At 38.7% G+C, this 60,948-nt stretch overlaps 3 protein-coding genes across 4 annotated transcripts; all 3 read right to left on the minus strand.

The window, feature by feature from the left end:
• Positions 1–11,675: 11,675 nt before the first annotated feature.
• On the minus strand, positions 11,676–12,763 carry LOC104089038 (auxin-responsive protein SAUR78). The gene has a single exon (XM_033654228.2). It carries the CDS (start codon positions 12,399–12,401, stop codon positions 11,844–11,846), a length of 558 nt encoding a protein of 185 aa, XP_033510119.1. The 5' UTR covers positions 12,402–12,763; the 3' UTR covers positions 11,676–11,843.
• Positions 12,764–21,215: 8,452 nt separating this feature from the next.
• LOC138901615 (uncharacterized) lies at positions 21,216–29,983 on the minus strand. Its single transcript, XM_070189393.1, has 6 exons — positions 29,939–29,983; positions 29,774–29,856; positions 28,435–28,763; positions 23,228–23,562; positions 21,972–22,466; positions 21,216–21,608 (listed from the first exon to the last, which is right to left on the minus strand). The coding sequence occupies exons 1-6, from the start codon at positions 29,981–29,983 to the stop codon at positions 21,216–21,218; spliced, it is 1,680 nt and encodes a 559-aa protein (XP_070045494.1).
• A 4,925-nt stretch (positions 29,984–34,908) lies between these two features.
• Positions 34,909–54,373, minus strand: LOC104089039 (uncharacterized). Of its 2 annotated transcripts, XM_009593852.4 has the most exons (11): positions 54,029–54,371; positions 52,662–52,850; positions 52,478–52,531; positions 49,531–49,641; positions 47,719–47,781; positions 47,321–47,575; positions 46,703–46,849; positions 46,577–46,604; positions 45,352–45,422; positions 43,599–43,658; positions 34,909–35,359 (listed from the first exon to the last, which is right to left on the minus strand). In XM_009593852.4, exons 1-11 carry the CDS (start codon positions 54,236–54,238, stop codon positions 35,291–35,293), a joined length of 1,257 nt encoding a protein of 418 aa, XP_009592147.1. In that variant the 5' UTR covers positions 54,239–54,371; the 3' UTR covers positions 34,909–35,290. The 2 variants fall into 2 exon arrangements, with proteins under 2 accessions (XP_009592147.1, XP_009592148.1); XM_009593853.4 differs by lacking the exons at positions 34,909–35,359; positions 43,599–43,658; positions 45,352–45,422 and adding an exon at positions 45,696–45,927 and having other exon boundaries at positions 54,029–54,373.
• Between the last annotated feature and the right edge of the window lie 6,575 nt (positions 54,374–60,948).

Consider the following 60,948-nt stretch of genomic DNA (forward strand, 5'->3'; position numbering starts at 1 on the left):
GGCAAATGATCATCCCAGCTACCTTTGAAGTCAAGAACACAAGCGCGCAACATATCCCCAAGCGTCTGAATAGTCTACTCTGCCTGCCCGTCAGTCTGCGGGTGAATGGTTGTACTAAGATTCACTTGAGTACCCAAATATTGCTTAAATTTCTTCCAAAAATTAGCCGTGAACTGTGCCCCCCGATCTGAGATAATAGAAACTAGAGTGCCATGTAACCTGATGATTTCCTTGATATACAATTGAGCATATTGTTCTGTTGTGTCGGTAGCCTTAATAAGTAAGAAGTGTGCTGATTCCGTGAGTCGGTCCACAATTACCAAAATCGAGTCAAACTTGTGAGGCGTGCGAGGTAGTCCCACTACAAAGTCCATATTGATTATCTCCCACTTCCACATTAAAATTTCTATGTTCTGTGCCAACCCACTGGGCTTTTGGTGCTCGGCCTTCACTTGCTGACAATTTGGACATCTTGCCACAAAGTCTTCTACATTCCTCTTCATACCATTCTACCAGTAGACCTCCCTAAGATCATGATACATCTTTGTAGAGCCCGGGTGCACGAAATATCTAGACGTGTGAGCCTCGGTCATGATTCTTTTTCGGAGACCATCCACATTTGGAACACATAATCACCCTTGGTACCTTAGTGTACCATCATCCATGCCAAGAGAAAAGGCCATGGTTTTATGTTTATGAATCCCCTCCTTCAATTGTACCAACAATAGATCGTTGTATTGTTTTTCCTTGACTTCCACCACAAGCGATGATTCAGCCTTATCTTGTACAATCACCCCTCCTTCACTAGAGTCCGCAAGACGAACTCCCAAACTATCCAACTGATGAATCTCCTTGGCCAACGGCCTTTGATATACCTCCAAGTGAGACAAACTACCCATAGATTTTCAACTAAGAGCATCCGCCACAACATTAGCCTTCCCGGGATGATATAGGATATCGATGCCGTAATCCTTGAGTAACTCATGCCATCTTCTATGCCTCAGATTCAATTCCTTCTGTTTGAAAATATATTGAAGGCTTTTATGGTCCGTGAATATGTACACATGGACCCCATACAAATAATGACGCCAAATCTTCAACGCAAAGACCACCGCTGCAAGCTCTAAGTCATGTGGTGGATAGTTCTTTTCATGATTCTTAAGTTTCCTAGAGGTATAAGCCATATGTAAGGCCCCATAGAATTTCGTAAAGAAATTTAAGGTTTCGTGGTGCCGAAGTAGGCTTACGTGTTTGGGGATTGTAGAAACTCGGACCTTTTGGGTTGAACAATGTACTGGGGAGTAAAGAAAAATTTTCGGCAAAAGAGGGCATTTCTGTGGCCCACTATGCGGTCACAGAATCACTCTACGGACTGCATAATGGCCGCAGAGCGAAGCAGATGCGGGGCAGCTTGGAGAAAGATCTGCGGTGCATTATGCGACCGCAGAACAGGTCTGCGGGCTGCCTAACCACCGCAGACCCAAGCAGGCGACCCCCAATTTTGGGCACCAATTGTGCGGACGATATGCGGACCGCATATCAATTCTGTGATCGCATATGCGATCGCAAATCCTGTTCCGGAGCTTCATTTTTGAATTTTTATAACCCGACCCTACTTCGATTAAATAGATGCAATGGACCATTTTTGAGCTAAAACTTGATATTTTGAGAGTGGGAGAGTGCCCTAGAGTGGGAGAGTGATCTTCAACAAATTGTCCTTTAATTCTTTCTCAAATCTTTGAAGATTAACAAGAAAAACTCACGAGGTCTTCATCCTAAAGGTAAGATTCTACACCTTAACCCCTAATTTCGAAATTTACTGATAATGGATAATTTACAAGATAATTTTTAGGTATGAGAGTTGTTTATTTTACATGCATGTGTTATCAAAAGGGTGTAGGAAGATTGTGAGCTAAAAATGGTAAAGAATGGGTTGTGGGATGATGGAATCCTCCATAAAAGGACCTTGAAACCTTAATGCACACCTAGTGTTTGATAAAATGCTCAAATGAGCTAGAACCATGATCATCTTCCTAATTTTGTTTCAACTTATTAGATTTCTAAAATAGATTGAAGTTGCTAAGAATTCCGGAATATTTTAGAGTTTAAGGAAGCCCAATTGAGGTATGTTAGCTAAACTTTCTCTCTTAGAATGAATTCCATAATGCTCTCGTGAGTTCAAAGTATGGGTTGCGTATTAAAATGGTATGGCTTTGAATCGTATTTCAAATAAAAACTAGTATACCAAATTGTGTAGGGAAAACTCGATATGTTTAAGGCTCTAAATTGCTTATATGTGTACCTAAAGTCTTGATTGAAAATGTCTTATTGTTGATAATCTATAAAGATGCTTGAAAATGAAATAAGTGAATTGGGGGATATAGAGTGTGGCCAACGTGCCAAGAATTTAAGTTATGATTATGGATAGTAGTGCAAATGAAATGAAAGGATGCGATAAAGAATATGAAATGAGACTCGACTTAATTGTTCAAAAATAATTTTGAAAATAGAATTGCCTAAAAGTTTTTGTACTCAATTCATGCCCATAAGTGACTGCTTTAACAAATGCTTTGCTTTATAAATATATCCAGTGTGATTCGAGTTCTTACATACTCAGGTGTTGAAATTGTACATTGTCATTTCTAGGGAAGAGTATTACAAGAATAAATGGTGTATTGATTGTTTATGATTTTGATGTGTGTTTCTATTGCTGGTTGGTATGCCCCATTCTTTGGGAAGAAACCTTTGTGTTTAGAGTTTCCATTACAAATGGATTTGAAGTATATGATTTCTGAAATATTCTGTATGTTGATATTTGATGGTGGTCCTTGAAAATAAAAGAGGTGAAAGTGTGGAACATGAAATACGTCCACCGTGCCAGGAATAAAGAATCTTGTGAGTGGCCAAATGAGCCAAGAAAATATTATTATTATGAGTGACTGGAAATATTAATGAGAATTTATACAACGCGAAAGAGGTTGAGGTGAGTACAATTATATTTATCTTACCTTTGTGTGCAAATCAAATAATAAAAATATTTTTGGGAGTATCATTAGCAAAACCAAGGAAGGGTGGGTCATAAAGCCCACACCTGAAACTACACGTGCCGGTGTAGGGGTGAATTATGATTATTCCCCTTATTTGGGATAAAATTGAAATATTGGTAAAATTGTAATTATTCCCCTTAATTGGGATAAAACTGGTAATAACTGTGAATTAGAAAAGTCAACCCACACAGCATATGTGGGAAGGTGGCTTAGCTGATCGGGTGGAGATCGGACACCATGTTATGCACATGGTGGTACTACTATTGGTAACAACTTTCTTTCGCATCACATGTCAAACCACATTGTTCGTGGGGAGATGGCCTAGCCGATCGGGTGTGATCAGACTCCGTGCTAACAAAGACGGTGGTATATCGGTGCTAATGATCTCCCAACCAAAAATATATTTTTTTTTCATATTTTGAAAATTGTTATATTTCAATTGGGCATTTGGATATAGTTGATTGTGACTTGTTGTTTCTATGGTCTTCCTTTTCTTATATGGCCATTCTATTTTGAAAGAGGACTTTTAGCTTTACATAATAGTATTATCGAGAGTACTAACATCCTTTTTACCGGGGCGTTACATCTTTAATGGATGCAGGTGGTTCCACAGTAGGCGGCAATGATCTGTGATAGCGGTGCACTCTATTCAGCTGACTTGGTGAGCCCCATTCATTTCGGGGTCATGTATCTTTTGTTTCTCATGTACTATATTTTGAGGTATAGCCGGGGCCTTGTTGCCGGTATTTTCATATATTACTCTTCATTTGTACTTAGAGGCTCCGTAGAAAGGTTGTGGGTGGTGTTTGATGTTGGGAATCGAATTAGAACAGTTGGTACTTGGCAACATGTTTTTTATTAAATCTATAAACTCGTACTATTTTGGAAATATTGAATGATGTTGTTAATGGGAATGAAATTGAAGTGGTTAATGAAATCTTTTCAGTATTTGATTAACGGAGTACATCTTCTCTTTATTCAGGTATGAATTTTGGTAGAATAAAATCAAACAGGCTTGCTCAGCCGGGTTTACTCGGTTGAGCGCCGGTCGTGCTCCCCGAGTTTGGGGCGTGACACTATCACCTTGCCATGTTGCATTAATACACACCAAAGTCTGATACTTGAAGCATCACAATATACCACAAACCTATATGTACCCTCTGGTAGGGTCAACACCGGTGTCGTAGTTAATCTTGATTTCAATTCTTCGAAGCTTCTTTCATAACCATCTAACCATTGGAACTTAACCGCCTTATGCGTCAATTTAGTCAACGGAGAGGAAAGAGTATAGAACCCCTCCATAAACTTCCTGTAATATCCAGCTAAGCCCAAGAAACTGCGAATCTCTGTCGGGGTAGTAGGTCTAGACCAATTCTTCATAGCTGCAATCTTCTGAGGATCAACCTCAATTCCTTCTCTGGAGACGACATGACCCAAGAACGTCACAAATTCAAGCCAAAATTCACATTTTGAAAACTTCGCATACAACTTGTGTTGATCTAGGGTCTTTAGAACTGCCCTGAGATGACCGACATGGTCCTCTCGACTTCGTGAATATACAAGGATATCGTCAATAAACACTATCACGAATGAGTCAAGAAAAGGCTTGAAGCCTCAATTCATAAGATCCATGAAAGCTGCTGGGGCATTTGTTAGCCCAAAAGACATTACCAGAAATTCAAAGTGCCCATACCGGGTCCTGAAAGTTGTTTTCGGAATATCCCGCTCCGTGATCTACAATTGGTAATACCCGGATCATAAATCGATCTTAGAGAAGTACTTAGCACCCTGCAATGGATCAAACAAGTCATCTATCTTTGGGAGTAGGTACTTATTTTTGATTGTAACCTTGTTGAGCTGCCGGTAGTCAATACACATTCTTAGCGACACATCCTTATTTCTTACAAATAGAACTGGTGCGCCCCAAGACGACACACCCAGCCGGATGAAACCCTTCTCTAACAAATCTTTCAATTATTCCTTTAGCTCTTTCAATTATGTCGGTGCCATTCTGCAGGGCGGAATAGATATAGGTTGCGTGTCTGGCATCACATCAATCCCAAAATTAATCTCCATATCTGGTGGGATCCTAGGGAGCTCATCCGGAAAAACCTCCAGAAATTTATTCACAACCGGCACAGACTTAAGTGTAGGTGCCTCAATATCAGTATCCGTAACCCGGACCAAATGGTAAATACACCCCTTGTTAATCATCTTTGTGGCCTTATGGTAAGAAATAAACCTACCCTTCGGTACCACATCATCCCCCTTCCATTCAATCACTGATTCATTTGGAAATTCAAACCTAACGGTTCTGGTTCGACAATCAAGCTTATCGAAACATGAATAAAGCCAATACATCCCCATTATTGTATCAAAATCAACCATCCCCAGTTCAATGATATCGGCCATGGTGTTCCGACTACGCACCATGACAATATAATCCCTATCAACTCGCGTGGCCACAATAGGCTCACCAACCGGAGTAGATACAGAGAATGACTCATGGAGTTGTTCCGGTTCTATCCCAAATCCCATAGCAACATAGGGAGTGACACAGGACAAAGTGGAACCGGGATCAATAAAGGGCATACACATCATAAGATTGGACAGTCAATATACCTGTGACAATATCTGGAGAAGCCTCTAAACTCTGGCGACCCCTCATAGCATAGAAATGGCTAGGTCCTCCCGATCTTTATGTACCACTCCTAGCTGCACCACGCACTGCGGGTGCTGGGGTGCCTCGATTTGGAGGAGGTGTTGCGGATGTAGTAGCTGCAGAACTAATTGGATGTGTTGTACCCCTGCCCATGCTTTGGTGAGACGAACGACAATCCCTCTGAATGTGACCCCTCATACCACACCCGTAACATATAGGCTGGTCTATGAAGCAGGCCCCAAAGTGAATCTTCCTTCACCTAGGGCATGGGGGCATTCGATGTTGCTGAAATCTCCCACCAGACCAACCCTACTGGTAGGATCCCCTGTTGCCCTGGCTGGGCCTAAAATGGCTCCCCTGCTGTTGACTGGGCTCCGATGGCGGTGCACTGACTGAAGACTGAGCAAAAGACTGGGATAGCCCTGATGACCCTCCCATGAATGTTGACCTACCACCACCACCACCACCACCAGAAGAACCACCAAAGTTGCCCGCAGACCGGGCCTTGCTGTTGCTCTCACGGTCCATTCTATTCTTTAGTTTGCGGGTCTCTGTGGCTTGAGCAAATGCCACCATCTTACCATAGTTAATGTCAGAATTCAAGGCGGCTGTAGCGGCCTCATTAATAACCATGGGGCTAAGGCCCTGCACAAACCGGCGCACTCTAGCCTCCATAGTGGGCAACATGTAAATGGCATATTTGGACAGGCGCGCGACTCTCATATGATACTCCCACACACTCATGCTACCTTTTTTTAGGCTCTAAAACTCGGCGGCACGGGCTGACTTAGTCTCGGCAGGCAAGAAATGATCAACGAAAGCATCGGCAAACTCACTCCACCTCGCCGGAGGGCTTCCCTCCTCACGGGAGTCCTCCCACATTTAAAACCAAGAATAGGCCACCCTTTTCATGCGGTAAGAGGCTAACTCTGCTCCCTTCGTCTCAGTAGCACGCATAACTCGGAGAGTCTTGTGCATCTCATCAATGAAGTCCTGGGGATCCTCCTCAGGATCAGTACCTGTGAACACTAGAGGATCCAACTGGAGAAACATGTTCACACTGGAACTAGCGAAATCCCCTGGCTGACTAGAAGAACTGGGTGCAACATTTGATCTCTGGGCCTGGGAAGCCACTATCTGAGCCAACATCTGTATGGCTCCCCTAAGATCCCCATCAGATACACCAGGACCGGAAGCTGGGACTGGACCTGGAATATTAGTTGAAGGGATCGTTGCACCCTCAATAGGTGCAAAAACTGGTGTGGTCTGATCAGGTATAGTGGAATCAGGCAGTGTAGTAGTCGGGGGAATATTCTCACCTCTCGGGTGCTCACCCGCATCATCAAGTATCGAATCAACTACCACTCCTGGGGTGACATTGGCTCCTTGGCCAGTTCTTGCCTTCTTCTTAGGCGCCATGTACTGAAAGTTAGAGCAAAGCACGAGTTAAAGGAGGAACAATCGTACAATCAGCTTTATCGCATGATCTAGAACATCAAAGAAGGGTATTATTGCTAAATGCCCAGGTAGACTCCTAATTATAGATGTGGTCGACAACACACCGATAAGAAGGACTCTACTAGACACGGCTCCGAGACATCCTAGGACACTTTAAAACCTTAGGCTCTGATACCAAGTTTGCCATGCTCCGACCTCAGGGAGCGCGACCGGTGCTCAACCGAGATATCTCGGTCAAGCAAGCCTTTACAATACCTTCTACTTAACTCACCCATGAATAAAGATAAGAATACATTTCATTAATTAGACAGTAAGAGGTCATGTGAATAACACAAGTTCATTCCCATTAGTTACGTCGTTAACAAGTCTCTATAACAGTACATTGTACAATCATAGTTAGAGTGGAACAGATGATACGATTACAATATTTTTAGTTTAACCTTCCCAAAAACATATACAACCCACACTATGTCTACGGAGCCTCTAACAGGAACAAAAAAGTACTATGATAGTGTCGGCAATAAGGTCCCGGCTATACCTCAAAACGCTATGTACAAAGGATAAGAGATACAGGACCCCGAAATAAAATGGGGCTCACCAAGTCAGCTGAGGAGAGGGTGTGCTGCTATCACTGATCAATACCACCTGCTATGGAATCACCTGCATCCATTCAAGATGCAGTGCCCCCGGAAAAAGGGACGTTAGTACATATGAAATATTACTAGTATGTAAAACTAAACACCCTCTTAATAGAATGAGCAACAGTAAACGGAGAATAAAATATGGAATCAATAAGAGACTCAGACAATAACAAGGTGTCAAGTTAGGGGAAAGGTAAATTTCAAGTAAGTTTCAGTAATTTAAGTTGGGACACAAAATGATAAGTTTCAGTAACAAGGTGTCAAACACGCTCCGAAAGAATAACACAAAATGATAAGAATATTCCAGAACACATTTTGAACATATTCATATATATATATATATATATATATATATATATATATATATATATATATATATATATATATATATCACACACACACACACACACATCCTCCGACACCAAACGTATTTAGAAAAGTCAATTTATAATGGACAACTCGGGACTTACAAGAACATCATGGTAATTCAATTCTAAGAGAGAAGTTTAGCCAACATACCTTGCCTCGAGCATTTTAAATTACTACTATATTTCAAAAATCTTAGCAACTTCGATTTATTTAGAGATAAAGCAAAATTGAATACAAATTAGGAAGGAGTTCATAGTTCCAGCTCACTTGAGCATTTTATCAAATACTAGGTGAGCATTAAGGTTTCAAGATCCTCCTATGGTGGATTCTTTCACCCCTGCTACCCAAAGTTACCCAAAAGAGCTCAACAATCTTTCCACTACCCTTGATGGTACATGCATGTAAAATGAACAACTCCCACACCCAAGAATTGCTTGGCTTATTACCCATTTCAATTAAAATTACGAAATTGAGGGCTATGGAGTAGAACCTTACCTCTAGGATGAAGACCTAGTGAATTCTTCTTATAAATTCTTCAACTTTGGGCAAGAACTGATGAGTGATGAGTTTAGGAACTTCCCTTCTCACTTTATGGCACTCCCTCTCTCTAGAAGTATATGTTTTAACCTTCTAAAATGATCCCCAAGGTTGTTTTATAAGAATGGGGTCGGGTTCAAAAATTATAAAAATGAAGCCCCAATGCAGATCTGCGGTCGCATATGTAACCGCATAACGCTTCTGCGGTCCGCAAAATGGGCCGCATAATGGCCCTCAGGAACTGGGCACCCCTGCCTCACTCTGCGATCGGTCTGTGATCCACAGACCTATTCTGCTGTCGCATAATGCGCCGCAGAACTGCCTTCCGAAATATTTTTGTGTGTTGGGTCTGCGATGGGTTCTGCGGCCAGCAAAATAATTATGCGGCAGCATAATGGACTGCATAATGGCCCAAATATTTTTCCAAATTTCTACCTTGTTTTGCGGCAGATCTGCGGTCCGCAAACTAATTTTGCGATCGCATAATGGGTCGCAGAAACGCCCTGCACTTCCAAAATAATTCTTCAACTCCCCAAAGTACTGTTCAACCCAAAAAGTCTGAACCGCGGCTCGCAAACTCACCGTGAAGAATCTCTACAATCATCAACGCATAAGTCTACTTCGGCACCACGAAATCTCGGATTTTAGGTAAACTTTTACGGGACCTTATATCATCTTATCCTTAATGATATTTTTTTATATAAGGAATGACATGTATGTTTAAGACCACAAGATTCAAATGATATTTTTTGGTATTGTATACGGATAAAACCGAGCTCATGGTACACCTCCGCTTCCGATATGCTAAACTGAGCTAGAGACATGATGACAAGGGACAGAAATCGAAGCAAGGGTCTCATCGAGTCAGAGTCCGGGGCCTGACGCACACCCTCAAGAATATAGGGGCCATGATCCGAGATCGGTCCAAATCCCAAAGGATTTCGGAGAACGTTGTCAGACAACCAAGCACGACCAACAGAAAGCCGTAATATCCGCAACCGGCCGGATATCATGGCGTGGATCTCGACACGTATCGATGGAGAACCTGTGATCAGTTAAACATAAATTTCTTTACCTTTTATAAAATTATACTTAGGGTAAAAATCCCCTACTATATAAAAGGGGAGTCTGATTATTCATTGAACATATTGTAACACGCGTCACAAAGCAATATACTATTATTTTCACTATTATTGAAAGCTCTTATTCTTGTTCATCAGTGCTGGTCATTGTGAGTCCGGATCGAGGGTGGATATTTCATCAAGGCTGGAATTATCCTCCTCACGTGGTTTGAATTTACTATATCTTTATTTGTTTAATCTAACGCAATTTATCGTTTGTATCGAATTAATCTGTGTATCCTTAAATCCACTGACAAATTTAATTGTTATTCATTTTTTAGGGTAAACAAGTATGTCATATATATTTTTAGTTTAATACCTCAAAATTTAAAAGTTTCTTTGTATTGTTAAACTTATGTCTAGTCAAATTAAGACATAAAATAAAACGGAATAAAGTAAGTTTTATGACATTAGAACATTACACATAAGTAGTGTATTATGAAAATATAATTACGAGGTTACTGTTTCAGCCTGACTATGACCATTTGTCCCATATCAAGATCCATTTCTCCTCGAGTGTAAACATCGACCTTTTCAACTAGAGTTTCTTCAAAGATTATCGGCCTCTTTCTTTTCGTTTTGCTTGTCAAATACATAATAAGGCTATTTTCACTTAACATGTCTAAAAAGAAACCAAAACATCGACTGTAACATATTAAAATGATTTGGATGTGGGTTGGATGGGAAGAAAATGAAAGAAGTGGCACGAAACCACATTTCTATCATTTAACTCCCATGGAATTGAATTAGAATTTACAATTTTATGATTGTATTCATAATCAAATGGCGAATTTAGTAAAGAAAATAAAACAATGGGTTGTTTCTTGTTTCCCTAATTTCACTGTGCGATTAAAACATATTAATATGTTTTAGCATTAACACTATAGCAATAGTAAGTAGTTTCATATTTTAGGAGAAATATGGGACCTGTTGCCAGCTTAATTGGAAATTTTCAATTTCTGCACCTCAGCCAAACCAAACTAATAGCGTTTGCAAGTAGATTTGATTGAAATTTTTTTTAAAAAAAAGAGTTGTTGAAGTTGTGTTGAAAAATAATTTTTGAAAGTTGAAATTGTATTTGGACATGCATATTATTCGAAGAAAAGTTGAAGTTTTGTGAGCGGAGGAAAAATTTTCACCCAAAAACTGTCCTAAACCAGTTTTTGGGAACTTGAAAATTTTTATTTTTTTCTCCCAAAACATGATCATATTTCACAAATAATGTTTTCAATTTCTTTTTGAAAAAATGTAACTAAAATTTATGACCAAATGGGAGCTTAAAGTAATAAAAAGAAGATACATCACCGTTTAGATATTTCATGCAACCAATTCTATAAAAAGAAAGAACACCTATACAAAAATATGATATATTGAATAGTAGAGTTTATATTTGAAGTTTTGTATCTGTTGAAAAAATCACTAAAAGTAGAGGAGATAAATAGTGTTCGATTTCAACAACAAAAACGCAAAATTAAGAGAAAAAATATCTAAAAAGATTCCAGAAACAATTTTGTTTTAATAAGGGAATAATTGCTGCTTTCTTGTTCAATTTTTTCTTAATAATTTCCTTCCATTGTCTGTCTCTTGATTAGTGCGTTTTTTTTTCTCTTTCTTTCGGTCTTTCTTTCTTTTTCCTCTTGCATTTGGTTATTGATTAAGTAAATTACTCCTGTGTTGTGAGTTTGTTTATTGATGACAAACTTCCCCATTAAGAAATCTTTCAAACAATTATTGCTTAGGATGCATCAAAATTTGCTTTTGGTGTCCTTTCCTTAAATCAACATCACATGTACCTACCATTCCAACAACGACAAGCTTTATCTCTTACATACATTGGATATGAACAATTTGAATAAAGAATGATATAAGCTATAACCAAGAACGTACACATAATAGGACTGAGATTCTTGTCATTCTTTTGGAGAGACATGAGTCACTCCTTAACATTTATTACTACTACGTACTAGTTTGACTAGGGGGGGAAATCAGATACCAGGATTGGAAAAATTCAAACTACATATAGATCAGCCAGTTCCTCCAAAGAATCAGAAGTAAGGTTTCTGGGATCAGCATTTTCGAGCAACCAGAGAAGATGGTCAAAGAGCACAACCTCACACTTAACTGAAAGATGGCCTTCCCATGCATGCTTCTGCTTTGATTTCTCTATTAGAGCATTCAACAGTGGATGGCTCAAGTACTTGGATTTTATCACATATCTCCTTCTTGAGCTCCCAACTAGAATTGTCTCAAAATCTTCTTTATTATCCTGAGATTCCACATTCCAGATCAAATCTTCTCTTGTGGACTTGGACCTTAAACTACTATAAGATGAGCTTCTTCCAAGCTGCCTTGACAAGGTCTTACACTTCCTCAGTAACACACTCATCTTCTTCATCTTCTCTAATTGCTCCTTCTTGAGGAAATTAAAGAGAATGACATTAATTGAAGACTTAAATATAATACCGAGAACACGAATATTGCTAGATGGATAGGTGAATATGGTTGAAAGGTCACTGTTTTCTGGTTCTTCGGGACCTAAATTTATCAAATGACAAAGACAAGCCATCTTTGGTTCAGATGGGGTCTTCGCTGTTTGCGTATGTGTTATTCATGATCAAGATTTGATTCATTGTGTCTTGGGAGGACAGTTAAGTATGCCCTACTATAATTAAGGTGATGTTAGTTGAGAAGCAACCAGCTAGATCTTTAACAAACTTGATATGTCAAGAAGACTACAACCATAGTGATCACTTGTTGCTTAAAAGGTTGGCCCATCTCATATATATGGTTGTATACGGTCAAAACCGAGTTTGCCCTTCGTGTGATTAATCAAGATTGGAGCATGATGGACCGAGGTTCGTCATCATAATATCGAGCTCGAAACCCAAAGACCGATCAATATCGAACTCGAGACCCAGAGACCGATCAATATCGAGCTCGAGACCCAGAGGCCGATCAATATCGAGCTCGAGACCCAGAGACCGACCCATACCGAGACCGGCCAAGATCGAGATCGAGCCAAGGGACAAAAGAGCCGTTATGGCCGCATTTGGGGAGAAAATCTCAGCGAAAATCAAAGAAAAGTTAATTAATTAGTCTATCATTGGATTCTCACTATGTATTTTTAATTATACCCAAAATGAGATTCCCCCACTATATTAAGAGTGGTTATCATTTGTAAGGACACATTCATTCAGACACACATTCTAATATATACAAAAAACAGAGCCAATAGTATTTTTGAGTGGCTTTTGGTATTTTAGTCAAATTGTTTCTTCTATCAATCGTTCTTCACCCGATTTGGAGGTGATTAAACTTGAAGGCTTAGGCTAATTAGTTCATCTGGTTTGCATTCATTTCTTGTATAACTAATTTCAATACACATTTATGTATCTTTCCCGATTTGTACCAATTTATACCACATATCCTTAGAACTACGAATAAATTTAACTCTATCCGTTTTTCGGGCAAACAGTTTGGCGCCCACCGTGGGGCTAAGGATAATAGTGGTTATTTGGTACAAATTTCTATGAAATACACAATTTTACACTTGCTCTCAGAAGTATCTTTGATTTAAGGTTAAAAACGACGAACTCTCAATTAATGGCCCTACCTATCGATAACGAAACTGGTCTTCAAGATGAGAACAACAACTTGACACCCCGGGATGAAAGGCCACTCGTCGACCCAGTTGGAACTCGAGCCACAGATCCAATTGACGTTAATTCACATGTGGCCATTGAGGCGAACCAACATTCCGACCCCGAAAAACAGCATTCATGGTGGAGCTCCATCTGCAGTTCGAAATTCCCAAAATGCTGGAGAAGACGGGATCAGCCTGCGTATGATTTTAGAAATGTTGCAAGCTCAACAGGTAGTGATAGCTCAGTTGCAGAGCCAAACCCAGACACCGAGCAGGCTCGAGCCCGGTCCACCCCAAGAAGTCACCCACAAAACGGGGCCAGCAGTAGTAAGGTCAAATGAACAAGAATCGGGGACTAATCCCGAAATTATTAAAATGATCGAGGAACTGATAAAACAAATAGAGTCAGGAGAAAGGAGGATTGAAGCAAACGACAAAAAGTGAAAACTTATAACTCCAGGGTTGATCAGATCCCGGGGGCACCACCAATATTGAAGGGCTTGGATTCCAAAAAATTTGTGCAAAAGCCTTTCCCCCCCGAGCGTGGTTCCAAAACCGATCCCAAAGAAGTTCCGCATGCCCGAAATTCCTAAATATAATGGAACGACCGACCCCAACGAACATGTCACCTCTTACACATGTGCCATCAAAGGGAACAATCTAGAAGATGACGAGATCGAATCCGCATTATTAAAGAAGTTCGGTGAAACCCTGTCAAAGGGAGCAATGATATGGTATCATAATTTACCGCCCAACTTTATCGATTCTTTTGCTATGCTTGCATATTATTTCGTAAAAGAACAAGTTTTTAGGCAACTTGTCCTACTTTCTCTATAAAGATTGAAACCAGGAAGTCAAACCTTTTCAAGGTAAGGCAAAAAGATAACAAGATGCTAAGAGAGTTTGTATCTCGTTTTCAAATGGAACGATTAGATCTACCACCGGTCACAGACAATTGGGCCGTTCAAGCTTTCACCCAAGGACTGAACGAACGAAGCTCGATGGCTTCACGACGGTTGAAGCAGAACTTGATCGAGTACCCGGTTGTTACCTGGGCCGACGTACACAATCGATATCAATCGAATATTAGAGTCGAAGATGACCAATTGGGTTCTGGATCTTTTATTAAAAGGGACACCGACCGAGGAACAAGGTCGAACATGGACCGATACCGGCCGTATAATGAAAATCGTAGGGGTAGCGAACTGGGACGTAACCTCGTACAAGGCGAAAGGAGAAGTTATCGAGGCCAAGGGTCTCGAGGACTAATGAACAAGAGTAGGTTAGATAGGCATATCGGACCTAAGGAAGCACCACGGTTATCAGAATATAACTTCAACATTGATGCATCCTCCATCGTATCGGCTATCGGTCGCATCAAAGATACTAAATGGCATCGACCTCTGCAGTTCGATCCAACCTAGAGAAATCCCAATCAAATGTGCAAGTATCGTGGCACCCATGGCCACAGAACGAAAGATTGCAGGCAGTTGAGAGAGGAGGTAGCCCGGTTATTCAATGAAGGGCACCTTCAAGAGTATTTAAGCAACCGGGCCAAGAACCATTTCAAAAACAAAGAGTTCAACAGACAAAACGAACAAGAAGAGCCACAACACATTATCCACATGATCATCGGAGGTATCAATGTCCCCCATGGGCCGGTGCTTAAATACATTAAGATGTCGATAATAAGAGAGAAGCGATCTCGAACTCAGGATTACATACCTAAAGGAACCTTGGCCTTTGGTGATGAAGACGCGGAAGGAATCATGCAGCCCAATAACGATGCACTGGTAATATCTGTACTTATGAATAAAACTCAAGTTAAACGTGTGTTAATTGATCTAGGTAGTTCGACCAACATCATTCGATCAAGGGTCGTAGAGCAACTTGGTCTATAGGACCAGGTCGTGCCCGCAACCCTAGTACTAAACGGATTCAATATGGCGTGTGAAACTACTAAGGGCGAAATAATTTTGCTAGTAAACGTGGCCGAGACCATCCAGGAAACAAAGTTCCACGTGATCAAGGGTGACATGAGATATAACGCCCTGTTCGGGAGGCCGTGGATCCACAACATGAGAGCAGTACCCTCGACCCTTCACCAGGTTCTAAAATTCCCAACACCAGAGGGAATCAAAATGGTCTACGGGGAGCAACCAACTGCAAAGGAAATTTCTGCCGTCGATGAAGTGATTCCGATATCATCACTATCATAGAAAAAGGGATCAGGTTCGAAGGAGAAATGGGACTCTAAATAGCAATCACAAACGTCAGCCTCGACCCAGTTAGAGAATCAAAGGACTAACGAAGATGATGATTATGGGATCCCTCATTCCTTCATGGTCCCTGATGATTCTGATGCTACCAAATCAACGGTCGAAGAACTTTAGCAAATCATGCTAATCGAACATGTGCCCGAGCGAAAGGTATACCTGGGCATGGGGTTAAATCTCGAGCTCAGGAAAAAGCTCATTCAATTTCTTATAGCTAACATGAAATGTTTCGCTTGGTCCCATCTTGACATGACAGGGATCCCACCGGAAATAACCACTCATAGACTAAGTTTGGATCCGAAATTCCATCCGGTGAAGCAAAAATGAAGGCCTCAGTCCGAGGTCAAGCATGCCTTCATCAAGGACGAGGTAACCAAACTTCTTAAAATAGGATCCATTCGAGAAGTAAAATACCCCGAATGGCTAGCAAACGTGGTGGTTATCCCTAAGAAGGTAAGCAAACTTAGAATGTGTATAGATTATAAAGACCTAAACAAGGCATGCCCTAAGGATTCTTTTCCATTGCCTAATATCGATCGTATGATCGATGCCATGGACGGCCACGAGACTCTCAGTTTTATTGATGTCTACTCTGGGTACAACCAGATACAGATGAACCCGTAGGACCAGGAAAAGACCTCGTTTATCACTAAGTACGGTACCTACTGTTATAACGTAATGCCATTTGGACTGAAAAATACTGGTGCAACTTATCAACGCCTAGTAAACCGAATGTTTGAAAAACAAATAGGAAAATCAATGGAAGTTTATATTGATGACATGTTAGTTAAGTCCCTCCGAGCAGAGGACCATTTAAAGCATTTGCAGGAAACTTTCGATATACTGAGGGAATATAATATGAAGCTTAACCCCGAAAAATGTGCATGCGGAGTTGGCTCGGGTAAGTTTCTTGGTTTCATGGTGTCCAATCGGGGAATCGAGATCAACCCCAATAAAAACAAAGCTATCGAGGATATCACGATAGTGGATAATATGAAGGTCGTGCAGAGGCTAACAGGGCGGATAGCTAACCCTAGGACGATTCATTTCGAGATCCTCAGATAGAAGCCACCGATTCTTCTCACTACTTAAGAAGAAGAGCAACTTTGCATGGACTCCGGAATGCCAACAGGCTTTGGAGGAACTAAAGCGGTATTTATCGAGCTCGTCGCTGCTTCATATCCCAAAAATGGACGAACAACTTTATATGTACTTGGCTATCTCGGAGATAGCGGTAAGTGGAGTCCTGGTTCGAGAAGAACGAGGTACGCAATTCTCTATTTATTATGTTAGTTGAACCTTATGCGAGGCCGAAACTAGATATCCACACTTAGAAAAATTATCTCTTGCTTTAATAAGCGCCTCTAGGAAACTAAAACCATATTTCCAGTGTCATCCGATATGTGTTGTAACAACTTATCCTCTTCAAAATATTTTGCACAAACCCCGAGCTTTTGGGTCGATTGGCCAAATGGGCCATAGACATTAGTGGGTACGATATTGAGTATCGACCCTGAACCGCCATCAAATCTCAAATCTTGGCGGACTTCGTGGCTGACTTTACACCGGCCTTCGTACCCGAGATCGAAAAAGAACTACTAATAAAACTGGGTACCTCTTCGGGAGTCTAGACCCTCTTTACAGACGGTGCCTCGAACGCGAAGGGGTTCGGACTAGGCATCATACCAAAATCATCCACAGGTAATGTAGTTAGACAGTCTATTAGAACTACAAAATTGACGAACAATGAGGCCGAGCATGAAGCTATGATTGCAGGTCTCGAACTAGCAAGAAGCTTGGGAGCGGAAGTCGTAGAGGCTAAGTGCGATTCCCTCCTCGTGGTAAACCAAGTCAACGGGACTTTTGAAGTCCGAGAAGATCGAATGCAGAGGTACTTGGATAAACTACACGTGACTCTACATCGATTTAAGGAATGGACCTTGCAACATGTACCCGGAGAACAAAACAGCGAGGCCGACGCCCTTGCAAACTTAGGTTCATCGGTCGAAGATGACGAACTCAACTCGGGGAGTGTCGTACAACTCATGAGATCGGTAATCGAAGAAGGTCACGCTAAGATAAACTCCACAAGTTTAACTTGGGATTGGAGAAACAAATACATAGAGTACTTCAAGAACGGGAAGCTTCCATCAGACCCAAAGGAATCAAGAGCTCTGCACACAAAGGCAGCACAGTTCTCCTTGTCTGAAGACGGAACGCTATTTAGGAGGACGTTCGATGGACCATTGGTAATATGTTTGGGACATGGAGATACCGATTACCTCCTACGTGAAATTCACGAGGGCACTTGTGGAAATCATTCCGGTTCCGATTCGTTGGTCCACAAAGTAATAAGAGCAGGATATTATTGGACCGATATGGACAAGGATACAAGGGAGTTCGTTCGAAAATATGACAAATGCCAAAGGCATGCGCCCATGATTCATCAACCCGGGGAACTACTCCACTTTGTCCTATCTCCATGGCCTTTCATGAAATGGGGAATGGACATCGTTAGCCCCCCTCCCATCGGTCCCAGGTAAAGCTCAATTTATTTTGTTTATGACTGATTATTTCTCTAAATGGGTTAAAGCACAGGCTTTCGAGAAAGTCAGGGAAAAGGAAGTGACAGATTTCATTTAGGACCACATCATATGTCGATTCGGGATGCCATCCGAGATTGTATGTGATAATGGAAAACAATTCATCGGCAGCAAAGTAACTAAATTTCTCGAGGACCATAAGATCAAAAGGATCCTATCAACACCTTATCATCCCAGCGGGAACGGACAAACCGAATCAACCAACAAAACCATCATTCAAAATCTTAAGAAGAGATTGACTGATGCCGAAGGAAAATGGAGAGAAATATTACCCGAGGTCCTATGGGCATACCGCACAATATCGAAATCCAGTACCAGAGCAACACCATTCTCGTTGGTTTATGGCGCCGAAGATCTTATCCCGGTCGAGGTCAGAGAGCCTAGCATCAGGTTTCGATATGCAACACAGGAGTCAAATAACGATACCATGAATACGAGCCTAGAATTGTTAGACGAAAGACGAGAAGCCGCTCTCGTCCGATTGGCCTCCCAAAAATAGCGAATCGAAAGGTACCACAATCGAAGAACCAATTTTCGATATTTTAACATCGGGGACTTGGTGCTAAGAAAAGTCACACTCAATACCCGCAATCCAAATGAAGGAAAATTGGGTCCGAACTGGGAAGGACCGTATCAGGTTCTCGAAATCATCGGAAAAGGATCCTACAAGCTCGGTATGATAAACGGCAAACAACTACTAAGCAATTGGAACGTATCGCACCTAAAACGATACTACTGCTAAGGTACGACCCTTCCATGTTCATTTGTATTTCGAAACTAACCCTTGCAGGTGTTCGAGCAGAAGCAAGGATGGATTCTTCAACGTGAAGCCTTTAGGTCTGAAAGCGCGCATTGCACTCTTTTTCCCTTAGACCGGTTTTGTCCCAAATGGGTTTTCCGGTGAGGTTTTTAATGAGGCAACCATTGATTATGCTAACTTAGAATAATTCAATAGTATTCGAGGCCTCTTTACAATCAACCACGAATACTGGGGGGCATTGCCCTCGAATATCAAGTTCGGGCAAGATCGTTACTTCATGGCAACAAGGTCTCGATAGGAAAATTTTGTAAGGGCCAAATGGTCAAACAAACCATGCCCGCATATTTTGCTTAAGCCTTGGCACAAAATATGTACACATGACCTATAAAAGAGAAATTTCTTCTTTACCGATATCTCATACCTCAGAAAGGTTCTCCTACTTTATATTCTCGATCTATTATGCAAATAGGCTTAACGGCTGACCATGACTGGAGTTCGATTAATTACCCCATAAATCGGGGACTTCCATCCAAAAAATCAACGAGATCAAATTATACATAGCCTAAGGTCTACCTTAATTCGAGTTCGAGAAATCATTCTCACTCGACTACATAGCCTAAGGGCTACCTTAATTCGAGTTCGAGAAATCATTCTCACTCGACTACAAAGCCTAAGGGCTACCTTAATTCGAGTTCGAGAAATCATTCTCACTCGACTGTAAAGCCTAAGGGATACCTTAATTCGAGTTCGAGAAATCATTCTCACTCGACTGTAAAGCCTAAGGGCTACCTTAATTCGAGTTCGAGAAATCATTCTTACTCGACTACAAATCCCAAGGGATACCTTAATTCGAGTTCGAGAAATCATTATCACTCGACTACAAAGCCTAAGGGCTACCTTAATTCGAGTTCGAGAAATCATTCTCACTCAACTACAAAGCCTAAGGGCTACCTTAATTCGAGCTTGAGAAATCATACTCACTCGACTCCAAAGCCCAAGGGCTACCTTAATTCGAGTTTGAGAAATCATTCTCAATCGACTACAAATACTATGGGGAACCTTAATTCGAGTTCGAGAAATCATTCTCACTCGACTACAAAGCCTAAGGGCTACCTTAATCCGAGTTCGAGAAATCATTCTCACTCGACTACAAAGCCTAACGTCTACCTTGATTCGAGTTCGTGAAATCATCCTTACTCGACTACAAAGCCTAAGGGCTACCTTAATTCGAGTTCGAGAAAACATTCTCACTTGACTAAAAGCCCATGGGCTACCTTAATTCGAGTTCGAGAAATCATTCTCACTCGACTATAAAGCCTAAGGGATACTTTGCTTCAAGTTTAAGCGAATCATTTTACTTGACATCTACTTATCAAGCCTAAGAGCCACCTCAGTTCGAGTTCGAACATTCACTCGGGGACTGCCTATAAGAAAATGTCAAGTGCATTACTTGCTATCGGTCCTTACTACCTCAATCTTGGGACTTCGAATAATTATTCCATTCTAAGGCACTTTTTGACCTTTGTATAAGTTAACAAAAAGGAAAAAGATTCAGAAGCCATAGAAGGGAAAATTTATATATATATATCAATATATTAATTTTTTTTTACAAAAGCAAACACAGCCCGAAGGAAGTTCTTTATAAAGGCCGAAGCAGCCTCGATAGAAATAACAAAAACTACTTAAGATTCTAAATGGCTTGGTCTTCATCGGAAGCCGCGTCCTCAGGATCTTCCCCACCTTCAGATTCGCTCGAGCTATCGGAGTCTTCTTCAGGAAAGGCCAGCCTTCGAGCCATCTTTTCCTCTACCTTGGCATTTTTAATTTCGGCCTCAACATCGAAGCCCTGAGCACTGACCTCCTCGAGAGCTTCTCTCCGAGCCTGCCATTTAGCATGTTCGACCATGCTCTTGGCCTTGGCTAAATTAACCTCAACATCCATCCTAAACTGGGCCACTTTAGCATTAGCTCTTTTATTAGCCTCGGTCACCTCAGATCTGATCACTTCGAGTTCATTAGCCAAGCTTGCCTTATCGGAAGTGGCCAAATCTAACCGACTCTAAAGCTCTTTAACCCTCTCGATCTGCACTGAGGCATTTTATTTTGCAACCCGAAGTTGGGCCTCAGCCGACTCCAATTGCGCTTGAACAACCTCCTTTTTGGAGGCGAGGATATTCATATTTTCTTTGAATTTTTCCCCTTCGGCCATTAGCTCATCTACCTGCGAATTGAGCCGTCCGATCTGTTCAAGCCTCTGTCGAACCTGCAAAATCGATTTGTCAGTAGATATCTCCAATTCGTCTTCACTATCATGAAGAATTCGAAATACCTGCTCGGCCATCTCCTCGTGCTCATCCCGAGCCGCTGCCAAATCTGCTCGAAGTTTCTCGTTAAGAAGTTTATAGGAGTCACTCTTCTCAGTGAGGTCCCGAATCTCGGCCTCATGCTCCTCTTGAATTCGGAGGAAAGCCTCGTGATGCAACACCGAAGCCTACAATTATGAAAAAAATGTTAGAATTATCTACAACAAGTATAAAAGATACAACATAGATGTCATTGAAGTTACCCGATTCACAACATGTTGGGCCTCGTTGAAAAGGCAGGTGGGTCCTACCGCATTCATCACTACTTGATCCTCTTTGGTCACTAGGGATCGAAGATAACTAGAAATCCCCACGGGGGGGGAGGGGGGAATTCGGGTATCCTCTGGGATGGAGAGCACCACCTTCCGCCTACAATCAGGATCAATACTCGGGGCCGAGAATCGGTCCAATAATTTTGGAACCGATGAAGACCCGGTAGAGCCAGACCGTGATATTTTCTTTGGTATCGATAATCCACCGAACTCGATAACCTCCTTCGAGGCAGCTGACTCGAGCCCATCCAGAAAACTGTGGATATTGATCGGCTCCCGAATGCCCTCGTAGGATCGACCTTCCATCATGTTGGACTCACGTATCATATCATCCAAAATCTGAGGGGATCCGCTAATATCAACTATCCTGAGCTCATCCCTCGAGATATCTTCTGTTGCCTGAGAAGTCCTACCCTCGGTCTCCCCTTCAACCATCTCAGCTCGAGACAGAATAGTCTCAGCTTTTTCTTGTTCCGGGATTATGGCCAGGGTTCCCTTATTCACTTCCGTCGATTCAGAAGATTGTTGTATCACAACATTAGCCCGTACAGCGGCTAATTCCTCTCCTCCTTCTTCGGGATCGTACCTTAATTGGCGGATCGATTTCGGAAGCATAACACCAGGGGCCCCCTTTGGCTTGCAAGATTTCTTCGCCGGTTTTTTCTTTTCCGAGACCGGGGAACTCGGTACATCTTTTCTCTTCTTTTCTTTAACCTATTTTGGGACAGGAACCTCCTCATCACCAGATGGGGGCCTCATGGCAACGTCCTTCCCAAGTCTTACAAAGGAAAAATGGGGGTTAAGCAAGTAAAGAAGATCAAATGACAAACAAATTTAGAAAGAGACTTACCAAGACTCCGGACCTCCCATCGACCCTTTGATAATTCCACCCAAGCGCGCTCGGAGTACAGTCTCTGCAGCACCAGACCTTCAACCCATTGTTTAAGATCCAGAATCGGCTCAGGCATCCGAGCCACATTTGTGACAAGAAAGAAAAAATGGATCAAGAAAATGAAAGGTAGTTACAAAATTAAAACGAACGAAGGGAAATAAGTGCTCACGGTTCATATTCCATTTCTTAGGAAATGGCATGTCATCAGCAGGGATCGGGTCTGAGGTTTTGACTCGAACAAATCGGCCCATCCAACCTCGATCACGAGTCTCATCTACACTCGAGAACGGCGCTTTGGTGGCTCGGCGAGCAAGCTTGATTAACCCTCCTCGATAAAGTCGGGGACTATAAAGGCGCATGAGGTGGTCGAGGGTGAAAATACACCCCTCGATTTTGCTCGAGAAAAATCGGAGAAGAATCACTATTCTCCAAAAGAAGGATGGATCTGGCCAAGGGTCGCGTCGTATCTCTTGCAAAAAGTGACGATGACAGGGTCTAAAGGACCTAACGTAAAAGGATAAGTATAAAAACTTAGGAACCCTTCCACGTGGGTAGTAATTGATACATCAGGCGATGGGACTACCATGTGCTTATCGGCCCAGTTGCATTCTTGTTTGAATTTCTCGAGAATGTTCTCGGTGATTGTGCACTGGTACCTCGACATCGGCTCATATCGACCCGGTATCGAAGAAGGTTTTTCAACTTTAGAATCACTAACAGTTGAACACCCTACCGGAACGAATTTCTCAGGGCGAGGCTCCGCCGCATCCTCACCGCTGGCGGGTCGTGATGAAGAAGCAACCTCTTTTTTGCGGAACGGTTTTAAATGTTTTGGCCATCTGAATTTCTGTGAACAAAGAAGAAGGGAGATTGAAGTATTTGGTGTTTTGAGAAGAACAAGCAAAGAAACTCCAAAATCTAAAAATAGGAAACTTTGGGGAAGGTAAAAGACTATGAAGATTGGAATGAAAAAGGTTTAAAGGTAAAAGTTTGAAATAATGAAGAAATGGGCTATTTATAGATTTCACAGCGACGATTCAAAATTGGCAGTGGCCGACCATCGACTGACGCACATTTAGTGCCTTGGTAACTGGACCGATGGGACATTTGTCACATACGTCACAATCGGGCTCGTCGCAAACAGCAGTATTCTCCTAGTCGGAGGATGAAAAATCATATCGTTTCTCGCCATCTTCTTTCCGAGAAACGAGGGGACTATCTGTATACGGTCAAAATCGAGTTTGCCCTTCATGTGATTAATCAAGATTAGATCATGATGGACCGAGGTCCGACATCATAATATCAAGCTAGAGACCCAGAGGCCGATCAATATCGAGCTCGAGACCCAGAGACCGATTAATATCGAGCTCGAGACCCAGAGGCCGATCAATATCGAGCTCGAGACCCAGTGACCGATCAATATCGAGCTCGAGACCCAGTGACCGATCAATATCGAGCTCGAGACCCAGAGACAGACCCATATCGAGATCGACCAAGATCGTGATCGAGCCAAGGGACAAAAGAGCCGTTATGGCCGCATTTGGGGAGAAAACTCGGCGAAAATCAAGTAAAAGTTAATTAATTAGTCTATCATGGGATCTCCACTATGTATTTTTAATTATACCCAAAATGGGATTCCCCCACTATATTAAGAGTGGTTATCATTTGTAAGGACACATTGATTCAGACACACATTCATTCTAATATATATAGAAAACAGAGCCAATACTATTTTTGGGTGGCTTTTGGTATTTTAGTCAAATTGTTTCTTCTATCAATCGTTCTTCACCCAATTTGGAGGTGATTAAACTTGAAGGCTTAGGCTAATTAGTTCATCTGGTTTGCATTCATTTCTTGTATAACTAATTTCAATACACATTTATGTATCTTTCATGATTTGTACTAATTTATACCATGTATCCTTAGAACTACGTATAAATTTAACTCTATCCGTTTTTCGGGTAAACAATGGTACAGAAAGCATGATGTTTTTAGGTTTTTTTTTTGCCTTTAGTTCCCAATTTTTCTAGAGGTTGACTGACCCGTTGGAATCAATTGGGCATCATCGCAGGAGTGTACTTAGTCATAAGTAAAACCCTATTAGATAATTTTAATATTGAACCTCAGACTTATACTAGTTTTGAATTAGGAATATTGTGCTTGGCTAGTTTTCCTTTTTCGTGTGTGTGCGTATGTACGGAGTATTTTATATAGAGATGCATGTGTGTGTATGTGTGAGTCTATCTTTGTATAATATTTTTAATTCCATGTCTAGTATGGAGGGAAACTGTGAATAAGATGAACAATGATATCTATAAAGAATCAAGGATTCAAAAATATCTGCCCCCGTGGAGGATCCAAAAATATCTGCCCCGTGGATTTTGTCATAATGTTAGAAGAGCAAAAAATTAGGATTTCATTATATTGGGGGTGAGGTTGTGGTGGAGAATAACTCAATACACTATAGTTGTTCTCCACAATGTCATGTTAAGTTACCACTTACAATGAAGTACGATACAATGGTATCGTTGTTATTTAAAAAAAAAATGAGTGTAAGCAAATGTTCGGTGAATCGTATTCTGTTACTCCACAAGGGATTTCTTGTTATGCTGAGTTTAACATAAAAAGACGATGAAACTCTGAAAGATTTTTTGAGGACTCTGGATGAACACCGGGAACTTCTTGCGATAAAAATGTTGGAAATGCACGTCAAGGCTGAAGACGTTCACAATAATCATGAGGTTCCGCAAACTGGGGATATCCCTCAATCATCGGGTGGTTATTTTGGAGCAGTTTTAGCTGAAAAGGTTCCGGGTGAAAGAGTTTGGCATGATCTAAACTTATTTCCACAGGTGAATGAGGAGCGAGGAAATAATTTCTCCCCTAGTTCACATAATCCACAAGCCGAGTGGTAAACTTCAATTGTCCTTTGTGTTACGATGTTTATTTTTATGTATTGAATTTGTATTAACACTCATATATTCCACAAAGGGTATCGACCAAATATGAATTTTACAAGTTATGAACCAACGGCCAATTGGAATATGCCTAGTTTTGGTGTGTTGGATCATGGTGGTCCATCCGGGAGTCATCATCAACAGGATAATGTGTATCATGGGATATCAACACATTATGATTTGTAAGTGAAGTGATAAAACATAGATCAGAATCAACAAGTTACAAAGCTGAAAGAAGCGAAGGAATTTCAGATGATGGATCATAATTCTCCTATTTCGACAAGGAAACAAGATATTAGATCGCCGATCACGAAGCTTAACCATAAAGATCCTAAGTTCACTCCTGGTGGACAAGGGAGTAAATCATTTTTGCAAAAATAATCCACATCACAATAATAATTCATCTCCCGGTGGAAGTTCATCCATGTGCCCAATTATCAAGGATACACTTAGTGTTTTGTTGCAATAATTTGTTGTAATAAATGTATGTAAATGTTCCGCTTGCAAAATGTATGAAATAAAATTATGTTTCCATTGAGGTTAAATCTAATTGATATTTAGCATTAATACTTCAGTACAACAATTTAACATACACCTCAAGAAAAAAAACAATTGTCATTTGCCATTATCGTCGTTGTGTGGCACTATTTCATTGTCATTGTCTTCATCTTTTTCGTCAACATCGTGTACGCACCCTCCGGGACCGAGGGCATCGTAATCTAGGGCCCAGTTGATAAATATTTCTCGTATTTTATCGCTATCATCAATAAGACAACTGCTTGATTTCTATAACAATATGGGACTCCTACGGGCAACGTCTGTGATAGAACTTAGGTAGTCCTCCCACTCGACAACTGTTAGGAAAACAGGATAATCATTGTCTCTATGCATTTTTTTATTTTCTAACAAATACCAGTACTGATCCTCCATTCCACCCAGGTAGTTAAGATCATCCATTGCACGATGAACAACTAGTGCCTTTTCCATCTCTAGAATCTCCTTCATCAAATGCTGAATCACTTATGATTCATCTTTGTGTATGTTTGTTTAGAAGGTTGCAGACGATGCTTGTGGCCCAACAAGCCCATGCCAGCGACATAGTACTTCATAATCACATCGTTTTGAGTAAAGGGGAACCCATTGTAGTTTTTCGCCCCAAATTCGCATGCCTTCAGGCTTTGTAGAATGCGCTTCGCCCTCAATAATGTGCTCTGCAACTTTGAGATCAGTATGTATATTGATAGGCTTATTTTCCAAGGGACGCAGAACACCATACCACTTGACATCAACCAAATCAATATAGCAACCTAGCATATGTTTTTCAAGGTAGGGATCGATAGTGTTAAGATGTGTTTCATGGGGATCTGTTGAACAACCTTCACCTTTTTGCCTCTTATTGAACCACTTATTAAATGTTAGTGGCATTTTTGAAATGGATGTTGTAATGTTTCTTCAAATGGTCTTTGAATACAAATCTCTTGGTTCAGTTTAAAAAGTTGTCTTATACCCTAAAAAATCATAGTGCGCCACCAATATGCGTTATGTGTATTGTCTTGTCGACCTGAAAAAGTTGTCATTCTGGAAAAGTTGTCTTGTACCCTAAAGAATCATTATCACGCGAAACATAGCGCGCCACCAATATGCGTTATGTGTATTGTCTTATCGACCTGAAAAAGTTATCATTCTGGAAAAGCTGTCTTATACCCTAAAGAATCATTATCACGCGAAACATAGCGCGCCACCAATATGCGTTATGTGTATTAGCTGCCTATAAAAGCCTAGCGCATTTTAGTTATTATTTGCGTTTAATAGAAAAACTTTTCATTTTTCTAGCATTACGAAATGTCTGGATGTAATGACGTACCAATGTGTTATTGTGGCATTTACGACGATCGTGTCCTATTTGGGAACATATGCCACATTTACGCGCATAAATGGTATCACCAACATCCATTTGGTTCCGTATACGCGTTTGTTTTTGGACTTGTCATTGACTCACATAATCCTTGTTACACACCATTTTAAATGGTTTCGACGGCCAATAATACTCAGCACCCACTGGCTGCAATAGTCCACTATAGGTTTTGAAGTATGCAGCAACACTATATTCTTTATCAACCTACCTCGTTGCCGCGAAACCTGTATGTTGAAAGCACTTCATGTCAAATGAGCACGGCATGTGATAGATGGACTATTTCCCGCAGGAGCATAACCTTCTGGCTTCATTGACGGTGTATGTATTATTCCCCCGGTTGTGATGAATAGCAGTGCGAACTTCAAAAATATTTCTCTCGTTGCAATACTGCAAATATGAATGCCACTGTGCTCGCTTCCTGTATTTCTCAAATCTTTTCATTGGTATTGGCATAAATTCAACACCCATTTCCATCAATGATGATGCACCTCTAGATCTTTCAATAAACCTCTCTGCAATCTACTTGAATGACATCCGCACCATGGCAGTGACAAGCAATCCACGTGCAGACTTCAATAACCCGTTGAAAGACTGACACATTTGTAGTTAGAATTCCCCATCTTCTGCCACCATCCGCATGCAAAGTCCATTTGTCAAGCTCATGTCGCATCAACCAACTATAGGCTCCTTAGTTTTCCTACCTGATCAATTCCATTTGCCTCCTGAATTTACACTCTTGGTGATCTGTTGCAGCCATCCACATTAAATCGTGCAAGTTCTTGTTCGGATAAGCCCTCTGAAAGTTGGTCTTCAGGTGCCTCACATAGTAATGATGGTAGGCATACGGTTCCTGCCATGCACGCAAATTCTGTACATAACTTAAAATATCGCCATGCCGATTAGATATTAGACAAATACCTGAACGTTGTCTGACAACGTGCTCCTTCAAGTGGTTCAAAATAAATGTCCATATCTCTTGGCTTTCATTGGCACAAATAGCAAATGCTAGGCGAAAAATACTTCCATTAGTATCTACTGCAACGGCGATCAACAACTTAATATCATACTTTCCATAGACATGAGTGTCGTCTATGGATATTACCGACCGACAATGCACAAAACCATCAATGACTAGTTTAAATGCCCAGAACACATATCTAAATATGTGTTCTTGTATTCCCGGACTCCGCTCAAGCTTCCATTCAACAACAGTCCCGGGGTTAAAGTGTTGCAATGCGGCCATGCACCTGGGTAGAGAGGCAAAGGACTTATCCCAGTTACCATAAAAAATTTCAAACGCACATTTGCGCCTGAGAAATGCCTTTTTTGGTAATGGTACATCTATATACCTGGTGGACAGATGTTATAAACTCTTTTATCTTGTACCTTATGGACGCTTCAATGTGTGGAATTAAGACAAGAGAAATCAAGTCAACATTCGAGTTAAAATGATTCCCACTGAATGTGTCCATTTCACAATTGTGGGTGCCAATGTATTTACCCACAACCCACATATTTGTTTTCAACTTTCAAATGTGCGATTTTGAAGCCACGTTGGTCAAATTGCAATCTGGGGCACAGACGATGGATCTGTCAACAACTTGTAAGTTATTATTTTGGGAAAAAACGTTTGTTAATATTTTTTATATAACATACTAATTAATAGTGTTCTGTTATAATCCCTATTGTTAGAACGAAAATCAATGTGGATTTCAAGAATGGTATGATGAACCCATTAACCACTTATACTACAAATCATGTTTGCACTATGTTTGGAATATGACAAGGTGAATACGAACTCCAGATCTTTAAACTACAACAACAACTTGCGGCAGTGAAGGAGAAACTAAAAGAGACAGAAGAAGAAAAAATAGGTTGGAAGAGAAATTTAAGTGGTTGAAGCACAGAATAATGGGCGATAGTGACTAAACAAACACATAGACGTGTTGAGTGTAGTATTTTATCTTTATGTTTTATGTGTCATGTATTATCATTAATTGTACCGAATTTAAATTATGTTAAGTTGTCATTTTTTTTGTGTTGTAGTATTAAATTAATAAATAACTCGAGAAATAAAAACACATGCACAAATTATGTAAAACATAAATAATGTTGCTATTATATATTTAATGTCATATATACAAATAATAATAAATATAAATGTGTCCCACAACCTGTATGCTTTAAAGCATTGGCTGGCCTGAGGCGCATTCCATCCCGCCCGACTACGCTATCTGGATTATCCTTATCATGTCACCTCTTTATCGGAGGATGCGCTGCAGCATGATCGTCGGTGAGGCTGGCAGACTCGGTAGAAGCGGTCGTCGGTCTAGCAGTAACCTACAGAATAATAAGATATTTTAGTATATGAAATATAAATTACTAACGTACGTGTTAGCTAAAAAACATTTAATGGTCATACCATGGTCTCGGCGAGCTCCTGAATAAAATCATCCGTCTCCGGCATGTCAGTATCGCACAAAGTGTCCTCCATGATGGGCGATGATGATGTCCTTAAATAAAATAAAAATGCTTTAGATACTGATGACTAATCAATGAGATAAAAACAAATAGAAATAATAGTAATACAAACAAACATGTGCCTGAGTAGCGACACACTGCTTTTTCACAACATCGGAGTGCACTGAGTAGATGAAGTATGTGAAACATCCTCAACAGTCCCTGATGATGAGTCGTAACTCAGTCGTCGCCCACTATGCACCTCTCGTATCGGACGATCCTCAGCAACCGTCGATGGCCCTGGTCGATCAGGAAAATATTGATCCCCCTCCTGTTGCGTAATGGTCGTGCCCCCGATCAATAATGGAGTTGACGCAGTCAACTGCGAAGTCCCTGCGACAGCTGCAGGCTGAATGACGGCATATCATGAGGAGCATAGTGTGGCTCGGGGTGGTCACCCAGTTGATCATCTCTAATATCCTACATGGGTGCCTCAACACCCCCTTACGGGGGACCCCGTCCTCGCCGACCACCACGACCTCGTGGGACACCCCTTCCTCTCTAGTAGGGCTGTTCAAAACCAAACCGAAATCATTAACCGAACCAAACCGATAGCTTATTGGCTTATTGGTATCGGATTATCGCGGTAATGGATGGGGAACGGATTGAGATTTTATAATTAACGGTTTAACGGTTTGGGGGGCGGATTACTCAATTTTCTTATCGGATAAACCGTTAACCCGTTAAGATTTTTTATATTTACACGTTTACCCCTATGTATATAAAGTACTATTAAAACCCTAAATGGCTAAATTTCTAATTTCTATTTTTTAATTCTCAATTGTCTGCAACCAACAGAGGCAGAGAAGTCGTCAGTCTCGTCTCTCTCTTGAACTGAAAACTGAAAAGTCGAAAAATTAAAATCTCAATGATTAATATGTGTATGACTGTATTAGTAGTCTTGATGGTATTAAAAATTTGGTTAATACGTGTATGACAGTGTGAGTAGTCTTGAAGACTTTTCAATTAAAAAAATACCATTTGGTTAGATCTTAGATGGTATTAAAAAATTGGTATTGATTTGAAACTGTTTGGTATTGATTGAATGATTGTTCAAAAAATTTCTATTTGGTTTAGCTGATAAGCCATCCGATAACCGCTCGATAATTGTTAATCTGATACCAATACGCCCGTTGTCTTATTGGATGGCCAGCAGATTACTACATTTATAATCCGATAACCGTTAAGCCAAACCGTTAAGCATAATTATCCGCCGGAGGCGATGGATGCGGAGATTATAGATGCGGAGAAGCACACGGAGATGTTTCCGGACGCCGTGATGGTCGCCTAGCCGATGAGTAGATGAAACTATCTTCAACGAGTGGTCCAGCATTCAATGCGGGTCGAAGCATCTGGTTGCCGGGTTGTGTCTCCCGTCGCCACCACTTTATCATAGCCGTGTTCAATGCCTAGTCGAACTGCAACCGGCTGATCTTTGTGATCTTGTATAAACCTGTATCCTGAAAGCGTCTAACTATACGAGGATGGAGTGGGTGGGCCCTAATGAAATCCCACAAATCGTCTATACGTCTGGCGCGGAATTTTTGGGACAAACACTGCCCATCCCATATGTATGAAAACCTATGGTCGGCCTGTAACAATAGTAGCTCTAGCGATGCAGGTCCGGGATGCACAGGTGGAACCTCCATGACAATGACTGTAAATTGAATAATATTAAATAAAGTATTTTTCTTTTTAATTTCTTAATATCTTTAAAATATATTGCAATATCTTTAATATTAAAATTTATTCAATATTTTTACTATATTGTTACTTAGATTGATACATTTTCTATATTATAATTTTATATGTTAATTTATTATTTTATATGTTGGTTTATCATTTTATATGTTACTTTATTATTTTATATGTTAGTTTTCTTATTCACTTATTTTTGGGTATAATAGAATTAAATAATTAATTTTCATAACTATACATGCTTTAATTATTAAATATTCATATAAAAATACTTAGTTTGACAAATATTATTATTTTTTAATGTTATTTTCTTACGTTTGTTGACTAGAATTCGAGAGAGTTTGTATTTGAACAATCATCTTTTTTCAGATATTTTTGGGGCTAACAGATAATTAAATAATTAATTTCAATAACTACAAAGATACTACGCAAAAGGGCACTATATTTTACTGCACTAAAGGGCACTACATTACAATTACGGGTACTACATTAAAATTACGGGCACAACATAATACTACAGGGAACTAAACAACATTAAAATCACATATTAATATATGTACAACAATAACATCTAAATAAGATTAATTTTTCCTAAAATAACAATTTATAAATTTTACTAATCTTTTAGCACATAATTAATCTAATCCGGATAAAAAATAATAAATTGATTTAATAACAAAACAATCACGAAAATACATATACCACAGTAAAAAAAAAACCTAATTATCATTTTTTATAACAACTAAAAACATTAATTATTCATAAACTAACAATTTCTCTATGTTACTAATTTTTTTAGCACACTAATAATATAATCCGGATAAAAAATAACAAATTAATTAAATCACAAAATAATCACGAAATAACATAGAACACAGTAAAAAATAACTAATAGGCATTTTTATACATGAGTTTTAACAAAAAAATAAGTCAGAATACCTTGATTTTAATTTTTTTGAAAGTTGAATATTTGATGATTTGAAGCCGAAATGAGCAATCCACTACGCGATAACGCCTTAGATACGATGTTAGCTTGCTACAATACCGAGAATCTACACTTTTTGTGGGACCGGTGGGCTCCAACCGAGCTTTTTTTCATTAAAAATGGGGGGGGACCGCTGCTGGAATAAAAAATGGAAGGGGGGGTCGCGTCTGTGGGGAAGGAAGGAGAAGGCATGCTTTTTTATATAGGTATAGCGCGCATATATATGCGCGCTATACCTTCCCGTCCATTTTAAGTTCAAATATAGCGTGGTTATTTACCGCGCTATACCTTAACGGACAAACGTGCCGTTAGGGGTCGTTTGGTAGCCGATTAAAGAGGAGTTATCCATGAATTAAAACTAGGATAACTTTATACATTGTTTGGTTAAAAGAAGGGGAAAAAATAATCTCCATATAGAAGCTAGCATAAGTTATACAATGTTTGGTTGTTTTTTCCTCTTTTTTACATAAAATGTAGCATTGCTAATACAATATTTGGTTCATATTTTTCTTTTCCGCATAACTAATACATGTATAAGTTATGAGGGAATCTATGTATTATTTATGCAGGGTAGAAGGTGGAATAACTTATACAAGTATTAGTAATACTTGTATTAAAACACAAAATGACAAAAATACCCTTTATTCAAACTTGTATTTTTTTTGTTTAAAAATATATATTTAAACTATACTAACAATTTTAATAAAATAAAGTAAGCTAATAATAAATATCACTCACATTACATTTATATTACTAATCCTTATATAACTACCGCATAACTAATCCCAACATAACTCAACCTTTCGTAACTTATCCATGCATTATTTATTCCTGCATAACTAATACATACATAACTAATACACGTATAACTAATACATGCATAACTCTAACCGACCCCTTAAGGTATAACTCAGTTATTCACCGCCCTATATATAAAATAGTGCCTATTCTTTTTTTCTTTGCCTATTATGATTGCTACGGTACAAAAAAATCACAATTAGGTTTCTGACTCTCAAAATGGTTAAACTTGAACGGTTGAACCTGATTGTTTCAGTGGGCAACAAACAGATCTTAGAAAGATACACCCTGAAATTTTAACAATAAACAGGCACTAAAGTGCCTATGGGTTTTAACAAATGTACATCCACGTGGCTGGACGATTATGTATATTTATATCGTTAGTGCTTTCATGCGTAATTCCTGCACCGGATATCTACATTTTTTCAATATCTTTGTCGGTTCTATAACTCCGCGCCATTCTATTTTTTTAAGTCTAACGATATGCATCATATCCTAGGAAAAGAACTATTAGCACTAGATATTGTCCTGTCGTTTTCTTTTTCCAGGTCTCTTTCTAACTAATGCCGAAGCATTTGCTGGTAAGACAACCACATGGACAATTAATAGACATCACAACAAAAGGCAGCATCTGCAATTGTAAAATCGCGTCGTTTAGGACAGACAATTCTATCATACCCTATAATCATTGTCATGATGTCTTTGTAGTTAGATAAACGAATCACTAAATGGGGGAATCAAACATGCCTACATAAAGCAATAAACTTCAGATGAAGTTCCATTCCACCTACAGAATGTCATTGTTATCTGATTATCTAATAGATGGTGAGCAGACCACAAAAAAGAATAGGAACGCCTTACCTGCGCAATGTTGGTAGAAGGGAAACAGGACCCTTCCATCTTAGCTTCCAAGCAAGACTACAACTGGCAATTTCTGTTTTTTGTAAGTTGCCACAGTGCAAGAGCAAATCAAATGGTGTTAAGAATTGCCACAGTGCAAGAGCAAATCAAATGGTGTTTAAAATTGCCCAGGGCGAGCAAATCAAATGGTGTTTAGAATTGCCCAGGGCGAAAACTAGCACATTCTAATGGAAAATAGTAATAGCAACCGGGAAGGCAGAAAGTCAAGCACGATCTATTCTGCTGTCTACATTTAGTATTTCTTTGAACTCTATTGCGTCATACTATGGTGGGGGAAAGAACAAAATCTCATGAAATAGAATTACATAGCACCACAGACATCTTTAGTCCCCTCTCACACAGAAATGAAATCAAGAAGGAAAATGCGCAAATAGAAAATCCAAGTATCTCCATCAACCATGCAGCTAAAGCTTTCAAGCTATAAAATTATAAGAATTCACCGACTGCTGGACAATTCGCAACCCATCAAATGACGAAATATTCTACTTTTGAATCTTCTTCTTTCCGTTTATTTTTAAACATATGCAATTGCCCATCTAAGGCGTATGGGAGGGTGGTAAGGAGTGAATGAATTACAACAATATTACACAAGTCGAAAGACCTATGGACATTGAATGTTACATGACAATCCAAATTGAGATTTGTAGCGGCTGAGAAAAAAATCATATATCTATCAGCACCACTTGCAGTGCCTTAAAAATTCACAAACCTGGCCAGCTCATAAAATATAGGCTTCACGACAAAAAACTCTGATTCCGTAGCAAAATCTGCTGTCTCAGAAACCTGAATGGTTCAGAACAACCGCGGGCATCATAAAAATTCGTGACATCTCCTTCACCAGTTGTGTTACAATTAGACGTTGAACCGAAACAGCATTATATCTCCTTCTTGCACAACATAATCTTTCCCCTCTAACCTCAACTGCATACACAAAGATAAACCTGGTAACCAGCTTGATCTATCCTTTTGTTTGCATGGGTCGGTAGGCACAAAACAGCACTATTTATATTCTGGTACACAAGCAATTATCATTGTGAAAAAAAAACTACATACTTACAATTACATGAGACTTAGCAGCCTCTTTAGAATTTGGGGGTAGGGGAGGCAATTAACATCTTATTTTGAAGTGCTGGAGCCAAAGTAAGAAGTTCAGGTAACAACTATAATATCCAATTACATAAGCTATACAAATATCAAGGAATCGGACATGATAATGAAGTGGTCCACTAAAAAAACTAAAAAAAGGTTTGCTCCAGCAAAATGTTTTCCAATCAATAGTAATCAGAAAATAACACCCAAAAAAAAACATGGAGTCTTTACTTGTGTTCGCCAAAGCTTTTTGCTTCAGGAAGCTATTTTGGTGTTACCACTGCATGGATGTGCTAATGTGCTTACAAGCCAAAGATAGATAGATATCTAAGGTTATTTTATGGGCGCTAAGCACAAGCCAAAGATAGATATCCAAGGTTATTGTTAAGATTAATTAACTATTTACTTAGTTTCTTAGTCTAGTCATTAGCTCATAAGTGGAATAGTTAGCTGTTAGTTAGAGACGGTTAGTTAGTGGAGTAGTTGACAGCTATCAGTTAGTTAGTTGGTCCATTCTCCATTCTTCATCTCATCCATGTATATAGTGGGTTCTCCACTCAGACTTCTAATTCAATAAATCAGATTCTAGAATGTTCATTCTTCTTGTTTGCTTCTCCATTGTCCTCTCTCATGGCGTAAGGGTCAGGCCCTCTCCACCATTGAATCTTAGCACCGCTGAAGCTCAGCTAAGGTCTGAGCTACTGTTTCATTGGTGAAATTGATATGGTATCAGAGCCAAACCACAGGTTTCGACTTGTCCCTCTGAATCTGTTAGACCTAAATCCATTAATCTCGATTTCGATTAGATTGCACACATGCAAGTTTTTTTTCAATCGATTTTTAAGTCGTAATTTTTGGAAAATCATACTATGTTCACTGTCAGATTCCCAAATTTGTAGTTACAACTTTCTAGTCTTCAATTACTTAGAAATTACACACTGTACGAGATGACTACCGTCGGAGATGATGAACAGTCTACGCCATCCATGGCTGAATCCCCTAAATAACCAGCAAATTATTGATACTAGTAGTCCTTTTTACATGCATCCGTCTGACAATCCCGGAGCAGTGTTGGTTCCTGTTCCATTTGATGATTTTGGATATCGATCATGGAGAAGGGGTGTAATGCAAGCCCTGTCACTGAAAAATAAACTAGGTTTCATCAACGGAGAATGCAAAAGACCAGATCCAGACTCGTCAAAGTATCGACTGTGGGAAAGGTGCGATGACATGGTAACTTCATGGATCCTGAACTCCTTAGCTAAGGAAATTGCAGACAGTGTTGAGTATGTGACAGATTCAGTTGAATTGTGGAGAGAACTCGAAGATCGATATGATCAAACCAATGGAACAAAATTGTACCAGATTCAAAGGGAAATCAATGATCTATCCCAAGGAGCCCTTGATATTACTGGTTACTACACTAAGATGAAGAAGTTATAGGAGGAACTCAACACTCTAATCGCTGGATCTCATTGTACTTGCAATTGCACGTGTGGAGCCAAGGAATATATGCATAAAGCTGAACAGGACAAGAGGTTGATACAGTTCCTTATGGGACTAAATGAGATATACATTGTGGTTCGAGGTAGTATCCTCATGATGAATCCTCTTCCCACAATTGCCCAAGCCTTTTCACTATTGATTCAAGAGGAAAGATAGAGAGAAATCAAGCCTCATAATCATTTGGCCATTGAGTCATCAGCCCTAAGTGCTAACACAGTGCTAACACATGCAGACCAGGGTCGTTCAAAACAAATTACTCTCCCAAAAACAATCACAACAATAGAAACAGACCATTCTGTGATCACTGCAAGAGACCAGGGCATACAAAAGAGAGATGTTACAAACTCCATGGCTATCCTCAAATTTTCAGCCAAAATCAGAATCCAAATATAAGTCACAATCAAGTTTCCAACTTCAATCAGAATCCAAGACAAAATTTCAACTATGGGCATAATCCCAATGGCAACCAGAACACTAAGTTCAATAGAGGAAATAGAGCAATGACTAATGCATATATGACAGCCACAGATACTCAACCTGCTGATAATGAGAATTATGCTGCTCATGCTAATGTTCAAAATGTGAGCCTCACCAAGGAGGAATATAGCCAGCTAGTGAGCCTGTTACAGCAATTTCAATCAGGAGGAGGAAAAGATTGCACAAATAGTACCAACATTCCATCTGGAGCAGCAAACTTTACGGGTATCATAGCTTGCACTTCCTCTATTGATTTTGGTAAACCGTCATGTGAATATTTCAAAAACAAAACTGACTCATGGATTATAGATTCAGGGGCATCAAACAATATGACTTTTAACAGATCCCTATTAACCAGCATAATAACCTTACCCTATCCTTTACTCCCTCCGTTTCAATTTATGTGAACATATTTCCTTTTTAGTCCGTGCCAAAAAGATTACCTCTTTCCCTATTTGGAAACATTTTACCTTTATAGAATGATTTATAGCCACACAAAAAATATGTGTCTCACTTTACACCACAAGTTCAAAAGTCTTCTCTCTTTTCTTAAATTTTGTGCCCAGTCAAATGAGTTCACATAAATTGAAACAGAGGGAGTATTAGTTATACTTCCAAATGGATATAAAGTAAAGGTGACAGAGATTGGTAGTGTGGTGCTCACTCCTAAGATCACTTTAGACTGAGTGATGTGTGTTCCTTCTTTTAGATATAAATTTGATCTCTATTCACTCCTTGGCCTCTCATCTCAACTGTCTTGTTGCCTTTGTCAAACACAGTTGCATACTGCGGGCCCCTTCAATGAAGAGGCCTCTGGTGATTGGTAGAGTCAAGGATGGGATGTACATCTTGTGCCCAAGCTGCTTGAAGAACAACAGTGCAAGCCCTGTGGTCTTGCAGTAAAGACCACTGATACCCTGTCAACTTTTTTTACTTGTTGCACTTGTAACACGCAGTGTCCTTCTCATTCTACTGTAAATAAGCCATTACATGTCAATAAGTGTGTTCCCTCTTATCCAGTTGTAAATAGCTCATGTGCAAGTATTGAAGAACAACTTTCTCTTGTGAATCCATCCTCTTAAACTTCTAGTGTATTTTCTCATTTGTGTATTGGAGACAATGTGGATGTATTGTGGCATAACAGACTTGGACATGTTCCCTTTATCAAAATGAAAAACATCTCCTCTATTCCTGTAACCTTTTCTCCCAAACAACCTTTCAATTGCACCATCTGCCCAATGGCCAGACAAGAAAGACTTCCATTTCCTCAGAAAACTAGTACAACCAACAGAATTTTTGAGCTTTTACATGTTGATCCATGGGGTCCATATCATGTCCCTACACATGACAGATACAAATATTTCATGACCATGGTGGATGACTTCAGTAGGTCCACCTGGACTCACCTCTTATCTAGCAAAAGCAATGCCCTCCAAGTACTCAAAGGATTCATTAATCCGGTGGAAAACCAATTTGCTGTAACTGTCAAATTCATAAGGACAGACAATGGACTAGAGTTCACCAACACAGAAGCAAGTATGTTATTCCAATCTAAAGGTATCATCCACCAAAGAACTTGCCCTTACACCCCACAGCAGAATGGTGCGGTGGAAAGAAAACACAAGTATCTCCTTGAAACAGCCAGAGCACTTCTCTGCCAATCCAAATTGCCCCTAAGATACTGGGATAAATGTGTGCTTTGTGCCACCTACATTATAAACAGACTACCTCTATTAAAAACCAGACTCCATATGAGCTATTGTATAAAAGGAAGCCAAAGTATTCTCACCTAAAAAGTTTTGGTTGTCTGTGCTATCCTACTGTACCTAAACCACACAGGGACAAGTTTGAACCTAGAATAACACCACATGTATTTGTTGGCTATCATTTCAACACAAAGGGGTACAAAGTTTTAAGTCTAGCCACTAAGAAGATTCTTGTTTCCAGAGATGTAGTCTTTAATGAGTCTATCTTTCCATTTGCAGTCAACATGAATGCATCTTCCCAACCATGTGTTCCTCATTCAATTCCCTTCATTAAGTCTCTATGTGAACAATCTTCTGGTAACACAAACATCACACAACAACTGTCTGAAGCTCTCAATGATCAAAGGAGTCCTGATGACAGCATATCCAACTCTATGTCACCTACACATGTTGCCTCCCCATCACCTTCTATAATACCCAATTCCCCATTACCTTTTTCACCACAACATTACACTGAACAATCCCATGTACAGTGTTGTGAAGAGCGTGAAGCGAGAAAAAGCGACAACCCCCATTTCGCTTAAAGCGAGAAGCGAGAAGCGGAATTTTAAAAAATAAATAAAATAAAATAAATACTACATAAACAACATATGTAATTGTAAGCAAATGTTCAATACTTCAATGTAAAAACTAAATAGTAGCATCAATTAAAGCACAAAATGAGCATCTTATTCTTCTACAAGATTGTCAACTTCTTGTATTCCATTATCATTATTATATTGCTCGTCAACTTCTTCAACTTCTTCGCCACTAAAAGAACAACTACATAGCACATAAGAAAGACAATAAGAACTAACAATAAAGGATATAAAAATTAGAGGTAAAATAAAAAAAAAAAATGGGCAGAGGAGAAAAAAAACTGGACAGTAAACTGGGCAATTTTTTCTTTCACTATTAAAAATTGGCATCAATTCTGAGAAAGAACCGAAGGTAAAAAAATAATTCGCCAGCATTTTGCTGCTTTTTGGACGTTTAAACAGTGAAAGAAAAAGAAAAAGAAGAAAAGAAGAAGAAGAAGGAGAAGAAGAAGGAGGAGAAAAATCAGAACATACCTGTTGTTTGAACTTGAAGTTGAAGAAGTTGATGCTTTCAGTCGATGAAGAAGAAGTCGACCGGTGTCTTTAAAACCCTAGTCGCATTGCATTTGTTCGTTTAATGAAAGACCAGACCTCGTTTTTAATAAAATAGGGCTGGGTCTGTTTTAAAACACAGAAGCGGTCGCTTCTTCACATCGCATCGCTTTCCCGCTTCTCGCTTTTTAGTGGGAAGCGGTCGCTTTTCTACACCTGAGTCGCTTCAGCAGGGTGAAGCGTGCAGCTTCTCGCTTAAAGCGAGGAAGAGGGCGCTTTTTTAAACACTGCCCATGTAGAACCTCCACAACTGAGGCAATCTCTAAGAACACATAGGCCACCTAGTTATTTGCAAGACTACGTACATTCCCTTCCTAACCTCAAATCAAATCCTAGTTCTCTTAATGCCTTGTTCTCTATGAACCACCATATTGCCTCTGATCTATTAACTCCTAACAGTCAGATTCTTGTGAGAAATGTTTGTCATGACAGGGAACCATCATCATATGAGGACGCAACTATTGATCCTGCATGGCAAGCTGCAATGACACAAGAGTTTGAAGCATTATACTCCAATCACACTTGGGACCTAGTAGCTTTACCACCTGGGAAGTAAGCAATAGGTTGCAAATGGGTCTACAAAGTGAAGCATAAAGCTGATGGTAGTATTGAAAGGTTCAAAGCTAGATTGGTTGTCAAAGGCTACACTCAGCAGGCAGGAATTGATTACACAGAAACATTCTCACCAGTGGTAAAGATGACAACAGTGAGAGTATTGATAGCCACAGCAGTGAAGAAAGGTTGGTCTATATCTCAGCTAGATGTGAACAATGCCTTCCTTCATGGGGATCTTAATGAGGAAGTGTATATGCAAGTCCCACCTGGACTTGTTGTAGATAAGCCAGGACTGGTTTGCAAGCTGAACAAATCTCTCTATGGTCTGAAACAGGCTAGTCGACAGTGGTATGCAAAGTTGACTGAGGCTTTGTGTTCAAAGGGCCATACACATTCCATAAATGACTACTCCTCTTCTACAAAAGAAATGGAGAATCCTCAGTATATGTTGCAGTATATGTGGATGATGTGCTACTTACTAGGACTGATCAGTAGGAAATTGCACAACTAAAGGCTTTCCTACATGAGCAATTTAAGATCAAAGACCTGGGCCAACTGCATTACTTCCTGGGCTTGGAAGTCATGTACAAAGATGATGGTGCTATTATATCTCAAAGGAAGTTTATACCGGACATGTTGAAAGAATACAATTGCTTAGATCACAGGCTTTGTTCTTCACCCTTAGATCCCACCATAAAGCTAAAGGCCAGGGAAGGCACCATCCTGCAAGATCCTACTTACTATAGAAAGCTGGTAGGCAAACTGAATTTTCTAACTAATACTACGTTGGACATTGCATATAGTGTTCAACATTTAAGTCAGTTTATGCAAGAGCCCAGAGAGCCTCATTTGAAGGCAGCATTTCATCTACTCAGATACCTAAAAAATGACCCTACTTTGGGAATCTTCATGTCAAAAAATGCAGATTGCACAGTCAAAGCCTATTGTGACTCTGATTGGGCAACCTGCCCGGACTCCAGGAGATCCATTACAGGTTATTTGGTGCTTCTAGGCAATAGCCCCATCAGCTGGAAGTCTAAGAAACAAGAGACTATATCTCTGTCCTCTGCAGAAGCAGAGTATAGAGCTCTAAGGAAAGTCGTGGGGGAATTGGTATGGTTGAGCAGATTATTTGAAGAACTGACTGTCTCTTTTTCCATGCCTATTTCAGTGTTTTGTGACAGTCAATCTGCACTCCACATTGTCAAGAATCCAGTCTTCCACGAAAGAACCAAACACATAGAAGTAGATTGTCACTTTGTGCGTGATCAACTGCAGGCAAGCTTGATTTCACTTCACCATATCAGGACAGACAGTCAGCTAGCAGATATTCTGACTAAAGCTCTAACTGGAATCAAGCATAGTGCCACATTAGGCAAGTTGGCTGTGTTTACCACACCTCCAACTTGAGGGGGGTGTTAAGATTAATTAACTATTTACTGACTTAGTTTCTTAGTCTAGTCATTAGCTGATAAGTGGAGTAGTTAGTTGTTAGTTAGAGACGGTTAGTTAGTGGAGTAGTTGTCAGCTGTCAGTTAGTTAGTTGGTCCATTCTCCATTCTTCATCTCATCCGTGTATATAGTGGGTTCTCCACTCAGACTTCTAATTCAATAAATCATATTCTAGAATGTTCATTCTTCTTGTTTGCTTCTCCATTGTCCTCTCTCATGGCGTAAGGGTCAAGCCCTCTCCACCATTGAAGCTCAGCACCACTGAAGCTCAGCTAAGGTCTGAGCTACTGTTTCATTGGTGAAATTGATAATTTATGGGGGGCATTTTCTTTCATAAAGTTTTTTAATGGCTAACATAGAAATATTTAGCTTATATACTGTTACTTTAAACATTTATCTATTTTTTAAATTATACCACAATCATGAGTCCCAACGTTTAAACTGATTCCTGGAGTCATTTCAGGTACTAAAGGAATTATCTGGGTACATTTGGGCCATGGGGTGGACCCTATTGGGTTCAGATATATCTGAAATTGAAAAGAAGGCACCAAGGTTTTCAAATTTCAATCATACACTTGGTTCAGGTAGACTATCAAATGGGTTATATAACTGCACTACTGTCTCAATCAAATACTACAAAGATATTCTATACACTTCCCCACACTTGAAGTTGTCAAAAATCAACGATGCACTATCAAGAAGAACCATAAATATCAGCTAAGTTGCTCGGACTCGGGTGCGGGCATCCGATACGGGCACAGATCCGAGTGTCGGATTCGGCGAAATCTAAATTTTAAGATTCGGGTGCAGATCCAGGTATGGATACGGGTGCTGGGATTCGGCTAAAAAAATTCAAAATTATAAAAAATAGAGCTATAAGTTCGAACTCAGAACACGACCCCTTGAATTCTTGTTTTTTCTGGAACACAAAGCAGCAAATATGAGACAAAAGTACTACAATATTGAAGGTATGCCATTTCGCATGTCTTAAATCTATTTTATTTTTAATTTTGAGAAATCAAAATCTCAATTTCCCCCCAAATTTGTCGATGGACTCAGGTCAAAGTATCCAAAGTTAGTTGACCGAATCTGGGAAGTATCCCGCTCCTGTCCCGTGTCGAGACGGGTGCGGCACCAAAAACGAAGAGTCCGTGCAACTTAGAATATAAGAAAATGCCAACTTACAAGTCCTTTTTCCCTTGCAGCAGCAAATGAACCAGCAGAAACAAAGTCATTGTAAGCAACCTGCAAAGAAGCAAAGTTAACAAACCACTTAAAAACTTAAGAAGTTCTTTTTTTTATAAGTAAAGGGAAAACCATTCAAAAACTTAATAGAAAAAACACTTGGCTAATAACATACTAAGACCAGAAAAATATACCTAGATGACAGAATTATTGAAACTGTTTATTTCCAAGGCTCATCTGACCTAAAAATAACTAACGATGACTACTATAGTTCTACGTTAGTTGTGGTTGAGATTGTTGACAACAAGCTCATCCGAGCTTGGGTGTGCATATGAGGTTGGAAGGTGATGGTCAACTATGCTGAAATGGTTCCAACATCTAGTTTTTGGCAAGTTTCTAGCCTTCTTATTTCCATGAGCAAAACAACTCCAAGCACTCATAAGATAGCTCTAAACAGTTCCTCACATCCAGCAGCGTGAGTTCCTGGGCTACTTGAAATGCAAGAGAAAAGATAACCACGCGATTACACAAAAAACATTTAGCAATGTAATGGATCTAAACCTTCAAAGTCACAACTAAACAAGTGCAAATCCTAAATTATTTGAGCTAAGACATCACATTCTGTGGCAAAGAGCCCATTCGACGGCATCCGCGCCCGCTTGAAAGCCTTTCACTTTCACTCTTGGATAGCTATAGCTATGGGGTTTTTCCGGCTTGAACGGGAAGAAATCCATGAGAAGAAAAGTACTTCTTTTAGAAAACAGACTTGCTTAGTTCAACAAAAGGTCTTGACCAACAAAAAGAGCTTTTTCCACCAGTCTTTTAGGCCGGGTATTGAGGATTCATATATCCGCTACTATTTTGTTCAAATGGAGATAAGTGGGTGCTGAGGATTCATATAACCGACCCAATTAGTTTGGATTGAGTCGTATTTGTCGTCATTGGTTGAGCTAAGATCCATCCTATTAGCAGCTACAGTCAAACCTCTTTATAACAGCCTCGTTTGTTCCAGATATTTTTGGATATTATAGCGAATTGTTGTTATTGAAAACATATATTTTTTGAAAACATATATTATAACAGCACATGATATTTGGTTCCGGAAAAACTTGGCTTTTATAGTGAAGTGATGTTATATAAGGATGTTGTTAAAGAGAGGTCTGACTGTACTATTTAAACATCTTTTAGGCATCATTTTATGCACAAACAAGCCCTAACAGCACCAGAATAACATTAAACAAAACTTCTATGTTTGGTAAGATGGGTAAATCCATAGACTCATAATTCGTAAGTTAAAATCATGCCAAAGAAGTTATATATTTCCAGCCGTAAAATAGACTCAATTCTTCAAATTCACTTATAACCACATACGACCAAACAAAACGGTTTGATCAAGCTCCACCTATCTTGTGAAACCTTGCTTTGACTTACTCTATCAATCTAAGGTGACTATTCACAGAAATGCTTACATCCAGTCTTCAAGATCAATCACGTTTATGTGTATTCCCAGAAATCCAAATTTTACCATTGTCAGCATATCTTCATCGTCTAAACAATGTGAAGCTTTAAGCTCTTGATCTTTATCTTTGCAATGTGTAGGATCTATGTGCATGCCTATTAAATTTTATTGACTATATGGTATTCCTCTTAAGCAAAAACAGCGTACATGATGAATGTCTTGGGACAGTGACCAAAGCTTAGTTTACTGTTTCTTACGACATGCCCTACTTCAACATTTTTACATGATACTCACCGTCTCTGCCCTGATGAAGCCCTTTTCAAAATCGGAGTGAATAACCCCAGCTGCTTGGGGCGCAGTCATTCCTGTGTAATCATAATGGTTAGACAAACATGTTTAGTATAAAGGATTGTGAAGGGTTAGATGCCACGTCGTCTGTCAAGAGCCTGTTAGATATTCAAATCCGTACCCTATTTAAAAAGGAAATTTTACACTTTTCTAGAAGCACAAGTGACTCAGTTACAAGTTCCCAGTAAAAGAAATTTTAGAGGAAAAAACAGTTTTACTCCCTCTGTTGCAAATTCCAAATTTGGTCCCTCTATTTTTAAGTACATAAAACCTCCATTTTCTAGTGTGGCACTTCTGCTACAACAGTTAACAGAAAATTAAAGGCTGCCTTTCTTTCTCATTTTCATTAAATATTGGTGAAAAATGATAAACAGATAAATATATTTGTACATCTTGAAAGTTGATGTTCGTCAACAACCTCCTCGTGCTAGCTTGCTTCTGTTGCTGGCAGTCGTAGCACAATTAGCCTCTCTTTCACCTTCACTATCTTGTTGCATTGCTTTGTTCTATCCACAGTTGAATCTGGTATACAATTTTATCTTATTTTATCTTCAAAATTGACCTAAACAACTATCCCAGAATAATCTTTCAAAAAATTGACCCACGACGAGGAAGAGTTCGACATCAAAAGAAAATGAACTAGGGAGAAGAAAACTTCCACGTGGAGGAGCTCAGAAGAGGAAAGAGCGCTGCATATGGTTGTTTGCACGAGTACCAAGGGAGAGAAAAAGGCAGCATCCAGAGAGGGAGAATAAGTGGGAAGGCTGCTGGTTGAATGGAGAGAAAAGAACGAGACTTGCAGAGACAATTTGCGGGGAGGGGGGAGGGATGAAAATGATAAGCATGACGGGGTTAGAACTTTTTTGCTTTCCCTTTTTCCCCTTTTAAATGATTAAAACTAAATATTTTAAGAAAAGGAAAAGACAATGGTAGTTAAAAGAAAAGCTAATTTGCCATTTAAGTAAAGCTACTAAGGACAAGAACACAAGGATATTCTATTAAGTTAAGTGCCATTAACATAGGATTAAAAGCAAAATCAGGAAAAGTGGATGTTTTATGTGCTTAGTCAGATAAAAGAAATGAACAAAATTGGAAGTAATATAAGAGAGGGACCAGAGCCGCTTTTTTCCCCTTTAAGAAAAGAACAAACTAGAGCAAATATAGTGCAAACCTTCGAGTATGGTCCATGCTTTTGTTTCCTGCAAATTGCCCGAAAATAAACTCAACACACATAGACTATAGTACCAAAAGCTATGCCAACAATCAAAAGTCAGTAAAGCTTTTTTATTTGCTTCACCTTCTCGCCAGAAGTGAAGTATGTACGCAACCCTAGGAGACCATAAGTTTCTCTGATAAGATTTCCTAGGCCACTTTCATCGACACCAAGAGATTTTAAATATTCCATTCTCTCTTCTAAAGGAAGTTCCGATAGCTCCGATTCAACCTGAAATTGGAAGCTCAGAAATATGTAGCAACTGGAAGTAACCCTTGGATGCCAAAAAGATTTTTAAAAGTGCAGAAAGCTAGATTCATTTTACCACATCATAACTCTTACTCGCTGAAGGTGGAAAAAGCGAAAAAGAAAAGGATATGTATAACAAAGAAAACAACCAGGTAAATAACTGGTCCTCTCCCTAAAATGGTTTGGTTAAAAGATCTCGATTTCCATGGTCATTTCATGCTTCTCGCCCCTTCACTCATAGGTAAGTGATGTCACATATTCCATATTTCCTTCTGATATTACTTTATCATAAGAGCTTCTAGACTCCTAGCGAGGACCAAAACTACATATGACAATAAAGCAGTTTACGATAGTGCAAATAGGATGAAGATCTCCGGTTGAAATGGAATAAGGCGTGAATTTTGATTCATTCAAATACAAAAGGAAAAAGTCTGCTGAAAGATGTCAACAAACCTGCGCTGAAATTGTTACCACACCAGAATTTAACTCAGAAGCTGTTTTTATTACTTCTTTGACGTGAGGATTATTTTCAGGCTCAGCCACCTCTGATTCCGCTACATTTGCCACAAATATGATAGGCTTCATAGTGAGAAGACAAAGATGCTTAATAGAATCCTTTTCAAACTCTGACAAAGATACTGATCTTGCTGGTTTTCCATCCATTAGTGCTGGTTGTATTTTCTCCAAGGCAGACTTTTCTGCTTCCTCCTGAAACGAGAATACCAAAAATAAATATCCCAAAGAGCACGATTGTAACTTACAAATGGGATATCAATCAAACAACAGTTAACATTTTAGAACCTTGCAAGGATGAACTACCCAATCTCCCAGAAACGAAAAGATAAGTTTACCTTTACTTTAGCTTGTGAATCTTTAGCTCTGCCTTTTTTGAGTTTCTCGATTCTTTTCTCAATCTGCATTCTTGTAAAAGATGAAACTTAGTGCCATCAGTTGGCTCACATACTCAGAAACGTTGCGAGGAGAAAGCAAAATTACTGCTAAGAAAGAAAGAAAATATTATCATCCACACCCCTTGTCTTCTGCACATTCTGTTGGAGGCATACATGCTTCATAGGTACAGAAAAATCTATATATTAATATACACGTACCGTGCTATACTATCATTATCACATACGATCGAATCTTTTTTTTTTGAGATGGCACATATGATCGAATCTTTATTTGTCCATCTTAATAAAAAGATGTACTGCTCATGGGTCTTTATGTCCTCTTTTTCCTCCAAGCTGTCATCCTAACATTCTTCAGCCTGCCTCCAGCATGAGCTATACTCCTACTTCATGTTGGACAAATGAGGAGCTCGGATAATTGATTGCCTCTTCAATTAAGCAACCGAAGATAAGCGCAATAATTCCATTCATCCCCATCATTTATTGTTCTATATACTTCTATATCCTACATTGTCCTATCTGAGCCCAAACAAAATAAGTTATATTGCAAATAAACCATCTATTTTTTTAAGTATTTCACTTCACTCTCAACTAAACTCTAGACATCATCTCAGGAGGACCTTAAATACGATAGGAAACATAATTCCTCTCCATCTGATGTGCTTAAAAAAGAGAATTATATTTCCCTTACTGTTTTGAAACTAATGCTTTTTGAAAAAATTTATTAGAGTCCATAACATTTAATTTTTTGTTTAACTTTTTGTTCCATTAAATACGTCAGCCATCGATTCAGAAGGCAAATATGTATTACATAGACAAGATGGTCCAAAAGCATGACTTTATGTTTTATTTTCAGGTCATACTGAAAGGGTGAAGGGGAAGTTTTACTTTTAGTCTTTTCAAGAATGTCTCAGCTTCTTGATTGCAGATTAAGAGATAAGCTAAAATTTCTGCATAGAGCTTAGTTAAGAAATCATTCCCCTCAACCAACGATCAAGAAGTTTTCCTTATTCACTTGACAGTTTACCGACCCACATGATACTTACTGAATGTGCATTCTGGAATGTACAAGAATTTGTGAGATGAAACATCTACATCATATGCATTGGTTTTATAATTCTAATAGATAACTCAACAACTACATTACTAGCATTCATCCTACCCGGCAGTACCGTAGATAATCTTGTCTTCCTTTATTTTTCCATCTCTCTTATCATATTTATGATGTTAATCAGACAAAGAAACTTAGAACTGGCACTGACTGCAACAAACACAGAAAATAAATGACCGTACTTATAGTTTCAATAACATTTTAAATCATTAGTACTATGACCCTGTTCTCAAGCAAGATACAAATTTTGTATGACAAACATTCAAACTCGTTTTATTTAACTGATGTTATCACTTCTTCATAATACAAATTTAAAAAGTAACCTACATGCAACAGTACCAAAGATAGTCATGTCGGCTGTCAGTATAACAGCCAAGAACACCCATTAGTTTTCATGAAAATCAAATGCTATTAACCTCTACCCTTGCAGATCAGAAATTAAGTGATGAATGAACCACCGAACTGATTTCAGAAAGGAATGGAGTTAACAACAATAATGGAAAAAGAGAAGGAAGAAAAAATGTAAATGGATCCCAATGGCAACTGCTTTTTTTTTCCTTAGTTGTTTGGGAGATTTTCATGCAGTTTCTTTAAAGATTATACATTAGCATACCGTACCTGTAAAGCAGAATTGTAACAAATACCTGATCCATGTCTGAGAATACTAATTCCAGATTGATTACATCAATATCAGATTTTGGATCAACCTTCCCATTCACATGGACAATGTCATTGTCCTCAAAACAACGTACCACCTGAAATAGTACACAAAAGCAGTTCCAGCAAGTGAGGAACAGAAAATGTATGACGCTGAACTCTTCTAAAATCAGCCTTATAACTCAAAGGAGAAAAGAAGGCCTTTGAATGATTTATTTATGCTTATTTTCATACTACAAATACATTTGGAATTATTAAGTCTAGAAAAGAAAGTAACAAAGTTTAAAATTGTCTTGACGCTAATTGAGTAAGTACAGATCATTATCAAAAAACAATCTCAAGCTGACCATGGCAATATTAAGTGATCCTTCAAAGGATGCTGCCTGGTGGAACACTTTCCTACTACCTACTTAGGTCTCCCCTTTGGGTGCTAGACACAGGGCAACCGATATCTGGAATGTGATCATTGAAAAGTTTGAGAAAAGATTGGCATCATGGCAGCAGCAGTACTTTTAGTGTTTTGGATAGTATACCTACCTATTTTATGTCCCTATTCTCAATCCCAGTGAAAGTGCAAAAACAACTTGACAAACTCAGATGATCTTTCCTATGGGAGGGTAACAGTAAAGAACATAAGTTCCACTTAGTCAAATGGTCCAAAGTTACAATGCCCAAAAACACTTGGCGACCTTGGGGTTAAAGACCGAGCACTTTACAACAAAAGCATGCTTATGAAGTGGCACTGGAGATATAACCAGGAGGAAGCTGGCTTTTGCACTAATGTGGTTAGAACACCATATGGAACTGGGCGGTGGAAGAGTATCATGAAACTTCGGGAGGATTTCACAAGAAACACATCACTGCAGGTGGGAAATGGGGTACACATACAATTCTGGAAGGACAAATGGTTGGGGCACACTACACTAAAGGAGGTCTATCCACGATTATTCCTAATTGCAACCAATCCAGACTCTACTATTGCTCAAAACAGGGAGGACAACACATGAAAACTAAACCAAAGAAGGGATCTTAATGATTGGGAGAAAGAAGATCTAGCTTCACTTCTTGGAAGCCTGCATAACAACATAGTCAACAGCCACAGAAGAGACAGACTTAAATGGGGCAACAACAAAGAAGGCACTTACTCGGTCAAAGCAGGCTACTCCCACTTGAGCTCCAATAAAGAAATGATTGATCAATAGCCTTGGAAATTAATCTGGATAACTAAGTTGCCACCAAAAGTTACCTGCTTTAGCTGGATCACTCTAAAGGGTGCTTGCTTAACACAGGACAATCTCATCAGGAGAAATTTTCAACAACCTAATAGGTGTTATATGTGCATCTACAAGTCTGATACAATTAACCATTTATTCCTTCACTGCTCAGTTGCAACAGACATGTGGAACATGTTCCTAACTCTTTTTGGTCTGTATTGGTCTATGCCATGTAGTGTCAGGGAAGCTTTTGTGAGTTGGTGCTCATGGAAAGTTGAGAAAACCGTCAAAAGGATCTGGGAGACGGTTCCTGCTTGTATTTTGTGGTGCATATTGACCGAAAAGAATCAGAGATGCTTTGATAGGATTTCACCTGCCAAACAATCACTTAAAACCAAATGCTTAGTTAATCTTTTTAGTTCGGTTAATCTTACCCCCGTTTATTACGCTGAATCTTTTTGGAATTTATCAGATCCTTAGTCTTATGATAAATTTTTTGTTTGTTATATTTTGGGTTAACACCTTCTGTTTCTTTGTAACCTTTGCATCTTCTTGATGCCTTTTGTTAATGATATTTCACTTACTTCATATAAGATCCTGAATCGAGCTCACCAGCAGATTAACAATTGGCCTTGGAAGCATATATGGAAAATCAAACAACAACAACAACCCAGTATAATCCCACTAGTGGGGTCTGGGGAAGGTAGTGTGTACGCAGACCTTACCCCTACCATGAGGTAGAGAGGTTGTTTCCAATAGACCCTCGGCATCCTTCCCTCCAAGAACTCCCCACCTTGCTCTTGGGGTGACTCGAACTCACAACCTCTTGGTTGGAAGTGGAGGTTGCTTACCATCAGAGCAACCCCTCTTGTCCATATATGGAAAATCAAGATTCCCTATAAGGTAGCATGTTTTTCTTGGTTACTAGCAAAGGAGGTTGTTCTGACACAAGACAATCTTATAAAGAGAGGGATTCAATTGTGCTCAAGATGTCACTTATGTGGAGAAGATGTTGAGACAGTTAGCAATCTATTTTTACATTGCAAGATAACTGACCAGTTATGGAAGATCTTTATTAATCTCAGGGGCATAGCTTGGACAATGCCTAGTAAGATTACTGAAGTTCTTTTCAGTTGAGATGAAGCTGGAACTGGAGCAAGAGACAAAGATAAATGGAAAACTATCCCAGGCTCCCAGCATGTATTTGGTGGACAATCTGGAAAGAAAGGAATTCCAAATGTTTTGAGGATAGAAGAAACTATGTGCAGAAGATCAAGCTTAATTGTGTTTTGCTTTTTTGCTTTTGGTGTAAACATATCTACGCAGAAGATACTGTTTCAATCCTCGATGTCCTAGAATCTTGTTAGGCCTAAGGACCAAGTTTTTTTCTTTTGGCTACTCACTTGTAATATGGTTTCAGTATAACCTATGTACTAATTTTATTATAATATACAATATGTTACCATCTCAAAAAAAAAAGGATGGTGCCTAGTGGAAAGGAAATTTGTTCATTTATTATCAAAAATGGATACATCAAGATCTATATTTTCATTTTTTTTTCACATCTTTATACCAAGATCGAGTCACATTCTTCAATAATGTCAATCACATAGATTCATCATTACTTCCACGGAAGTGGGCTCTATAAAAGTAACAAGGAATTCAACATAGAACAAGATTATAGATAATAATGACATAGGCACTTGAAAGTATATAAAACCTGAAGTATAGAGTCCACTTCACGAATATGCGACAAGAACTTATTCCCCAGGCCCTGCCATAGAAATTTTTATAAAGCTATTGTCTTATCTTCAATTTATAAAGCCACCGATGCAAGGATACAATAAGTAAAAAGATTGACTTATATTAATTGATGCTAGAAACTTTAGGTATTGAGAATAAACCTCCCCTTGACTGGCTCCCTTTACAAGCCCAGCTATATCAACAAACTCTATTGACGCTGGGACTGCTCGTTTGGATTTGCTTAGATCAGAAAGAATATTGAGACGTGTATCAGGAACAGCAACAATCCCTACATTTGGCTCAATTGTGCAAAATGGAAAATTGGCAGCCTGAGCCTTCCCATTCTCAACCTGCAAGAACATAATGGTGTGTAATGGCTATTAGGATAAGTGACCAACTGCAAACATACCAGCAGATAATTAAAGGAGTCATCTGACAGCAAACTCCACTAGTACAGTATTAAGTTTCCAGCATATGTTATCATTTGTTAGCTTTTCAGACTGGAATTCACATAGAATAGAGCACAGTAACATATTAATAGTAGCACATATGCAACTGACACTTACTACCGAACAAAAATTAAAGAACTGTCGAACAAATATGGACCAACTAATTAGCAATCAATATAAGTAATAGCACTGATAATAACTGCATAAACAGTTCTATCAGTTAATGCTAGAGGGATCCGGAGATACTTGAAGTTTAAGACAGCGCGATCTACATCAACAACCATAAAAAGAAGCAGCACTAGAATTACCATTTTGCTGGTTTAACACTTGAACTGACACCCAACTCCTCGAGCTATGATATTGAACTCCAATTATATATAAAGATAATCATCAGTATCTAGCTTTAATACCCACGCAATCCACAGAATGCAAGTAAATACAGAAATTCTGCAATAAAATTTTTCCAGCATGCAGAACTAGTAACAGAATTATCAACTCAAAAACTCAGTTAGAATCCCTCTGGCTAGCAAATAATTCATACAGATATACAGTATGCATTTATCAGATAGAATAACATCAATTCAGCTCAGCTCACCAATAAAACTCGAGGAGCATCTGGGAATATATACAAAATCAATCTTCCAATGTAAAGGCTGTTCTATAGTGTGACATATATATATATAGTGTGTGTATTAAGAAATCCACTAAATATCTATAAATATTTGACCATGAACCCCGTTATTATTATATATTAACTTGAGGTCATTGTAGTAACCTATAAACTTCAAATCATGGAACCGGTATTATAGTTTGGCAGTTGAACCTCTATCAATTTTCAATTAACTGTATCTACCTTCATTTCTTTCTGATAGAAGCACCGGTAACTAAACTCCAGTAAACATCTAGCACATTAAGGAAATAAAATTTCCAAGTATTTATGCGCATTATACCCGCGTACTCGTAGTTCAATTTCTAATCTTCTACGCCCAGTTTCTGAGTATCAATTGCATAAGCGGCATTTCAACAAATATGTGGTATACATTCACGTGAAGGAAAGATTAGACTGCAAACAAACTTACAACGGCGTTAAACAACGTGGACTTGCCGACATTGGGAAGGCCAACGATGCCGGCTCTCAAACTCATGCTTATCTTAGCAACGGAGAAGCGCCTTTTGATGAGTAACACATGATGCGCGGGTTCCGAGAGTCTTAAAGAGGTATTGAAGAGAGAAGACTTGAGCGGAACTGCCATGGAAGGAAGAAGGTGAGAGCAAGCCATTCTCGCCATTACCAAATGAAGTGCTTGTTGAGAGGAACTGTTTTAAGTGGAGGACACACGCGCAGAGTTGGGGCTTAGGCTATCTATCGCGGGGCTGCTAATCTGTCTCGGGTTCCTTCACAGCTTGTTTGGCTTGTTTGGCATGTTAGTTAAATTTTATTGTATGATATTGTTGTCTAGATGGTTGTTATTATCGTTTCATAACGTAGCATTGTAGATTGCATCGTGTTGATGTACACGATATTTGGATAGACGAGAAAGGGTGGTTCGCTATCCGGTCGTTCGGGTAGAATTTCATGTTATACTAATATTTCTTGTCTTTTTCTTTAACTTTTTTATTTTTTTCAGAGTTTTTGACCAATATTGTCTCTTATCTTTGAGGGTAGGTCTATTTTGGTCCCTCAAATATAATTCTGACCATATTTAGTCCCTTAAATATGCTAAAGTGGAGCACTTTTAGTCTCACTGACACAATATGTTCAAAAACTAACGGTGCTACCCAACTCTAATTCATGAAGCAAATCTTCTGCTCTGAAGCAAAATATTTCCTCTCCTTTTATTGAATAACGCAAATTATCACTTTAATTCCTCATTTTTAGATAATGTCTTCTAAAATTTTGACCTTGAAAATATCCCTTTTTGTGCCAGTTTTCGATGAGAAAAAGACATCGTATAGCCGCTGTAAAAATAATTGCTGAAAAAATATATATAATTTGTATATTTTTTTGTATATATATACATAAAAATTTTGGTTGATTTTTCCAAAAATAAAAGTTAAAATTTGAAAAAAAAAATAGAGCTTCCAGGATCACTTCTAGGCATATTATTGGAGCAAACGAATAATCAGATTGTATTATCACTTTTAGCCCGTGCCATAAACTATTTACATCTGGTAGCGGAAAAAGTATATAAAATTTGTATAATTTTTGTATATTAACATACAAAATATGTGTGTGTATATATATATAAATTTTATACATTTTTCGGCTATTATTTTTATAGCGGCTATACAATATCATTTTCTCATTGAAAATTGGCACGGAAGGGGATATTTTCAAGGTCAAAATTTTAGAAGACACTATCTAAAAATGAGGAATTAAAGTGATAATTTGCGTTATCCAATAAAAGGAGAGGAAACATTTTGCTTCAGAGCAGAAGATTTGCTTCATGAATCAGAGTTGGGTAACATTGTTAGTTTTTTAACACATTATGTCAGTGAGACTAAAGGTGCTCTACTTTAGCATACTTAAGGGACTAAATATGCTCAGGGCTATATTTGAGGGACCAAAATCGACCTACCTTCAAAGATAAGGGACAATATTGGCTAAAAACTCATTTTTTCATCTTTGTAACTTTTTTTGTTCAATCCCATTTTTATTATTTATTTAAATTATAAAGTTATATCTGTTTTTTTTCTTTTTTCTAGATCTCAAAAAATTTATTTGAATTTGATTTTAATTGTTATTTTTATCCATCTAATTTATTTTTTCCTTGATATATAAAAAAGACCAAAAACTGTTAGTGTGGTTATCATTTATTTATTTATGCACCAATTTTTTTGTAAACCGAACCAAATTAATTCAAAATGGATCGAATCGAAAGGAAGTGAATTAATTCAAAACGAGTCGATCAAATATACATCCCAATTTAATCCCCTTGACTAGTGATAAGTTATATTAAATATGGTGGCAGCCGCAACCATCAAATCCTGGATCCGCCTCTGATTTCATAATGTTATGCAACAATATGAAGAATAAACTTTCAATATTATAAAGAAAGCAAGGTAAGATGTAATATTATTATATAAAAACAAGGTAGGGCGCAGCCTCCCAATTCTCACCCCCGACCTACCCAAGTGATTTTTTAACCCACATTTTAAAAAGTTCTGTTAGGTTCTTAGTAGCAATCGGCGACCTTTTCTTATTTTACTTCACATAGCTTTTCGTCTCCTTGATAGCTCGAAGTTCTCCAAAAATATGAAAAGCTGGAGGACTTTGTACCATCCATTCCGGTATGGTTGGATTCTGTTCAACAGCCCAAGGACTTGGAGCACATCTTTTGTTCTTTCCACTGCTTGAAGTAATTGTTATGGCCACGAAGAAACGACAAATCCCAACTACGGATATATAAGAGCTAAGGGCATTCCAGCCAGTGTAAGCATCTGGATAATCTCGAATGCGACCGCGCTAGTCGGAATTTGGGGAAAGATAGAGAGCTCTCTAAGATCTCCTTATCAAATTGAGAGTTCACTTTGCCAGTCCATGAATATGCAGCACCCAGCAGTTCGAGGAGGGTGGGGTAAAGGATAAAATATAATTTATTTTAATAATAAAAGAGGGCAAGATGAGAAAAAAAATAAGAAAATGACATAATCACACCAAATCGGTCGTTCCATAAGTGGCACTTTTTGTCGTTACGTAACAACGAATTTAACGATTCGATACAATAAAATGTAAGTAACAATCAAAACAAACATTGTATTTAAAGTAACAATATGATACAAGACAATAGGTAACAAATATCCAAACAAGCCGTTAAATTATTATTTTATTTATATCATTATTTTTTTCTAGCATAATTATAATTTATCTTTTATTCTACCTTTTTATATATTATATTTATAATATTATTTTTTATAATATTGTAAGTTTATTGTTGGTGCATGATATCATAAAACATCATAATCTATTCAAATGTTATATTCATCAAAATAATATTATACAATATGATATGTTATGAAACGATATATAATAACAAGGGTTTTCGAAAAGCCGCACCAAATCGAAAAATCAAGCCAAACTTATTTAAAAAATTCGATTAGGTTTGGTTTGATTTGGTTTGGTATTGAGTAAAAACAATCGAACAGAACCGCTATATCAATATATATAATTCCCATATATATTTTTATGACTTTATATAGAACTTTCTTTTTTAAAAAAGTCTAAAAATATTTGGGATTCTCTTATGGGGTATAATATTTAATAGAATATGAAGAGCTCCGTCTTTATTTACTTCAAATAATGGATTGTATCATCATTTTCTTATCAAGTGTTATTGAAATGCGCCAATCTCTTTGTTCTTCCTTGTTCATATGTTAAGGTCTATTAAATTCTTATATCTTTTTCGAATTTGAAATGTTATTTTAATAATTTAAAACTAAATAGAACATATCGGTACCTAACGTAATTCTATGATACCCGTGGAACTTCGGGGCTCTCCGCCTCAGTTAGGTCCATAGTTTCGAAATTTATACGCAAATCAAGATCGATAAAAGAAAGTTTTACAATCACCGACTCAAACCCACTGTCAACATCCCCGTCTCAATCCTCATCCATTCTTCTTTTTCTCGAAGAGGGTGAGTCTTCATCATCACATTGAATTTTATGTTTAATTATTAAAATTCGGTTAATCTTGAAAGTGTATATCAACAAAAAATTATTGTTAGACGACAAAAAAAATAACTATCATGTGTTACTAAGAAAATTCTCCCATAAGAATATTTTAATGGATCATATGTTTGACAGTTTTTTCAAAATTTACTAAATATATATTTACTACTAAAAACTTTAAGAGAGTAAGGAAAACCCCTATAAAACCGAATCAATCCAAATCGATATAGTTTGTTTGATTTGGTTTTGATAAAACTCGAACCAATTCGGTTCATGTACATCTCTAGTAAGAACCATCCAAACAAGTTGTCGGTGACTACTGTATTCATAAAATTAAGAAATTAATACCAAAGTTGAATTTGAGCCCAAAAAAATAATAAATAAAAATAAAAAAACACATCAGCCCCTGCCATTACATATTTAAATTTAAAATGAGTGTACGGCGAAGGAAGCATTAATATGATATTTTAATTTAGCAAAGAAAAAGTTAGAGCTAATATTGAAGATAAGTTTGATTGTGAAAAATATCATATAAAAGTTAAACTTAATTAGTTAAATAAAGCTGATTTTCTTATTTTTTATTAAATGATGTATGAAGATTGAAGAAAATAAATGATGAGTCAAAATACAAGGAAAGAAAGTACCTTTATTCCTTGGTTGAATCTTGTCACGCCCCGAACCTAGGCATGGACGTAACACGGCACTCGGTGCCTGACTACATGTGACCGAGCGAACCAACTGGCTGACTGAATCACAAGTGATATCATAGCATACTGAATGCGGAAGATAAACTAACACATGTTGATATACTGAAAGTCTGAATGATATAAATCAAGTGCGGAAACACTAATATAAGTCTGAAACATATAGGTAGCAACATTGCTTAACATGAAAAACTTGTGACTCTGTCTAACTGTTACTCTAGTCTATGAAGCCTCTAATGAAATATTGAAAATACCAATTGTCTATAAATATTGGAAGACTGTAAAGTAATGATAATGCCCTGAAAGAACTGGGGGGTCACCAAATAGCGGGTACGAGAATCCTAGCGCTCTGAATCGTCAACATGTAAATCATCACCTGCAGCGTGAGATGTAGGCCCCGGGAAAAAGGAACATCAGTACATTTGAATTGCACTGGTATGTAAAGTAATTGAAAGAAAGAACTATAAATGATGAAACTAAAACTGAGTTGATAACTGAGAACTAATAACTGAGAGCCGAAATGATAACTACTGAAACTGAAACTGAAATTATGACTGAAATGATATCTGATAACTGATAACAAAATTGATCAAAGGAAGTAAGGATATGAATACTCCCTCTTATGAATGATGAACCATATGTTTATCTGAATAAACAAACGGCTGCCTCAGGCCCAATATATATGTGCATAAACTACGGCCTCGGGCCCAAATATACGTATACATAATTGCGGCCTCAGGCCCAAAGATGCATAAAGCATAAACTGCGGCCTCATGCCCAAATACAAGTGTTCAACATTCAGGAATTCAGAATTAGGAACTGATAATCGTACTGCAATATATGATACTAAAATACTGAACCATATTGAGTTACATGACACTGGAATGCTGAATAGAACTAGACTGAGACATGTATTCATAATAAATTGATTTGTCATAACTCAAAACTCATAGGATATTGAACGATTATGAAATTCTGCCATCTAGAGAATAGAAGTTCTACAACTATTCATGGGACTAAGGCATAATTACAATCTGAGGAAACTCGTAACAGTCATAAAGAATGGGACGTAGGGAGAATCATAAACATTCCCAAACGTAAAGAGTGTTAGCCTCACATACCTTAGCTCTGGCCCTTTTTAAGAGTATCGCGATGTTTGTCGCCTCTTTCAACGATAATCTACGTAAATATATATATATATATCAAGAGGAACCAATATTAGCACTAATTCTCATGTTTTAGTAACTTAGGAATTTTATCAAACACCTTATGGGTGTAAAGCCTCATAGCCCTTAGTAATTGGTCTTTTCTTCACCAAGTTCTCATTCTACTACTTCTAAGTGATTCTACAATCCCAAATAGATGCAACTAACACCATTTCTCATCACCCAAATGTTTACAATAATCATAATTCGATAATCCACAACCCTAGCATAGTTCTTATGGTTTTCTTTATCAAACCTATTTACTATTCTCCCAAAAACTCATAAATTCATAGTTATAAATGATTAGGGAGTATAAGCATTAACTTTTTCGAAGTTCACTCCTCTTGAATTCGAATTCTAGGGTTTCCTTTCTCAACAATGGTGTTTCGACCGAATATCTAATGAGTGGAAGGATTTATCCATGTTAATAAGGTGTTGGAGAATTGAAATTAACTTAGAATCATCGTTAGAACTTGCCTTGAATGATAGAGGGACCTTAGGAAAGTTAGGTTCTCGATAGCTTCCCTTTCTAGAGTAGGTTTTCGTGTTTGGGGTGTGGGGGAACGAAGTGGGGCTTTTAAATAAGTGAACACGTCCCAAAATTGAGGAGGAAAATAAAAGTAGCTCTGGTAAACCTCGCCGACGCGAGGCATCATCAAGGGCGCCAAAATTACTGTGCAAGGCACCATCAGAGGTGCCAAAACTACAGTGTCTTGCACTGTCTAGGGTACTGAGGTTGATGCCCTGGACAGTGCCTTGCACTGTCATGAGCGTTGATGTTAATGCCCTGGACAGTGCCTTGCACTGTCTATGGCCGTGAGTTTTTATGGTCTTGCATTGTCTATGGCCGTGAGTTTTCATGGCCTTGCACTAATAGCATCAAGGACAAGGATAGAGTTTTGGAAGCTCCAAGGACATTTACAAGATCTCAAGCTAAAGAGTTGTACTCTAAGGCTGCTGGACTTCAATGGCAAATAAATAAGCTTTTAATTGTAGAGGAAGAGCTCAAGCCTAAAGTAGATGAATTATCCAAGTTTTACAATTATTTGGTGATCCAAATTGAAATCCAAGAGGAGGAAGATTGGGCCACCAAATCAACCCTTGAAGTCCACCAAAGGGGCTCAAAATGAGCTTAAAAGAGGTCCAAAAGGGGGTGTTTCAAAGGGAGCACAATTGGAGTCCAAATCAATGGCCCAAACTAGTAGTTTTAAGGTCCAAATCTGCCCCAAAGGGATTTGGCCTCCCCCCCACCTAATTGTAATGACTTTTCTTACTCCTTAGCAATCACCCTACCTAATTGTAATGACTTTTTATGCCTTAGCAACCACTTTACCTAATCTTAAGGACTTTTTTGTGCCTTAGTACTCCTATAAATAAGGAGTTCTTCTCATTCATTGAGACACTTCATTATTGATTAAGTA

The sequence above is a fragment of the Nicotiana tomentosiformis genome, chromosome 11, assembly GCF_000390325.3.
Source record: "Nicotiana tomentosiformis chromosome 11, ASM39032v3, whole genome shotgun sequence".
NCBI classification, from domain to species: Eukaryota; Viridiplantae; Streptophyta; class Magnoliopsida; order Solanales; family Solanaceae; genus Nicotiana; species Nicotiana tomentosiformis.

Bases quoted from the DNA above. Each gene is read 5' to 3' on its own strand.
- LOC104089038 (XM_033654228.2), bottom strand. From the start codon at position 12,401: ATGGCTTGTCTTTGTCATTTGATAAATTTAGGTCCCGAAGAACCAGAA.
- LOC138901615 (XM_070189393.1), bottom strand. From the start codon at position 29,983: ATGCCGGAGACGGATGATTTTATTCAGGAGCTCGCCGAGACCATG. The intron at 28,764-29,773 runs GTGACATGATAA...CTCTCTACCCAG, and splicing joins GCGCATCCTCCGATAAAGAG to GTGCATGGCCGCATTGCAAC. The intron at 21,609-21,971 runs GTTATCGAGTTC...TCATAATTGTAG, and splicing joins AGTCAGCTGCCTCGAAGGAG to GCTTCGGTGTTGCATCACGA.
- LOC104089039 (XM_009593852.4), bottom strand. From the start codon at position 54,238: ATGGCGAGAATGGCTTGCTCTCACCTTCTTCCTTCCATGGCAGTTCCG. The intron at 46,605-46,702 runs GTGAAGCAAATA...GGCAATTTGCAG, and splicing joins ACTTCACTTCTGGCGAGAAG to GAAACAAAAGCATGGACCAT. The intron at 35,360-43,598 runs GTAAGTTGGCAT...TTGTGTATGCAG, and splicing joins CTGCAAGGGAAAAAGGACTT to TTGAGGTTAGAGGGGAAAGA.